The sequence below is a fragment of the Chenopodium quinoa genome, unplaced genomic scaffold (genome assembly GCF_001683475.1).
Source record: "Chenopodium quinoa cultivar QQ74 unplaced genomic scaffold, ASM168347v1, whole genome shotgun sequence".
Classification (NCBI taxonomy): Eukaryota; Viridiplantae; Streptophyta; class Magnoliopsida; order Caryophyllales; family Amaranthaceae; genus Chenopodium; species Chenopodium quinoa.
Window position 1 is genome coordinate 467,534 of NW_018744693.1, and position 69,088 is coordinate 536,621.

Sequence of the window (69,088 nt, forward strand, 5' to 3'; positions counted from 1 at the left end):
ACCCCTGACCTAGTAACCCCAAGTAACCCCTGACTGACCTAGTAACCCCTGACCTAGTAACCCCTAACTGACTTAGTAACCCCCGACCTAGTAACCCCAAAGTAACCCCCGACCTAGTAACCCTTAACTGACCTAGTAACCCCAAGTAACCCCTAACGGACCTAGTAACCCCTGACTGGACCTAGTACTCCTGACTGGATCTAGTAACCCCTTACCCACCACCAACAAAAAACTACCACCAACAACCACCACCAACGAACCACTACCAACCTAAACCACCAACGAAACCAGATTTAGAACCCAAAACCACGAAACCACCACTACCCACCCACGAAACCATCACTATACACGAAAACAATTTGCTTTTCGTTCTTCAATTAAACAAAAAATTAAGTTATAAAATTTAACAACTTACAAGTTATATAATCAACATCTTCAGCAAATAAGCTTGAATTCAACATAAATTTCCAAAAGTAAACCATTAGAAGTTTGAAGAAATTTGGGCTAAAAAAATGACACCATTAATGAAGTTTAAAGAAAAAAGAGGAGATAGGAATAAAATTGGGGGAAAAAGGAAAATGTTGTAGAAGATGGAAGAAGAACAGAGGAGAGAGAAATAAAATTGGGGGGAAAAATGTTGTAGAAGATGGAAGAAGAAAAGAGGAGAGAGAAGAAAAATATATATATATATATATATATATATATATATATATATATACATATATATATATGGCTGGCCGCACCATATGAAACTTTGTGTATTTTTATACTCCACAATACTATCTACATATTTCCAATATTATTTTTATACTCCGCAATCTTTTCAAATTTTTATACTCCACAATATTATCTACATATTTTTCAATATTATTGTTATACTCCACAATCTTTTCAAATTTTCAATATTATTTTTATACTCCACAATACTATCTACATATAGTTTCAATTTACCATTAAATATCAAATTTATGCATGATTGACAATGGCTACGAGTAAAAAAAAATCTATCTATCTATAACTTTATACTAAAGGCGAAATCAGAAATGACACATGTCATCTGGTTAAAAATTTTCCCTCCAAAAGTTTTTATTTTTATTTTTTAACTTTAATTTTTTTTGGCCAAAGCTTCTTAGAGAAGTTTTTTGATACAAACTACTTGATACAGTATTAAGTATAATTCAATAATATTTCACTTCTTATTTGATAAGTATATTCCATTTGTACACATTCAAACAAAGATATTACGAGTGTTTCTTTTTTTTTTTTTTTTTTTTTTATGTACAATATTATGCAATAATAGTTTTCTATCTATAACTTTGTAATGTAATTCATATTTATTTTTATTAGTCATGCATATAGTGATCTTTAGTGTGATTTTTTTTTTTTTTTTTTTTGTAATTATAGAACTTTCATCGTATTTTGCAATTAGGTATTATTTTTTATAATTAAATAATAGTGTTAAATTAATGATAAGTATTAAGTATTGAAAATTACCGTGCATGACATGAGACTTTTATTTTTCAATATTATTTTTATATACGCCACAATACTATCTACATATTTCCAATCTACATATGTTACGGTAACCCCATTTAATCTTCACCGTAACCCCCTATTACTTAATTAATTGCCTTATATGTGATTATGTGAAATGGTCACACCATGTGGCTAGCCACATATAAGACTTTGTGTAAAATTTGATTTTACGGCAATTATATCTTTTTGAAAAAGATAAGCTAGTATATTTGGAAAATATAAGTTTGAAATAAAATCTGTTTTTATAATAAATATATCTTATTATTGACAGAATATATTCTTAACAAAAAGAAATATTTTTTGAAAACTTATTTTTGGAAAATATCTTTTGAACATATCTTTTGATAAAACTTATCTTTTACGAAAAGAATGATTTGGGTATACTATAAATATGCTCATATGTATTCATTCAAAGTTGATGTTGATGAAGTGCAGTGGTCGTGCTTAATGGTTTAATTCTTGAGTGTCCAGCATATTAGTTTTATCTCATGTGTTATTATTCTTCTAATAATTGTTTAGGAATAGGGGAGTAGTTTTTTTTTTTTTTTTTTTTTTTTTTTTTTTTTTTTTTTTTTTGACAGGGGAGTAGTTATTTAATTATTATTATTTTTGTAAAATTCAAATAGTTTGGGAAGGAATTGGAGTTGAAAGACATACTCTACTGTTTCACAAACTGCTCTGTAGAAGTCACAAAAAAGTTCATCAGGTTCCTTAAACTCCTTCTTATTTAACAACTCCTTATCATCATAACATCTTCTTGCTATTTCTTCCAACTTGGACTTTTTCACCTCGTTTCCTACAAATTAAAACATTAATTAGTTTACGTGTTATTTAGCATTATAATTAATAAACATTGTGTTATTGTTATAGGAAAATTTGTCAATTACTACCGCAAGTTAATACTACTTTTGTAAATTACTACCGCAAATTAAAAAAGTTGTGAATTACTACCGCAAAAAATTTTAAGATGTCGCGATTACTACCAAACCCCCAATAAACCCAACTATGACATCATTATATCACTTTAACCCTTGGTTAATATTATTTTTATACTCCACAATACTATTTTTTATAATTAAATCAAACCATCCAACTAAGGGCTTGTTCTCATACGTTTATTTTCAGTTCAATTCATTTCAGCTCCTAATTTCCTTCTATTATAAAATATTCAGTTCAGTTCAGTCAATGAGAACAGACCCTAAGACATGAATGTCAAAATCATCCAATAAAACCGATGGTATCATCCAAACAATTAATCATATAATTAAAAAAAATGTGCATTTCGCCAATGGTTGAATAAGACTCGTCTCACCCAATACTTTGTGTTGTTGCACATGTTTTAGAACTAATTATTTTTTCCACAAATTAAAAAATTTTCGGCATTACTTTACATGGTTACATATTTTGACATAAATAAAATTAACATGACGCAACATTACTTTACATAGTTACATATTTTGACATAAATAAAATTAACATGACACACAATCATGCTCATATTTTGATATAAATAAAATTAACACTACACACTAACGAAGTAACGATACTCACAAGTCACAAACTACACAAGTACACACAAGTGACACAACCTAAGACACTCATTACAGTAAGGAGCCGTTTGGTTGGGGTTAATAATCAAAGGGAAAGGGAATGAATATGTCTCATTCCCTTTGTTGATGTTTGTTTGTCAATTTTTTAATTCCTATTACCCTTTTTTATTTTTGAGTTTACCCAAAATCAGTCCACATTGATTCCCCACCCCCCAGGACTTTTCCACTCCCTTTCCTAAGCCACCACTACACCACCATACATACACCAGCATCTAGTTACCCCCACCGCCCAGCACCTCCTCAGAACTCGCAGCAGCTCCCCACCCTTCGCCGGAATTTGCAGGTCCCCCTACCGTCGTCGGAATTCGCAGCAGGTCCTACCGTCGCCGAAATTCGCCACAGCTTCACCACTTCTCACGAGATTCGCCGCAGCTTTCCCCACTCCTCGCCGGAACTCTCCTAGACCCAGAAATCAAACAGACACAAGCATCTTCGACTTTCCCGGAATTCGCCTAGACCCAGAAATCAAACCGCAAGACACAAGCATCTTTGACTAGACCTAGAAATCGAACCTCAAGACAAAGGGTCCTTGAGATTTCTCGACACTTGGTGGCTAGGGGAAGGGACGACCGGCGATTTTAGAGGGAGGAGATCGTTTTCTAGGGTTTTGCGTGGCGGCGAGGGGTGGGGGAGGTTCGACTACAGGCGGAGAAAAGTGGGGGATGATCGACGACGGGCGACAAGGGGTGGGGGAGGTCGTGGCTGGGCGGTGGAGTGGCTAAAGAAGTGGGAAGATGAGTTGTTGGGTGGGTGGTGGTGATTTTTGTAAACCAAACAACATACCATATGGAAAGAGTTTCATTCCATTCTCTTTCATTCCCTTTGTTCATTCCATTCCGATTACCTCGTGTGAACCAAACGACCCCTAAATCAATTAATGTACTTGTGTTCACATTCTAACCATAATACGAACCTAGTACTCCCATAAAATAAACCAATGGGCTACTAAAAACAGTGGGCGGTTCAATTCACTGAGTCAACTTACCTAACCACCTCACACACTTCGAACCGCCTTTTTAATAGTAAAAACTTCCTCCACAATATCACGTGATAATCACGCAAAAATCTAGCCCCTTAAATACTCAACTAATACTTAGCGCGTAAGATTCACTTTCTTCAAAGTCGCGTCATTTTCTATCATCACGGAAAAAAGGGGAAAAAAATCAATTTGGGGGAAAATTAGAATATCAAAAACCCTAGTGTCAACTTTTCGTAATATTTTCCAATTTCAAGACCCTAAAATTTTTCACAAAACAAAAACCTCTCTTTTTTGGGTTTTCTCTCTCCTCTCTAACCAACTTAACCAAATCTCCCACGAAAAACACTCTCTCACTTTCAATATCTCTAAAGCTTCGGATCATATTTTATTTTTTTTTATAATTTTAACAAAATTTTATTGAATTTATTTGTAATTTATTTGCAAGAAAAAGAAGGTACGCTTCAAACCCTAGAAATTTAATTCAATTTATTTCATTGAATTTGGTTTTATTTGTTATTGTAAGATTATAGGTTGGATTGGTGAATTTTTTATATATTATTATGATGGAATGTGAATTAGGGTTTGATTTGAATTGAATTGGGAAATTTATGATTTTGTGATATTTTATTGTTGATGCATTGGATGAAGAAATAATGGGGAAAGGTAGACCTAGGGCAGTTGAAAGAGGAGGAGGATTGTTAGGGCAAATTTCTGCGGCAAATGGGTCAATGAATATAACCCCTGCACCTGTATATTACCCAACTGAGGAAGATTTTAGGGACCCTTTGGAATTTATATATAAGATTAGGCCTGAGGCTGAGCCTTTTGGGATTTGTAAGATTGTTCCACCTGAGGGGTGGAAACCCCCTTTTGCTTTAGATGTGGAATCGTTTTCGTTCCCGACCAAGACTCAGGCTATTCATCAATTGCAGGCGAGGCCTGCTTCGTGCGATTCCAAGACTTTTGAGTTGGAATATAATAGGTTTCTTGAGACCCATTGTGGGGGTCGTAAGCCTAGGAGGAAGGTTGTTTTTGAAGGGGAGGAGTTAGATTTGTGTAAGGTTTTTAATGCTGTGAAGCGGTTTGGTGGGTATGATAAGGTTGCCAAGGAGAAGAAGTGGGGAGAGGTATTTAGGTTTGTGAGGCCTAAGAGCAAGATCTCTGAGTGTGCCAAGCATGTTTTAGGTCAGTTGTACCTAGAACATTTGTATGATTATGAGGAGTATTACAGTGACTTGAATAAGGGGAAATTAAAAGGTTGTAAGCGAGGGATAGATAATAATGATAGGAAAAGGGATCAGAAGTCAGATCTGGATAGCTTAAAGAAGAAACGGAAAAATGATGCTGGGGATGCTGTTAAAGTCTCCAAACCACAGAAGGAAGAGGAGCGTGACCAGATATGTGAACAATGTAAAAGTGGGTTGCATGGAGAGGTTATGCTTCTATGTGATAGATGTAATAAGGGATGGCATATTTATTGCCTATCACCTCCTTTGGAAGCAATTCCACCAGGCAATTGGTATTGTCTTGAATGCCTGAATTCTGATGAAGATAGTTTTGGTTTCGTTCCTGGAAAATGTTTATCTTTGGAAGCTTTTAGAAAGGTAGCTGATCGTACCAAGAAAAAATGGTTTGGATCTGCATCATGTTCACGCATGCAGTTAGAAAAAAAGTTTTGGGAAATTGTAGGGGGGTCATTAGGTGAGGTTGAAGTCATGTACGGTAGCGATTTGGATACATCGATATACGGAAGTGGATTTCCTCGCTCAAATGACAAAAAACCAGAGTCAGTTGATGCTGAAGTGTGGAATAAATACTGTAATAGTCCTTGGAATCTGAACAACTTGCCAAAGTTGAAGGGATCAATGCTTCGGGCAGTTCATCACAGTATTGCTGGTGTTATGGTACCCTGGCTATATATTGGCATGCTCTTTTCTGCATTCTGTTGGCACTTTGAAGACCACTGTTTCTATTCAATGAATTATCATCACTGGTACGCGGCTTAATACCATTTATTATTTATTGTTTCTTGATGATTTTCCCCCTTAAATTTTGATTATAAGTGCTCGCCTTTTGTATTTGTTAAAGATATTAATACCTAAATAGCTAGCTAAAGTTTTCTTGCTTGGAAGGTATGGCTTTTTATTATGAGTGGCAAAAACTTTGAGCATTGATAAGGAGTTGTACTAAGCTTTAAATGTAGGGAATGAACTGGCTCTGCTCTGTCTTGCAGCTTGATATCAGGGCATGTAATTTCTTAGCATTTTTGTTATGATTATAGTGAAGATTACTTTTGACCTTTATAACCGTGACTAAGATACATAGACTAGAATATGAAAATAGGAATATTTTTCCTAACGGTGTGTTTGGATTGAAGGAAATGGAGGGAAAGGAAGTGAAGAGAAATGGAGAGATGGAGTATCTTTCATTTGGATAGCAAATGAGGAAGGGAGGAATTGTAGGGGAGAGAAATGGAATGATTAAATTGTAGGAAATTGATCCCTCCAACAATGGAGAGATTTGGAAGGAAAACTCACCATTCTTCCCTCCCCTTCCTTTCCCTCCCCTCCTCTTCTCCTCCCTCCCCTTCTTTTCCATCCCCTTTCTTTATCCAAACAAACTGTTAGTGTTTGTGTGTGTATTTGTAAGAATGTTGTTTTCTTCTTATGATGCTCAGACTCCCTAGTTTTTCATATTGCTTATGGAAAATTATTGGGTTTAACTTTGAACCATGATAAGAAAGAGGAAAGAGTTGTTTTCAGGAAACTAGAAATTTAGTTGAATTAAAATGTTTACCTCCTTAAATAATGTCCTTGAATGATTTGGAGAAGAAGATTTTCTTGTTCTTTTGGAAATTTCGAGTTTTGAAAGATTGCATCATTTCATGTCAGATCTGGGGATCACATTAATATGCGTTGGTTTATGAGGAAAGAAAATAGAATGTTAGGGTCTTTGGTCCATGACTCCATGAGCGAGGCAATCTTACTGTGGTGCTATTGTCGCTGCCTGGGTGTGGAGGCAGGTCATCTACTTGCAGGAAGAAAATGGACATCTGTGATATACTTCTTTTTTTATTTTTTAGTTTCTGAAATGTATAATACTAAAGTTGAAGATCTACTAGCAAAATTTGATGGAGAGGGGAAGACTTATCGAAGAGATATGTTGCCAATGGGATCTTATCCTTTAGCTTGTTTCGAATTGTTTGTCAGATGAAAGCTAAGTAGGTTGTATTTTTTAGAAGAAACTGAATAATGATATAAAAACTGGAAAAAAGAATCTTACTGAGGAAGTTCCTTGTCCATATCCTAAATTGTGTCTAATTAAAAAGTACTCTATATCATCATTATGAAGATTTCTCATGTCGGACACTCATGTATCAATACCCTGAACCCAACTCCCATATGCGAGTCTGAGCATCACAGTGTGGGAGGTGAGGTGGTTCGTCCATTGGGTTAATGAAGAAGCATACACATTTATCATCCACCGTTTCTTGGTTTATAAAGAGTTTTTTTTATTGTTTTGGTTTGACTCCCTTACTATGAGGGTTTGCGATTTGGTAGACTACAAGCGTGAATAATTTGGTATTGTTTTTATGGTTCATTTTCTTTTCTTTTAAAATTTATCATTTTGTCATAAATTGATATTGAGCTTGTTGCTTTTTATGCAAAATCTGCATACTTGATATCAAAGCTTGCATGAAAATTGAGCACTTGTTTACTGTATGACCATGATTGTAGACTGTGTTTTTTTTTCTTCATGGAACTTGGTTTGCATAAAATTTGTTAAATCATCTTATATTCCACCTGCTTTCAGGGGAGAGCCTAAATGCTGGTACAGCGTTCCTGGTAGTGAAGCCTCTGCATTTGAGAAGGTTTGTGAATAATCTTTATGTCAAATTGAATATCTTGTTCATCCTGTAATGATCACTGGAAGATATTAGTGATATACTCTGTGGGGCATGACGAGCATGTGGTATTAAAATGAAATATTTGTCTTGAAATTTACTGTTTAGGCTAGAATCTGCATAATATGTTCAATAGCTCTTAACTATTGATAGATTGTCTTGTCCTCATCTTTGTTGCTTTTTGATAGCTGGTTTGATTATGGCCGCCTACATTTCTGTGTCCTCAGTTATCATGACAATTAAAAATTTATGTTGTTGGAGTAAAGGGATCATTGAATTTCCCTTCAGAGTGTTTATTGACTATCAAAAACCTAAAACTATTGCAAAATTATGTTGTATCATCAGTGCGTTTACTGTCTTCCTTGAGTTGTATATGCTGAGGCCTTCTGGTAAAATTATTTGTTTCCAATTAAAAAATATTTGTATCATGTTGAAATATGTCTAAACTAGCAATATTTACCACCTTCAGGTTATGCGCAGCTGCCTTCCTGATCTCTTTGATGCCCAACCAGATTTGCTTTTCCAGCTTGTTACGATGTTGAACCCCTCCGTTTTAGAAGAAAATGGTGTTCCTGTTTATACTGTTCTGCAGGTATAATTTTATGAGAGATGAGCTGTCCTATTAGTTATCCATACTATTTACATCTACTGTTTGCTATGTGCTGATGAGATAAAGAACTACTGATAATTTCAAACCTTGTGTAAAAAAAAAAAGATAATTTCAAACCTACTAAAAAATAATTATCAAGCTTTCCTATTGATGCATTCTTGTATTCTGTTGGATGCTGTTATTTCTGCTCTGAAATGCTGTATTATTTTGTTAGATATTTTAAATGTAGATATATTTTTAATTTTCTTTTTGTCTTTTATCTGTATTGTTCATGAGAATGATGGTAACACAAATATAATTTTCAGAATGGAATTATGGGTCTGAAGGAATTATGATAGTTAGTCTGAAGGAATTATGATAGTTAGGGTTTTAAATATTGGCTGGCACTCAATGTCTTGGCTATTATGTATAGTTTAGCTTGCTGGATCCATATTTACTCATTTGGAAAGAATGGTCGTGTGCGAGTTGTCACCTATATACACAATTGCTCAATATTCAATGACTTGGCTTATTTAAACTTTTGTGATGATTATTGTAAACCTTTATTGGTGTCATATTGTTTATGGTTCTGATTATATTTGTTTGAGCTTGCTTAATCTTCATCACTTGAATTACTTAGATTATTTCTTGTATATTGTCTTTTTTTTCAATGGCTTGCTTATGCTGTAAACTGCCTTTTTCTTTTTCCTTGGGTGTTTCCTCTCTGCAAGGAGCCAGGCAACTTTGTGATTACATTTCCTAGATCTTATCATGGAGGTTTCAATCTTGGTAAGCAATTACGGTAGAATATACATGATTAAACTGTAGTCTTTTTTCTTTTATATTGGGTTGATTTAAGCTTCCAAAATGTTGAGTCATTTGATATTTCAGGCTTGAACTGTGCTGAGGCTGTTAATTTTGCTCCTGCTGATTGGTTACCTCATGGAGGGTTTGGATCAGAACTCTATCAACTGTATCATAAGCCTGCTGTACTTTCTCATGAGGAGCTGCTTTGCGTGGCTGTTAAGGTTGGCTGACTTAAATGAACTCTATAAATTATTTTGCCCAATTTATATATATATATATATATATATATATATATATATATAGATATATATATGTATATATATGTATATATATGTATATATATATACATATATATATATATATATATATATATATATATATATATATATATATATATATATATATATATATATATATATATATATATATATATATATATATATATATATATATATGGTCTGTATGGTGGACCACTCACTAGGTTTATTTTTTATTTATTTTTATTTTTAATTTTATGGTTTGGAACATCTTGTTACTTCAAGAGGGTCCTTTTGTTGACTATCTTGTTTTCAACAATATAGGAGTATATGAAGGTTGAGTTTTGTGTAATTAAGTCAGTATTTGTCATTTTTCTCTCTCTTGATAAGTTCTTTTCTTGTCAAGAGCAGTTTACCTTTGCCACCTGCAATCCATGTTTCGCTGTGTTTGTTTTTTGGTTAATAATTGGAATTTCTTTACAAACATATTTCTCATAGCTATACCGGGCCTGTCATTTCTGAGAACATGATTGCTAATAATTCTGTGTATATACTAAGGAAATGTGACTCTGGTGCTTGTGTTTGGCACAGAAGTGTTTAATTTTCTGACATGATGAGTGAAAATATGTTCTTGGTATTAAATAATATATGTCAGATTGTTGAGGATCTGATACACATCCTTGAGTTGAAATGAAAAGTCGGGGGTGATCTTAAGATGCCAATTTTTTCTTTCCACTTTTATTGACTTCTACTTGTTAGCTCTGTTGTGTGTGTGTGGATGTGTTTTCCTGGTTCTTTTAATTATTTTGGTGCTATGAACAGCTTGGTTGTGATGCCAAAGTAGCACCTTACATGAATAAGGAGTTACTGAGGGTCTTTACAAAAGAGAAGAATGGGAGGGAGCAGCTTTGGAAAAAGGGCCTTGTCAAAACATCTGTTATGTCACCCAGAAAACATCCTGAGTATGTTGGCACTGAGGAGGTATAGTGTCCTCATTTGGAAATCATTTTTATTTTTCTCTTTATCTGATTTTATTATAAAAATCAATTATGGTAATTGATAATGTGATCTATGTTGTTGCAGGATCCCACTTGCATAATCTGCCAGCAGTATTTGTATCTTTCAGCTGTTGTCTGTCGCTGTAGACCATCCACTTTTGTGTGTTTAGAGGTACTTTAAATCTTGATACTCTTGGTAGTACCTTTTATTTAATATTGGCTGTTATACTTGTAAAAAATATACAGTACTACCTCTGTTGCTAAAGAGCATGGGAAGATTAACTTTGTCTTCTCTTGCACATGTTCTTTGAACTTTCGTTGCTTATATATGACTTGGAATTTCTTGGTTTCTTTTTTATATTGATAATTGCGGTCGTGGACTGGTCTGATTACCTTATTATCACTAATGGCATATTCTTTTGGCTTTTTTTTTTTTTTTTTTTTTTTTTTTTTGGTTGGGTTTTAGCATGGAATACATTAATACGGATGCATATATTTGGCTCTTGTATTTATGATGCGGTTTATAGTAACTGGAGACTTGTTGTAAACTTATCTTGAATGTACTATTTGAAGAACCTGGATTGTTTGTTTGTCTTGCAGCACTGGGAACGCCTTTGTGAATGTAATCCAAGGAGATGCCGCCTCCGATATCGCCACTCTCTTGCAGAATTAAACGAGTTGTTAGTCATAACAAAGAATGTAATTTCTGGCTCAGAAGACAATGGACAAGGAAAGGATTTTGCAGAACTGAATACATGCTCCACTGACTCTGGCACTTTGACGAAGAAGGTTATCATCTGCAAATTGCTTGGTTATTTTTTTGAATTGGATTGGTCGTTGGGAAACACAACTTTACTGCTGTTTGGGGATGAAGGAAATCGAACGAACTGTATCCTTTTAGTTTTGGGATTGCATGAGATGCCTGATTTTAGTTGTATTATGAACCTAAAATTAGTCATTTATAAAAGTCATTTGTAAACTGAAAACAAAATGAGCTACTTTTCTGTTTTTCAATTATTTGTTTTTAATTTATGTTATTAATTTAAGATTCACAGCAATTACAATTAATAAAAATTCATTTTAGTAGGATGCATTATTGTTGTGGTGTTGTGCAAATAGAAATGAGAACCACCAACTACTTTATGTTTAATTTATTGGTGGATTTTAGGATATTATTCTTAATAGAGTTGGGTGTTTGTTTAATTTGTGTGAACGCAAAGTGTACAAGATCATAGGAAACCTTGGCCATCATGTTTTTACCTCCTATATCTGCCTATTTTCCCTGGTTTTGTCAAATATTGGTTTAAAATAAGAGAATATGTGATAGCTTATTTTTCATATTTATGTTTTCAGGTTCTTTGTTATAAATTTAGTATGATTTACTAAGATGATATTTTGTTGAAATCCCTTTCATAAATTTGGAGATTCTATTGCTGGGTTTTTATTTTTTACCTTCATAATCAACTCAATTCAAGTTTCTTTACGGCTATTAGTTAGTTTATTAATTTTTCAAGATGATAGGCTCTTACTTCTGAGCTTCTTTTTCTGATAGTATGATGACATCTTTGTACATCTGTAGAATGGGCCATTGAATATGAGGTTCCATTTCGATTCTATTGTGTATCCCAATGAAGTTAGTTTCCCATATTGATCATTTTCTACTTCTATAGGTGAAGGGTAAACAAATATCTCTTGCTCAACTTGCTGAAGATTGGTTGTTGAATTCTTGTAAGATATCTAAGCTCCCCTTCTCCTCAAGTGCTTATAGGAGTGCATTGAAGGAAGCACAACAGTTTCTTTGGGCTGGTCCTGAAATGGATCCGGTAAGATTTATCTATATATTTGGTTTACCTTGTACAAAATTGAGACACATTATATTGGTGAAATCTTGCATATGGAAAGACAATTTGGTAATCAACATATAGATAAATTGATAAATGACAAGTCAAATTTTGTGTGTTTTCCCCCCTGCTATTACTCTGTTACCAGAAGGTTCTTAACTGAATTAGATGAGCGATTTTATGATGTGAGCCTGTGAGTCTTTTTGAAGGTCGATGTGCTTAGTTGATTATGTGTCAAAAGGCATGTTAACATTGAGTTTCTATTTTGATTGTATTGTTATTGTCTTACACTCTTACTTACATGTGTGCTTTTATTAGATTAAGCAATGGTGCATCTTTGTCTCCAATCATCGTAAAGTTGGAATTTGGAATTCTATTTTCATTCACAATGTTGCGTTGTGTTTTTTTTGTAGGGGACTTTTATTTTATTAACTACAGAATATAGTATTTGATGTACAATTTAATTATTAGGTACGAGATGTGGAAAAGAATTTGGTTCAAGCCAAGGACTGGGCAGAGGGCATAAGAAAGTCTCTTTCTGCTGTTGAGAGCTGGTCTAAAAATGGTGATAGTGATATGGATAAAGTTCATCTTGAGTATGTCAACAACTTGTTGGGACATGATCCTGTGCCTTGTAATGAGCCTGGGCTTTTCAAACTGAAGGTTGACATAATGTTGCTGCTTACATTTGCTATTAGCCCTTATGGTCCCTATTTGGAATTTTTAATTGTTGAGATCCTTTGTTTCAGGAGTATGCTGATGCAGCTAGGCTGTTGGTTCAAGATATTAACAATGCTCTTTCAGAGCTAACATTTTCTGTATGAGCTAGCGTCTTATTTATTTTTGTGCAAGATATAAAACGACTTCTGTCCTTTTTTTCCCCTCTTAAGGATAGTTTTCTTTCATCTTGTTTACTAGATGGATGATCTGGAGAACCTGCTGAACCAAACTTTAAGCTTCCCAATCTACATTAAAGAAAGTGAAAAGTTGGCAAAGAAGATTTCATCTCTGAAGGTGTGTGCATTTTGCATATTGGTTTGTCTTTTGCTTCAGGTGTTGTCTGACCTTGTGTAGTTTTGGCATTTATTTTTTTGGTATACGAGTAATTTTTCCGTGTTGATGAAAGCTGTGTCTTTTCACCCTTGTGCCTTGTCCCGATAACTTGTTAATATGCGTACAAATGCTCTAGTGTCTTTTTTTGTATTTTGATTTGGCTTTTGTTCTGTTTACACGCTATGATTTCTTAGTTGTCAAAAAGATTAATCAAAGAGAATTTGAAGCATGTATTATGAAACGTTTTTTTTTTTGTTTTTTTTTTCCTATGCAGAGTCACAGCTCCTTTGGACTCGATTGTTTCTTTTAATAACTGCTCTGAAATTGCTATCAATTTTTTAATGTTTGTCTTTGTTATCTAGGGAATCAGATGCGTAGGGTTTTTTGAACAGATGTAAATAAAACAAAAGCACTTCTCTTTTCAATGTGTTGGGTTTTGTTTGGAGTGTATATTGCAGAAGATTTGCAAATTATTTGTTTTAGCTTGATGTTTATTGTACTGGAGTCTGATCTTTTGCTTCACATAATTGAAGTCTTCTAATTGTTATTCGCGAAGTTATATTGACTTTTTTTCCTGTGTAAATGTTAAGGTGTGGCTTGATAATGTAAAAAAATGTGTTTTTGAGACCAGTCCTGCTGCAATTGATTTTGATTTCCTTCGACATTTGAAAACAGAGGTATAGCAGACTTTCTATGTCTATGTAATGCTTCATTTTCGAATTTTGTTTGATTGCTTCTCATGTTTGTTAGCTTTTTATGAAATAGATGTCAGAGCTGCGGTTAAATGTTCCAGAAAATGAAATGCTTTTGGAGTTAATTGGGCAAGCTGAACTTTGCCAGGATCACTGCAATGAAATGCTGAAAGGTTCCATAGCTTTGGAGGTCTGTATTGAAACTTTCATTATAGAGAGCAATATTTGAAAAGTGTTGATATTTTTTTGCAAAATTTTAATGCTGTTGCCTAGACACCCACCCACATCACTGAGCTGAATTCAATTCTTATTGCTTGGCTCTATCAAAAATTTCTTCCTCTGAAATGGTTGCTGTGTTTTCTATGCAGAAACTTGAGATTCTTGTTCAGGAGTTTGGGGATTTTGTGGTCAACATTCCAGAGTTAAAGATACTACAACAATATCACAGTGATACTGTTTCTTGGATTTCTCGTTTCAATAATATACTACTAAACATTAATAAACGTGAAGATCAAGAAAATGTCGTGGAAGAATTAAGATGCATTCAGAGAGATGGATCAGAATTGAGAGTTCAAGGTTGGCTTTCTGACCTTGAACTTTGAGCTCCTATTACCTTTTTTCCCTCTCTCTTTCTCCTGCTATATTGAATTTCAGATTGCAGTTGGTAAATATCCAAATATGCTACTTGCCCCCTGACATTTGTTTGTTTGTTTGTTTTTTTTTTTCTTAAGTTGATGAATTGGCTCTTGTTGATGCTGAGCTAAGTAAGGCATGTTGCCGAGAAAAAGCACTAAAGGTATTGGAGAGGGGACGTTCATATTTCAAGCTTGCTATTAAACTTACTACCTTTGTTTTCATTGAAATATTGAATGCCAGCTTGGGTGAAAGTGAAACTTTTGTTGCATAATGTTAACTAAAGTTTAACCTTTTGCCTTTCCCTCAAGTTGTTCCATTACTTGCATTCTAGATAATATTCTTGTTGCTGATCATGTGAATTGATATTGATGTAATGTAATTATATTATTACAGGTCCATAAATCTAAAATGAGGATAGATTTCGTTCAACAAGTGCTATCTGAGGCTGCAGTGTATGATTTCCTGGCCCTTATGCTTCTTTATATAGGGCTGCTTTCCTGTTATCTCTTTACACTGCTGTCTAATTTTTAATTTTTTTTTTCTTCTCTTTTTGTATGTTTCAACTTATGAGCTTTGTTTTTTCTTCTTCCAGATTACAGATTGACAGGGAAGAATTGTTTGTTTCTCTTTATAATATGCGTTCAGCTGCTATTTCGTGGGAAGATAGAGCAACTGAGATCCTAGCAGATGAGTCAACGTTGGAGGACTTTGAGGATGCTATAAGGTTCCTGTTATCCCATTTTCTATCTAATTGTGGAGCTAGTAGTATGCATTGATTATTTTTTTTTTTTTTTTTTTGGATATTACAGGACCTCTGAGGATATATATGTAATCCTACCTTCCCTTCCTGCTATCAAGGAAGCTGTATCTGCTGCTAATTCCTGGATAAAAAGTTCGAGGCCTTTTTTGCAGTCTGCTGCTCTAATGACATCTGCTTCAACTGGCTTGTTAGCGTTTGAAAATTTGAAGGTTAGTTTTATGTCTTCCTTGCTTTTGTTTTTTCATGACCTCTTATGTAATGCAATTTTATTCTTGGTCACCATTGCAGGAGCTAGTTTGTCAGTCAAAGTGTCTGAATGTAAAATTAGAAGAAAAAATGTTGATTGAAACTGTTTTGAAGAATTGTGAGGAGTGGAGATGCTGTGCTTGCTCTTCTTTAAAGGATGTAGAGGAAATATTTGATAGGAAGGATATTTTTAACGGACTCCATGGTGATGTTATTGTTGATATTGAGCAACTAAGATCAAAGGTTGAAAATGTTGCAGACGCTGGTCAGTCTCTGGGGTTTGACTTTCCTGAAATTTCTATATTGTGGAGTGCTGCTTCAACCTTGAAATGGTGCTCTAAGGTCCTAATGTTTCGCTTTGAACTTCCTTCAATTGAGGTAATCTTGTAGGGCTTGCATTTTTCTATAAGAACAATGAAATAGGCTTTAGTTGGCTTGAACTCTGTGTTCTTGTTTGTATGGTATTCTTTTAAAATGACTTACTGTATTGGTTATTCATATAAAAGTTATCCTTCAACATATTATGCAGGATGTTGACAACTTGATTAAAGAGATGAAAGACCTTCCAACTGAATATGATGGTGCTTTTGTTTTAACCTCATTGGTTGATGCAGCTTCTTGGCTCAGTAGAGCCTCTGAAGTTCTATCAGCTTCAAGCAGTGCAAGTATAAGAAGATTCCACTTGACTGATGCTGATGATATCCTAATGAAATCTCAGGTGTTTTATAATTGCTATGTTGATAAAAGTTGAAACCATTTAGTTGTTGACTTGTTGGTTATTTATTGTACTAGGGTTTTTGTGAATTGAGCTTGCTCTGTTTCAAATATACAGGATATGCTGGTCTCTTTTCCGACAATGATTGTTCAACTTGAGCAGGCAATTGAAAAGCACAAGTGAGTTTTGAAATTAAAACTTTTAATTAGTCCAGTATCTGCATCTCCTTTTTTTTTTTCTTACTTATATATATATATAAAAAAATTTATTCACTGTATCTTTGTCTCTTACCTCCACTAACCTGTATTTGATACTTTGTTTCACGTTGAAAAGGGTTATTTAATCTTTGCTTCATTGCAGAAAGCCTTATTGTATTTTTCATTTGCCATATGCTTGCTTTCTTATTTACCTTTTCGGCTTCATAGCACATACTATTGGCCTTATGCTTCTTATTCCGTTTCTTGTTGAAAAAGAATTTTCTTTCGTTTTTTATGGTTCCTTTTTAAAGTTAATTTAAGGGTTGGTCTATTGCAAATATGTATTTACAAAATACTAAGAATTTGGGGTACACGAGAGGCTGAAGTGTTTTTTTTTTTTTTTTTTTTTTTGGGGGGGGGGGGGGTGTTTGGTGGTTGCCTATAACCTGGAAGTGAGATTAACAAGCACTAGTTCTCCTAAATATAGTTATCTGGTACATGTTCTTTCAATTATTATCTTCTTGTAGGAGTAAATTTATATAACAAGGTTGACTATATCTCCTTAACAAGGTCGACTATATCTCCTTAACAAGGTCGACTATATCTCCTTAAAAAGGTCAACTGCTCCTGGGAAGATAATCAATCAGTTTTTCTTCTTCATGGCTTACCTATTTTTTTTATTTATTATCTTATAATTTTTTTAAAATGTGATTTCAATTGTATAAGAAATGTACCTTCTATCAGCACTATATCCTTTGATCAGTATTAATTTGCAAATTGCAATTACTTCATAAATTTAGATTGTCACTTTTTCTTAGGGCTTGCTGCTCCAGTGCTCCACAATTCTAGTATTTGATTAATTAATGTAACATTTCCAAGTGCTTATAGTGGCCTATAAAAATTGGTACTTATCATATGATTAATAATTGTTGATACTTTCACACCAGCATATGGGCTTCTGTATTTTGATAGAACCAACTGTTGAAGACTCAGATATATCATTGTTAAGCACAAATTGATCTTTTAGTTTTCAACTTGCTGTTATGCTGTAAGATACAGATATGGCTTTTGGTCACATTTTTTGAAAGTTTTCGTAGTAGTCTGATTTTGGGTAATAAATGTTTTTGACTAGTTTGCTTTCTTAGTTTCCTTCCATTTAATTTTCTTTCCTCTTTTACTTGACTGGCTCGTGTTATGAACTTATGACGTTCTTGCTTTCCACTTATCTTCATCCATCTGATAAATGTTATGCTGGTACCTTTTGAGTGTAGGTCATGGCAAGAAGATGTTCGAGCGTTCTTCAGTGATGATTCTAGTGAGCGGTGTTGGTCCTCACTGTTAGAATTAAAGGTGAACACTGGATGCATTTCCGTAAAGCTGCATCTTGTTTGGAGGGAGAGAGTATATCCTGGAATATTTTATATGAATTCCTAAATATAATTTACCTATATATTTTAAATAGTATTATAATGGACAATGTTAATCTTGAAAATAAAGGTGATCACTAATTTCTGCTGCAAATTTCTCTTCTGTGTTTGGAATTGGAAGTACAGCTTCTTGGTGGATTAATTATCTGGATAGTTTTAGCTTTACCGTAGTCAACTTAAATCTCTCATATGAAAGTTTCCTCTTGTCAAAGAGAAATCATACTGTATTATACATGTCCTTTCTTTGCTGCTGGTTTCTTATTTCAATTTGGTCAATTCCGATTAAGAGGAAAAAGAGAGAAACAACTACCCTTATTATATAATTCTCTGTTTCATAGATCTTAGTTTTTAAGTAAGGTTGAGATTGATTCTTGTCTTATGTTTTTACTCCAAACAATATCTTCTATTAGTGTGAAAATGGATAAAGAAAAGTCAATTGTGTATTTTTCTACATGGTATATCTAAGGGTTGCTGATTCATCTATGTGGAGGATTGCTTATCTAATTCAACAAGTGATTTTAGAAATCTGTTTCTGTTTTATTTACTTGCATGGATTGGTAAAGCTATCATTTTTTACGCCTTTTGCTTTTTTTATTTGATCTAATTTTTTCCTGTTGTCTCAGGAACTAGGAAAGGATGCTTTTAACTGTCCAGAGCTAGATATGGTCATGTCTGAGTTTGACAGTATAGGGAATTGGAAGCAACAAGGAGGGGAGGTGGTTGGGTGTTCAGCTGGAGATGTGACAACATTATTAAGTTCCCTTTTGAAGGTAATTACAATATTTCAGAATTCCACCTTTTTCTTTGTTTGAGAGAGAACTTTAGTCTTCGTGACTATGGCTGTTTATTGTAAATTCTAAGTTTAGTTTATTATATGTTCAGATCAAACAGTCATTACATAGATCTCTGTATATCTATGAGAAGTCAACTTGCTGGAAAGTGAGATACTTTTGCATTGGATGCTCCAGTAACTCTGATGATGAAGAGTTTATCACCTGTTCAACATGTAAGGACTGGTAAGATACTACTTTTGGTGTATATGCTAGAAGCTAATTCAAGTTTGGCAATGAGAGGGTTTGACCAGTTTACGCCTAGATTCACAGAGTTTACATTTCCTTGGATATTTTGTAGTTTTCCTGTTTCTTTTATGGGTATTCTGGGAAATAGGTGAAGATATGCTTTTGTTTATTTTTATGATGGACTAACTAATTAAAGGTTTTTAAAGTACATCCGGTTGCCTGCTTGCATTTGTTGTGATTAATGTGTAAATCCTAAAAGAGCAACGGTAGTCATGTATGTGAATGAAGTTTTAAGTGTATGTATCTATGTGTTTCTGAGAAAGAATTGTTCTTTTAATGAGCAGCTATCATCTTAGATGCTTGATTCCAAAGTCAGTGGCTTGTGACAATTCGAAAGTATATACCTGCCCTTATTGTGCATTGGTTGATAGTGGCTCAATATGCCGGAGTAAAGATAGTCCTTTGGTAAGCGCTTGCTTTAAAACATTCCATGGAATAATTTGTACATTTGTGAATATATTTGTTATGTATTGATTATTGTGCAGAGATATAAAGGGAAGCGTCCAGAATTGGAGAAGCTTGTTGAGCTGTCTTCTGATGCCAAGAAGTTTACTACAAGGTAATGAGTCGGCAGCATCATACAGCTGTGTCAGATTATTTAGTTTATGTTTTTTGAAAATTTGAATGCAAGGAAACTCTTGTTACAAGCCTGGCTATTGTCAAGACCTGGATTGGTGCCTGCTTTGTTAGTATAAATTTTGTCCAGTTTGAGGGAAAGCGGAAAAATATTGGAAATATACATGTGAATGGTTCAGTTTATGGCTGGTCTTCTCATAGTGATCCCAACTATTGGTTATTCCATACTAATGTTTCAACTATGGGGGGTGTATTTTCAATATAACCCTGTGACCTTAGAAAATTTAGTTCTGCCAAATGATGTGTCAAGCTTTAGTTGATGACAAGACAGGGGAGGGAGGTAGACAGCAAGGAGAAGTAATTGAATAGTTGGATGCATAAGCATATGTGCTGATACCTGTAGATGATGTTGAGGCAAATGGAAGCACAGAAATACTCAGAGATGCATTTAATAGTGGAAGTTTTCATTGGTCGTTGCCCTTTCTCTCGTCTCCTGACTACATACAAACATAATTTGCTCATTTGTCAATGTTGGTTGACTTTATTTTTTTGCTCCATTACGGTTTGTGATATGTCTGATCTGTTTTGAATTTATTGGACCATTGCATCTGTAATTTCACAGGCTTGAAGAATATGATGTATTGCAAGAGATTCTCGATCAAGCTCTTGCATGCAGAGGCTGCTTGTCAGAAATAGTGGATTCTTCATTGTCTTTCTTCGACAAAGATGTATCATCCATCTCTGGGAAACTGACAATTGCTTTGAAGGTTAACTCCGTTTAACTGTTCTTTAGTTATCTTGTAGCTGTTGGTTCTCACTCTACTTGCCGGTTGTTTGCAGGCTCTAGATGTGGCTGGGGTATGTGATTCGCTTGCTATCCAGAAGTTTGATCAGGCACTTGCACGAAATTCATGGAGAATCAGAGCTTCTAGGTTGATCGAGGGTTCACAGAAACCTGTTATGCAACAGCTTCAGCGCCATTTGAAAGAGGTGTGTTCAAGTTATATCTGTTGCTAGCCTTTTCCCTTAATTGTTCCCTTTCATTGAATATAATAGATGACATTCATTTTGTTGTCTAGTGGTACCTTTATTTAAATGTTACGAAGTACAATTTTACTTTATTCGTGTTTCCATTTCCCTGATTAAGTTTTTGATCTTAATGAATGTTTATTATCTCAGGGCTTTGCTATAAAAGTACCTTTAGAAGATTACTTCAAGCAGAAGCTTGTCGAGGTGAAGCAAATTGGATTGCAGTGGGCAGAAATGGCAAAGAAGGTCTGCCTTTAGACATTATTGTATTCATTCTTTCACGGACTACAGCTTCTTTGTTGACTTCGGTATTCTGCAGGTTGCCAGTGATAATGGGGATTTAGAGCTAGATAAAGTGTTTGAGCTCATTGCCGAAGGAGAGAGTTTGCCCATCCACTTTGAGAAGGAGCTTAAGGTACCTTTTAGGTCAATGTGGACCTTAATTGCTGGATTCTCCAAAATGAAAACCCTAATGTTTATTTGTTTCCAGCTGTTGCGAGGGAGAAGTGTGCTGTACTGTATCTGTCGGAAACCTTATGATATGAGGCCAATGATCGCGTGTGATGAATGTGATGAGTGGTATCATTTTGATTGTGTCAATTTGATCTCTCCGCCTGATACTTACATCTGTCCAGCTTGTGAACCTCATATGGAAGGGAAAGTACCTGTTTCTCCATCTGTCAAACGAGAGAGGTAAATCCTTATTCCTTAATGTTCTTATCAATTGACCTTAAGGTCCAACACCAGAGTAGCCTTGTATGCAAGCTCTTCTTATTCATCTCCTACAGCATCTGCATTATTCTACATAGCCGTTAACTTTAATTTCACCGTCCTCTGTGTTGGCTGTTTGTTTGTTTAGTATTACCTTGTTTGTGAACTAAGAGTTTTCCAGTATTTATTACCTTATTAAAAAAAAATAAAAAAAAATAAAAAAATAAAAAAAATAAAAAAAATAAAAAAAAAACAACGGGACCTGCATTTTCTTTGTTGCAATTGGTTTGATTTTCAAAAATCTGATTCATGTAAATATTCCAAAATATTTTATAAGTTTGGAAATTGCTAGTAAAGCATTGTTGGGCTGTTTGCCATCTCAACAGATCTCAGAGTGCCAAAGACAGTGAGCCACAGACACCTTCACCTCGGCATGTAGAGTCAAGATGGAGGCTTAAGAAGGGGAAATCTTCAAAGAAGCGGAAGGCATGTTTAGGTGATGCCATTAATAGTAGTAGTTTAGTGTTGTCTAATGGATTTGATGAGTTATTGTGGAGAAATAAGAAACCATATAGAAGAACAGTCAAGAAAAGGACCGATTTAGGAAGCCTATCCCCATTCTTTCTTTTACAGCAATAGTAGTTTTAGAGCATCAGATGTATTCAATTCATTCATTTTTTTCTTTCCACCAGTGCAGTAATGCTTTGTTGGTCTAGTAAGGTAATAATAGTGGGAGAAAAAAAATATGGTCTCCCTTTTCCTGCTCTCTTTTGCTCGCTCCTCTTTAACCTGATTGATGATCGTTGTGGTTTGTTGTGACGGTAAAGTGTTTAAGAAAAAACTTGGCTGGCATGGCTGCCATCAAAGTTATAACCTACACGGCTATCACCTACCTTAATCTTTACGAGTAATCTAAATACTCTTAACAATAAGAGTTGTTAAAAAAAACACCCAAAAGAAACAAGTATTAATAGTGTTTTGTGGACGTAGAAAATTTTTATCCCGATAGTTGTAAATTCTTTTTCCTTGTCATCTGATTATTATTTTTTAATAACAATATTGATACATAAATAAAAAGTTATACGGTATTTATGCGCGCATAAAAAAATAAATAAATAAATAAATAAATTCATGACAATTGAATTGAATAAAACTTCTTTTCCGCAAATTGTATATTTTTGTTATTCTCTTTCATTTATTAGTTGGGTCTATTGATTTGTTGTAACAAGAAAATTCTCATCTGATTATTTGTTTGTAATCGAAATATTAATCTTTTTTTTTTATCTCACACAAAACTATACTCGCGAAACAACTTGTACTATGATAAACTCAACAATTGAACTTGAACAAAACCTACCATAGGGGCATTTACTAGACAACTGAACTTAAACAAAACCCACCATTGAGCGGTTACTACACAAGTGAACTTGAACTAAAGTCCACCATAAGGGTACTTTTTTTTTTTTTTTTTGAAATCCACCATAAGGGTACTTACTACACTCTCCGTCCATCAACTAAATCAATTTAATTAAGCTTGGATTTAATTAAGCTAAAAGAATATCTTGCCATCACCATTTACCTTGATTTGCAAAGCCTTAGTTCATCAACTAAATCAATTTGCAGAACTGAATGAAAATAAATTCCTCTATCTAGCCATGTAAAATATACTCTCTCCGTCCCTTATTGATAGTCTCTTATGGATAATTTTCACGGAAATTAATAAATATAAATAAAGTAGTAAAAGTACATTGAAAAGGTAAATTTACATAGGGAATGTAAAAAGGTAGAGAGATAAAGTAATAAAAGTACATGGAAAAGCAAAATTTACATGGAAAAGTTAAATTTGCACAAATATTATTATAATTTGAGGAAATTTTAGAAAAAGAATTGATCTTAAAGGTACTTAAAAAGGCAAATAGAACTGTTATTTTAGGACTTAAAATTGGCCAAAAGGGACTATCGGTAAAATAAGAAGATGACCATTGCCTGCCTCCAATTTGGAGTGCTTTGGAAATATTTTCAACTTCAATTTTCGTTAATACTAGTAGTTAACTAAGAAGCAACTATTTATATTTTTATAAATTTTCAGTGCCAAAATTTTTCACTATAAGTGAGCGCTAAATTTCCCTCTACAAAAGCAGGGTCCACTATCAAAATTTCAATGAATGGTTGTCTATGTGGAAAACACAGAGTGAATGTGTATCAAATTTCCTAATATTTTAACATAACAAATTCAAAATAATCGCTTAAAATTTGGTACCCTTCAAAATGTTACAATTCCGTATTCCGTAATAATCAAAGTTTTGCATGTATAATGAATTGCACAAAAAAGTAAGGAAAATTTACTCTTTGGTGTCCCAACGTTTAAGTAAATTCCACTTTGGTGACCCATGGTTTCAATATTCCCACTTTAGTGTCCTGTCATTAGATAATTGTTCAATATTAATGCCTAATAGTTAACGGTGTTAAATTCTCCATTAATTTTTTTTTTTTTTGAAAAATATCATTATTTTTTTTTTATTAAACTAAAGCAATAAAGCCACATATTATCATAAAATCGTAATCAGACCATTATATATATATATATAAAAGATGTCCATATATATGTACATGAACCAATAGTAGTGGAACTTTTTTCTCCTCATGAAACTAAGAGGCCATGAAACTAAGATTACAGCTAATAAAACAAAAATATATCCTTAGTCATGCATAAATTAATTAAAAAGTCAATGTACTGCACTTTCAACATCATTGTTTGTAACCCAAAAAATTTCATGACTACATGCCCAAAAAGTAATATTAATAATTTTTTTAAAAAAACTAGAATACTACTGTTCAGTGAGGAACTTTGTGTATTGCGACGATACAACTGTTGTAAGATCTTGATTTGTTCAGGTTCTCGTCTGATTCCCACTGTTGTTTAGCTTGCTCGACTTTTTTTTTTTTTAGTTTCTCCTCCTTGACAACCTCTTTTATTGTGTCCAAGACACTTGCAAATGCTACATCGAACAACTGTGGACCTTTTCATATTAGGAGTCTCACCTTTTTCTTTGTGCCTCTGAGTTTTAGGTCTCCCAGCTCTCCTAGTCAACTCGGGATGAGTAAGTCGTGGTTGATCATCTTCTGGCCACATATTTATGTCTGGAATTGGGTGTATGAAACCTTTGTAAGTCCTTAAATAGGCTTCCTTAGAGTAACAAGGATGCACAAAATCAGTAATCTCCTTCCTTAGATACCTGATAGCAGATGCAGCATGTTTGCAAGGGATTCCCACATTTTGCCATGCCTGACACATACAAGTCCACTTATTCAAATCCACACAAAAGTAAACATGCATATCTTTGACTTCAAATACTCCATAGCCGGAAGCAGTTGGTTTACAAAAATATCCATCACCCCAAGCCGAATCTACCATCTTCTTTACTCTAGGGCACAATTTGCCATCCTATTTCAGTGCAAACCTTTTTTTTTTCCAATTTCTTCATACATCGTCTTCTAAGTCCCTCAAGCATTGTCAAAATAGGTTGGCTTCTCAATTCTCTAATTTTTCCGTTAAGAGACTCGACAAAATTGTTAGTCAATTCTGGAACCTATATTTATAAGAATGGGTTATGTTCATGGAATTTGGATGAAAATGATAAAAATATAGAAATTAAAACAATTAAAAAAAATACTTGAGTTTAATAAATTTGATACCTTGAGGCTTGAGTTATGTCTAGTCCATAATTCCAAAGGTAAGTCATTCAAATAATTATAAGCATTTGTATTATTCTTTTTTATTTGTGCCATTGCCTTAAGGAATACATATGGAGAGTGTGCTTTTGTGGCTACCCAAAAGTAGTTCTTCATTAAATCTCTTGGCCATTGCTGCTTAAAATTGGCGTACAAATTCCTTGCACAAACCCTCCTTGATACTTCAGGCAATTGTTCATCCAACGCAATGTCTAACCCCTAACATCATATGTAAGTGATGCAAAAACGTTAAGAAAAAAAAATAATAAAAAGTATTGATAAAAATATTATAGGTTGTTACCTTTTGTCTGTCACTCATGATCACCCATGTCTTTCTAGTTTCCTCATCCGCCATTCTCTTTAAATGATAAAAAAGAAGGACCAATTCTCTTTAGTTTCTTTATCCACCACCGCATATGCAATGGGAAGAATCCCATTGTCACCATCTAAAGATGCAACAACCAGTAGAGAGCCCCCATATCTACCCCGCAAGTGTGTACCATCTACACCTATGAAAGGTCTACAACCACTAAGAAACCCATTATAAAGAGCGTCAAAACTAATGAAAATTTTCTTGAACATAGGATTTGCAGAAGGCACTTCTGGCGTTCTCCATGTAATCCCACAAATTGCACGACACTCTCTATGATCATTTGTATGTAAGTGGTTAACCTAGCATAAGACTCCTGATGAGACCCATCCATCATATCCTTTAATATGCTCCTTGCTCTATATAATTGACTATTCTTACACCTAATCCCATGTCTTTGTATAATCAATTCTTTCATTCCCTTGACCGTGATTTCAGGGTTGGCCCTAAAATCATCCTTTAGAGATTCAACAATCCAAGGAGATTTTATTGTAGGGTTCTTATCAAGCCTCACACAAGTGTGCTCAGATCGAAAGGTCTTGATTTGGAATGTAATACCATCAGCCAATAAACTTGCATATACTCTCCATGGACATGAACCCTTAATCTTGTTTCCTATTTTATTATCCTCAAGATCATATCAGAAACAATTTTCTTACAAGTGGCCCAAAATTTGACCTTAGTGCTTCTTTTTTTTTTTCAAGACAAAATCCCTCTTGTATTGCATAAGACTGAAGTACACTTAGAAACTTAGCCTTATTCTCAAACATTTGGCCCACTTCAAGTTTTATGGTACTGTCATCTTTCAAAGAAAACCACTTTCCATTCTTTGTAAACTTAGGAATATTATCTGTTTCTCCTTCACTATTACTTACATAAGACTTCTCCTCATCCCAACCATCATCACTCGTATCATCTAAATGTATATCTTCCTCATTTCCCTCATACTCGCTAGATTGGGGTTCATCCTCACACTCTGAATCCCACTCATCCCCGGTACTAACTAATGAATATCCGCCCAAATCAACCACATCGCTATGAGATCGTACAATTATACTTCCATCATCCTTAAAAAACCTTTTGCCTCTCTTTTGTTTACTTAAAATATGGTGTTTATTAGGTGTGTGAGTTGGTACAGGTTTTTTGATATCGATACAATGTCTTTTTTTAGGGGCTATCAGAGTTGGAGCTTCTAAGATGGGAACATGATCTTCAACTACTAATGACATAGGCTCACTTTGAACCCCACTACTATCAACCTCAGTATCTTTAGCAAACCATGTAAGCTCTTGTTCAGTAGGCCATAGTAGCTCTATAGGAATCTCAGAAACTTCCGCCTCATGCATATAACCATTTTTAGGCCACAACACCTCCTCAACAATCTTCTCATTATCATGTATTTTCTTCCATTCCTCATAAGCCCTTCTTGCTCCTTCAAAGTATATAATGAAGATGACTCACTCTCCTCTATAATCAGATTAATTTCTTCTTTATTTTCACACAAGCTAAACACCATCATCAAATTTTTATCACAATCTATTGTCGAATAATTGTCAATCCCTTGTTTAAAAATAACTTTTGGAGACTTAGGATCATGCCCAATTTGGCTAGCTGCTTGTATCCAAACATCAATAAGCAAATCCACAACTGAATATTTATCGGGATCCACTCCTTGTATGATAAAACATTTCTCGTAATAACGACACAAAAGTTTATGCTGTTGCAATGTACAAAGCAGAGTATTAAATAAACAAATTATGATCCTAGACAATATACAATCATATTCAATAATCAAGCATGTTATCATGCATAAAAAAACTAAACATCAACGGATGACATTGATATTAATGCCATAGATTACATTTTACTTTGATTTTTCCACTAATATCGATCACTTCAAAACCATTAAATTTTGTTTACTGTACACATATAAATATAATTTTAAACTCACAAATTGAAGTTCCCATACAAATTCATGATGATATGAACAGTTGTGTATGTAATTGATAAATTATGACAAATTCCACTAAGAGATACCAACCTTAAATCTACTTTATTTTATAATTTAACAAATATTACCTTCATTTGCACCGCAATTGCTTGTTTGTTACTTTGCTTGGATTGAGTTTTACGATTTCGGCATTATCTTTACCAATGAATGAGACAGATTTTATTTGATTAGAGGAGATACTTAGTTTGTGATGAATTATGGAGTTGAGTAGAAGTGTAGAACCCTAGAGGCGTAGAAGTTAGAGGGAAATTTTGAGAGAGATGAGGTAAAATGGTTTTGGGGGAAAACTAGACCCTAATATAACTAATTAATTATACAGCTTGAAGTTTTTTTTTTCTTTTTTAGTTAACGGAGAATTTAACACCATTAACTATTAGGCACTAATATTGAACCATTATCTAATGACTGGACACTAAAGTGGGAATATTGAAACCATGGGTCACCAAAGTGGAATTTACCTAAACGTTGGGACACCAAAGTGTAAATTTTCCAAAAAGTAAAGGACTAGAGGCCTAGTGGTAATAAATTACAATGGTAATTATTGGTCTGTCCTAGTGCACTGTACGCTTTCTATGTTAAGCTTAAAACTCTAAAAACCTTCACCATTTTCTGGAATTCTTTGTGTTGTTCTCAATTTCTCATTTTCCCTTCAATTTTAGTTTTTCTTTATAATTTCTATAAAAAAAAAGGGAAATTCTCTTTGGTGAACTCCAACTTTTTAATTTTCCAAGTGGTAAACATTCTTAAATTTTATTATCAATGATAAACCTAAAATTTTATACTAAGTCAAATATAACACTAATGATAAATTTTAACTAAATATTTAACCATAGTTAGCTTTTTTTTTTAAACATTTATTTTAGAAATATTTTTTATAATAAAAAAAAACCCTCCCCTCACCGACAGCAACCACACCACCACCCATTACCCCCGTCGGCGGCCAGAGGATTTACTCGGTGCCGGCGGTACACTCCTGACCCAAAGCCCGACCGCCCAGCCCCTCCCCTTCCCCTAAACCACCTATTGAAATCCCAAATACACCACCAATGCACCACTCCTCCAACCACCAGCGCTCCACTCTGCATCTCCAACAACAAAACCACCAACTGCTGCTGCTACCCACCAAACCCCTAATCATTTTCACAGCCGCAACAAAATCGCAGCCCAATACCACCAATCGCAACCACAATTCCCACCAATCTCAACCGCAATTCGCAAAGCACCCCTATTCACAGCCACAATCACAACCAATGAGGAATTTGCGGGCATCGTTTGTGGGTGGTGTGTTTGCGAATAGAAGAGGAATAGCAGTAGAAGCGCTAATTTCGATGGTGTTGCGGGCTGGTGCTGGGGTTGGTGGTAGTTGAAATCGGGGAGGAAAAGGGAGGGGGTGGCAAGAAATGGGAGGAGAAGGGAAAGGGTGGCCAGAATTAGGAAGGGGAAGGGAGTTAGTGGTCGGAATCGGGGAGGGGAAGGAAGAGAGAAGGTAGGGCGGAGGAGATATCAAGATGGGAGAAAGAGAGAAGGTGGGGCGGGGGAGGTTAGGCGTCGCTGGACAAGGATGGGGAGGTCGGGAGTCGTCGGCGGTGGGGGAGGTCGGGTGTCTCCGGCAGAGGAATGGCCGCCGGCAGGGGATTAGAGGGGTTGCCGCCTACTGGTGGCTAGCTAGGTTGGGTAGGGGAGGGGTTTGGTTTTTTTTTTTTTTTTTTTTTTAAAAAAAATTACTTTTATAATTATTTAATCATTAAAAAAAACTAACTAACCATAGTTTAGGATTTTTATTAAAATAACACTTATCAATGGTAATCAAAATTCTAGGTTTACCATTAATAATAAAATTTAAGAACGTTTACCACCTGGAAAACAAAAAAATTGGAGTTCACCAAAGAGAATTTCTCGAAAAAAAATAATAAATATCGAGTAAACATTGTTGAACACTAAATGTCTGTCCACACTGATCGATCCCATAGTCGGGCCTTTCCCGGGGGCCCGAATCTTTCACCACCGGAGGATCATGCCGGAGGTATGCTACTGGAATTATGTGTTATTTTGTTTTACAGTCTTCAACATTTTTTTTGAAAGGGTTCATCTTTAATATTTTGATATACAATTTTTTTTTTTTTTTTTTTTTTTTTTTTTTTTGTATGGAATACGAAGTATGAATATATGATACTTGTATTAAGTTGTGTATATAACTCTAAATGTAAGAAATAAATGTTAGATTTTGTGGGTTAGTAAGAGATTAACAGGAAGCCCCAGTTGATCTTTGTGTTTAACAAAAGTTTATCTACTGATATTTTAAATAAATTAACAAAACATTCCAGTTAATACGACATTTTCGTAAATAAGTCAACATTGAAAATGTCATGCTGACTGAAATGTTTTGTTGATTTATTCACAAAAATGTCATTAGATAAACAATTTTCGCTTATCACGAAGATAAACTATTAGAATACCAGCAGAACATTGATTGGCTGAAGATGCTACCGATTAGTCGTTGCGACAGCACTCCAATTAGCACTAAGAAAAGGCAGAAATTAAAGGGTAACAGTTTTTATCAACTTGTTCTTTTGTATTGTAATGAGTTTAAGCTTTGAAAATTAGTTTTAATATTGTATTTCTTGTATGTTGTAGAGTTGTTTTGTGTTTAATATTGTGTTTAGTGTCTTGAAGATTTGTTTATTTTCCTTGTGATTTGTGTTTAATGGTGAAACTTTGTTACTTTTTGTGAATGTTGCTGCTTGGAATTTGGCAAAGATGAGGGTGAATCCATGCATCAAGATGATGCAGCCACCAAGTCATCGAAGATGCTATCGATCAAACGTGGTGGTAGCTGCTCACGTGGTACCGGTAAATGGCAGAAGATGAGAGGTATCATCCCATACCTTACTAACCTTGTGTTCTAATTTTAATGATGCAGCGCTTGTTTCACCACAGCACACAGGGTCTACATTATGTTATCTTGTATGGCACTAGGAACATTGAGTTATCTTTCTCCCAACATAAATTAAAGTTTTGATATTATAATCATATGGAAATATGTTTGTAAAGCTGAGGTGAAGAAGGTGATTTGAGATTGGAATTGAACACAAGGAGGCCGGTATCTCTTAAACTGAGATATCCTCGTCTTAATCTAATCTTCTTTTGCGTTTTGATACTCACTTACAAAACATTATGCACATTATATATACTACGGATATTTTTTTGGTTAAAAGTCTTGAAACTCGTATATTCTCTCTATTGTGAAGGATGAGTAGAAAGTCTCATTTCCACACAGAAAAATTTGTGCTTTTGAACTGTTTGTATCAGATAAACATTTTTTTCCCCTGTATGTTGGGTTAAGGACTTAAGGCTGCCAAGTTTTTCCTATATTAGCGGACTTGTTTAATATGCCATTTACGTAGTAATTAATTTAGCAGTATTCACTATATTAAAAGCTAGCAACTTGTTTCTATACATTGAGGACTTTGAGGTGATGCAGTAATTTATTGTGTAATTTTGCAGCTCAATTGGATATGTCTCTCCACACAGGGGAAACGTCTACTAGACCAATCACACGGGGTGAGGGACTTCAAAATGAGCTGCTTAATGTTTTTGTCTGACACTATAATTATCAAGTTCAATAGTAAAAAAATTTACTTTATTATGCATGAAGTTATTATCAATACCTGATTACCTGTCTCTTTTTCCACAGCATTGTCACAGAAGCAGGAGCTGAAGTCTCAGGATAGTGCCAAAATCTTCAACTTAGATGATAGCAGTTTCATGGGAGGTTCTTGCATAAAGATAATATCCGAAGATGAAACATTGAAGAGGTGTCCTTCTGTTGATATCATTGAAATTGAATCCTCAGCCGAAAATTCTGGCCTTCAATCAAATCTCAATGAGCTATTGAATGATAATAGTGCGTTCATCAGTAGAGCCATAGTAAAAGGTATGCCAATGTTCTTTGGTAACATCAAAAACTTTATGTTGTCATGTTAAATTAAAACTCCTGTTTTTATGCTACTGATAAACTGGACAAAAGATATAGAGTTAAAACCTTTTAGTGGACGAGAGGAATACAGAAAAGATGGCCTGTTGATACAGAATTTCTGATTCCTTTGAGCAGGCTGTTGCATACAGCGTGTTAAACCTTAAAGGAGGTTTGGATATACGAAATCTTACCTTGCTAAATAGGGAGGCCAAGGCCATCAGGGACTCAGGGTTGGCTCATGAGTATGGCCAATCAACATTACTAAAGCCTTTTTTCTAGGCCCCTATAGAATTTTTTAGTTTTATTTTGGAGAATATTTTTAACAGATTTCCAAGATAGGTCAATTTTCTTTGATCTTGAATACAAATTAATAATTTTGAATAGCCCTTAGAAGTTTGCATTAGACTTTTGAATTGAAATGCAACTACCACCTCTTACTTCAAGATTAAAGATGAGCACATGTAGTTCATCACCCATTTGATTTAATCCACTGTGATGCCAAGTCAATGATTATTACTTAACTTTCATGCAAATCTCAAGTAATAAGATATTTTTGTTGAAGACACTGATAAACATATTAATCACATATTCTCTTAATATCAACCCTTGTTTCCCCTCTCAATCAAGTGCAGCAGATATTGTCTTATCACTGATTGATTTAAGTTTCAGCATCACAACCGATCTTAGCTTCAAAATTTTGCAGATGAGATATCTGATACAAATGAAAATGACAACAGGCTTGGATCTCCTGAAATTGGCATAAATGGAGAGCAACCCATGGAAGCGCAGCCTGAAAAAGGTCCAAGTCAGCTGATTGTTTCTGAACATGAAAATATATGTCCACAACTACTAGGAGACAGCCTGACTGCCATGTTAAGGGACTCGTCTCGTATACTCTCGGTTACAACCAATAAGCAAGGGATTATCACCAAAGATTCTGTTGTAATTGACCATGGACTTAGATCTTCCAACAGAATTGGCTTCACCTCAGGAGGACAATCAATGGACCCACAGCCTGAAGAAGGTCAAAGTGAGTCCATTTCTCACAACACGAAAATGAATGTCCAGGACAAGGACAAGGACAAGGTCAAGGTCAAAGTAACCAAGGATTTCAATCTTCAAACAAAATTTGCTCAACCTTTGGGGGCGAACAAACTAACAGGCAACTTGAAGGCGGTGACAGTCAGTCCATTGCTTCACGACATGAAAATGACTGTCTAAAAGCAACCGGAACAACTGCCATTTCAATGGACTCATCTCATATCATGCAAGCTATATTCAACAAGTATGGGGATATCACTAAAGCGTGTACATTGCAATCAGAACTTTTCAAGACTCTCTGTTTAGAGGGTATCTGTAAGGTTGTGCAGAAGCTCTACGACACCCATCTTGCTGATATGAAATTTGATGATGTTAAGGGATTCTACTCCATCCTAAGGGATGCCGAGAGTCTGAATTTTGATGTCAAATGGCTGCATCAGAGACTCGATGAAATTGTGAAAGTGATGACAAGTAAGGATGAGCTCAAGAAACTCGAGGATGAACTTAGAGAAAGTAAAGTGAAAGCAGAAGAGATTTCTAATGCTTTGGAGCTGAAAACAATCGAGCAGGCTAAACTTGAACATGATATTGAAAAGTTGGAAGAGCAGAATGTTATAGAAAACCTAAAGATCGAAGAGTTGAATGCACAAATCGACAACATCAAATCTACATGTCTAAGTTTCAAACAAGTGACGCCTGGATTGCTGTAGACTTTTTCTTGATGTATAGACATAGTAGTGGTTTGTTACTTGTACATGGTTGTCCACTTGTCCCCCGAAAGCGGAAAGCTGGAAAGTACACTCTGGATATAGCTAAATTATGCCTGACTGCTTCTAATGTTTATATCAGTTGCAAAGATTTGCTGCCTGTATTTCTTTTTTTTTTTTTTTTTTTTTTTTGGGACAAGGATTTGCTGCCTGTATAAGATGAGCACTGCACTTGTATTCTCATTAACAGTTGCGGATTTGTGGTTAAGGCCTATTTAACTATGAATGAAATGTAACACTTAGGTTAGTTGCATACATTATGATCCAATTGTTTTAATTTCATAAAGCAATTCTTTCATGAGCATATATGAAAGTTAGCGTCCATCAAAAACTTTTGTATACATCCAATGTACAGTATCATCGAAGTAATTTTTTTGAATTTAGGGTAACTTTTGTTAATCTAGGGTAATTTTTATCCATAAAGCTTAAAAAAATTTGTTTATATGAGGATAATTTCTACTATGTATATACTAGGCAATTTTCATTCATTCTAGGATAACTTTTGTTCATTTTAAAGTAACTTTGAAGCGGATTTTATTGTACATTTGATATTTTTTAAATGTTTGTCTTGACAATAAAGTCAATAGAGATCACTTGCATCAAAATCGGACTCAAGCCAATATTATGAATAGAAATATTCTGGTGATATGAATATGAACATAAAAATAAAATACATACATACCTAACTGCAACAAATGTAGGATTTCAGCACTTTGCTTGCCTAAACTGAGAAGTACTCCACTTGGATTTGTCTTAGGCAATACAAGACAAGGTTTAATAGATTCTGGCCCAATAAGGAATGTCCACTTCATTGCTCTCTCCAAATTTAAATATTAAAAATAAAATTTCCTAAATTTTATACCCCATATGTTATTTTAACTTTCTATAAAGTGATGCATTTTGACTAGTATATTAACCAACGTGTAATTTGATCAGTAATATTTATAATTAGTAATAAGTATAAATTATATAAAGTTGATAACTGAAAACTAAAAAATATTCAAATATATGTTAAGACGATTTGAATAATTTACTCTTATAATTGTGTTTGATACGATAGAGCACTAACATAGATGGAAGACATATTTTGTTAATTGAACTTGAAAAAACCCTTTTAATTTATTACAACTTATCCGAACTTATTTTTCCTTAACTTATTAATGTTTATGTTAAGTTTATTTTTCATATGAATGGAAATAAGGAGAATAAAAAAGGCCTAAGAAATAACCATGCGAAGCAATGAAGGTACTCGGCTCCGTTTTTTTAAAATGTCATGGTTTGACTTTTGCATTATTCACACACGCCATTTTGCTCCATTTGAGGTTTTAACCCATTAAAATAATTCATGTCATCTTAAAAAAAAAAAAAAAAAAATTTGCATACTTTGGCTATGCTTAGTTCAACTTATGTAAACAAACATTTTCTTATTTTATATACAATCAAATATGATTGACCTAGATCAAAATCTAACTTTTTTTATTTTATTTTATTCTTTTATTTTCGCTACACATCGTAAACTTGTGATTAAAATAATTATGAAAAAAATCATATTTAAAAAGTTCACCTAATTAAATACAAATCTAAGGATATCACATTTAATGAATTTTTTATCTTTGAAATTAGTGTATATACTCGATATTAACTAATTTTGATCCTACTTAAAAAGAATCTAACTTGAATACTTGTATAAGACTCATATTGATTATGTTCTCATTATAGGATAATTGACATATAACAAAAAAGATACATGAACTAATAGGCAAATCTTGAATAATATAAATACTAATATTCTAATAATCATACCAATTGTTACCTCACATATAACCTCTCATATATACATTTAACTAGATGAAGCCCGTGCGATGCACGGTTTTTTTTTTTTTTTTTTGTATTTATGAGCTAAAATTGGTTATATATTTAGATAAAATTTCTAATATTAAAAGATAATATTTAATTATTTTAAACTTAAAAATCTTATTCGCCAATTTTGCTTACGTGACATTTGAATTATTTAATTCTAAAAGCAATTAATAATCTCTTATTTAATGTGGATTGCTAAATACCGCCAGCTTTTTTTTATCAAATTGCCAACAAAAGTGAAGAATGGACAAAATTACCCTTACTCATCCTCACTTTGCTTTCTTTCTCCTAAGGCATCAATCAAGCCTCAAACTCAAACTCAACCACCACAAAAGCAACCACCATTGCCACCCACCACTCACGCCACCACGACCACCGCCCATACCACTACAACCACTGCACCAAGGCACCAAATTGTTTTTGAGGCCGAAATCCTGAAAGAACCAACAACAATCATCAACCATCGGACCAACAACAATCATCAGCCATCGGATAAACAACCCACCACCTTCCCACGTCGGCGGGAGGGTGGTGATTTTCTTTTAAATTTGGCGACCAGCACAACCGACGCCCAAAACCGGTCACCCAGAACGGTAACCGGTTTCCAGCGTCGGTTGACCATGGTAACCGACGCTGGAAACTGGTTACCGTCCCGGGTGACCGGTTTTGGGTGCCGATTGACCACGGTAGACCGACAGCCAAAACCAGTTACCGTCTCGGGTGACCGATTTTGCACGCCGATTGACCATGGTGAGCGCCGGAGATTATTAAAAAACAAGAACTGAGCAAAGTGACGAACTGGTTTTTCAATTTTGACCACCGTGATGCCGGTTCATCACCTCCAATCCTCACCGTTGTTGTCCTTCCACGTCCGGCCACCACTTCTCTTCACCTCTGATGTACAACCTCTATTTGAGGTTGATGGTGGTTTGGATGTGGTATTGTGATGAGAGAGAAAAAAAATAAAAGAGAAAGAGGAAGATGGGGTGGGGGTATAGTAAGGGTATTGGTGTCCATTCACCTTAAATGTTGGCGATTTTGATAAAAGTTGTTGGCGGTATTTAATACCCCCTATTTAATTGGCTATTGCTAAGATTTATAATCCTACATGGCGCGCTAAGAAAATTAGATCTTATGTAGCTCTCTAAAAACTCGGGAAAAAACTCCCCTTTATATATATATATATATATTAGATTCTTAAAAACAAATAAACATTCAATAATACTTAAAAAATTGTAAAAGTCTTGGAAGAAAAATTAAAATCCAACCTATGAAAACATAAAAAAAAAAAAAATTTAAAAATATAAAATAAAAAAAATAAAAATTTATACATTATGAGTATATAATTACAAAAGAATAGCTGAAAAGTAAGAATTTTTTCTTTTCAAAAGTTAATTTAAGAACTCCTAATTCTCCTTGAAAAAAATTAAAAACCAAACCATAGAACTTACATAGTAAAGCGACAAAGTTTGAACTGGACTCTTAAGGTGACAATGTGACATCACATCCTTTAATTCGTTTTTTAAACTTTTCTATCTTTTTAATACAATTAATTTAATTTAATTTAATAAATAAAAAAAATGCAAACCCAATGTTTGAATGACATTGTTGTTGTAGTTGTTGTTTGCACTCTCTATCAAGGACCACCACTACTACCAATCTTCCACCAATACTATTAGTTTCTCTCTCTTACCAAACTCAGAGAAGTAAGAAGAGATGTGTACTTTTGCATTCAATTGCAAAAAGTCAGTTAAATGTATCACTATTTTGGTAACTTTGAGTTATTTTAAGTAGCTCACTCTGTCCTTCCTCAACTCTCATTTTACATCTACTTTTTTTTTTTTTTTTTTTTTTTTTTTTTTTTTTTATTTATTTGAAATTTTGGGGATTTTTTTCTTCTTCTTTAGGGTAGTTATTAATGTACTTGCTTTTAATAGTCATATAAACTTGTTTTTAATTTTTATTTACAAAATTAAATTAAATTACATTAATACCCTATCATACACATCCAAGTTTCTTAATAGTCGTAGGGCATATTCTCATACGATTATTTTCAGTTCAGTTCAGTTCCTAATTTCCTTCTCTTATAAAATATTTATTTCAGTTCAGTTCAGTTCAACTCTAATAAGTTCAATTCAGCTCTAATAAGTCAGTTCAGCTCAACTGATTTAAGTCAATGAGAACATGTCCGTACTTTGTTTATTTAAAAAAAAATAAAATTTGATTTGATTTTTTTTTTTGGCAATTATTACTCACATAGCCATCTAATATATCTATTGATTATTTTTTCATGAAAATAAGCAAAATAAAATGAACTTATTTTGATGTTGTGATGAACTAGACATATATATGCCAATAGTGTCCTAATATTCTAATGACCCATTATTCTAAGATATAATTTTCAACAATTCAGTTTTGATATTTCTTTGCACTCAATAACTTGAAATGAAACTCAAAATATTTGCCTAAACACAGATAATTTTCGTAAGGAAGAAAAAAGTATGTTCAATATGTTATGTTTGATCAAATTCTAGGGAAAATAGGTTTATATAATCAAAGAAAGGAAATGGACAATCCACATAAGAAGGAGCATATATTAAATTGAAATTTAGAATCCATAGCCTGTTCACATCTAAGTACCACGTTCTCCTAGACTTGGTCGGACTCGATCATTGTGTGTGTGTTCCATCACCCCTTAAAGTGTTTTTTTTTTTTTTTTTAATTTTTTTATATTTTTAACCAGGTAATAGGTTGATAACTTTAAGGGGGCGTTTGGTTCAAACAATGGTATGAGTTTGGAATGAGGAATGAAACCAAGGTGGTATGAGGTTGAAACTTGATACTTGATTTCATATGTTTGGTTTTTATCTAGGAATGATAGTTTTTCTTTAATGTTAAACCTAAAGGTATGGGTATGAGCCATACCCACCTCCCCCTTGGGTTTTAAAAACCCATACCTTAGGGGTTTAAGGTATGGGTTTGGAAAATGAAATTTATGGAAACAAACATAAGATATGGATTTTGGTCATTCTAAACCCATACCTTATACCTAATATGCTTGAACCAAAAATCATAAATCTATAATCTTAAGAATCTAATATTAAGACTTATCAGTTGATTAAAATCAACTATATATAAATAAAGGTAACATAACAAGAAAGTAAATAAATCTTATGAGTTAAGATTTGATCAACTAATACGTAGTATATAAATCTATCATATAGATATAAACCCTCTCTAGTCCAATATCACAAATATTTACCATTTTGTTACCATTTTACCGATAATGATAAAGTTATAAACTTGCCTCAAACCCATATAATATTAACCCAAAAAACAAAAAATCACCTTTAATTCAAAAAGCTCAAATCTCTATATATTTTAATTTTTATATTTTATTTTCTTTTTTCTTTGAAACAAACACTCACACTCTCTCTCCTCTTTCTCTGAACTCACTTTCACTCTCCTCCCTCTCAAACTACTACTACTGCCATTTTTTTTTCTTTCCTAATTCAAATCTAGGGTTTTCTTTTTTTTTTTTTCTTATCTTATTTTTTTCATATGATTTTTCTATCTTTTCTTTTTTCTTTTTTGCTGCTTCTTAAGTAGTTTTTTTTTTATTGAAGAGGGGTAGGCGAGATTTCAAATTTTCTGGGGTTTGGAAGAAATCTGCTGCTGTTCAGTGACTAAAAAACACTCGGGAAGTTTCAAAATTCAATCTTTAAGATCTGGGGCTTCTTAATTTGCCATCAAAACCCTAATTTTACCCAGTTTGCCAGATTTTTGAGTGTTTCAACTTATGGGTAAGCTCTAATTATTGCCTTTTGGGAGTAATTGAGGTTTTTTCTTCATCAGGAAGGGTTTAAAACCCTAATTCTGGATCTTAAACCCTTAAAGGTTTCAGTCTTTCTTGCTGTTTGAGCATCTGTGTAAGTTTAAATCTTGGTTTAATTGAGAAATTTGAATTTTTTGGGTTAATTTAGAAGTGATTTTTGTGAATAATTGGGTGAGGTAAATGTATGGATGGGAGAGAAGGTATGGCGTTGCAAGGTTCAGCACCATATTATATGCATAGAGCAATTCCTGGTTCAGTTGGGTCAGGTGCAGGGCAACCTGGATTGAACACACCATCTTCAGGGTTTAGACCCTCTTCAAACCCTAATATTTCATCTCAGCAAATTGTTAGGGCTAATAATTCTGTGGGTCCTGGATTCAATGTAGAAGGATCCCAACCCAATGTGCCTCAAGGGTTCACTATTACTGTGGCTTCAATTGGGGGTTCATTGAGTGAGCCTACAAAGAAGAAGAGAGGAAGGCCTAGGAAATATGGGCCAGATGGTTCTGGTCCCGGGGCGGCATCGGTGTCTGGTACCATGGCGTTGGGGCTCTCCCCGTCTACCCCGAATTCGAGTGCCCTTGCGGAAAGGAAGAAGAGAGGAAGACCTCCTGGGTCTGGGAGGAAGCAGAGATTGGCTTCTGTTGGTAAGCTTAATTGTTTTACCTCGGTTTGCTTGTTTTTGATCTGCTTTCTTTTTGTTGTTTTTGAAGAATGATCATAGTGGGTTAAGAGTTTATTTTGTTAATTATGGCCTTTGATTGTTTATTGCATGTCAAATATCCCTTGCATTGTTATATTATCATTTGGACCATCATGAGACTCTATGAGCTTGTTGTTTAAGAGAATGCTATGAAATTGATGGTGAAAGGTTTCTCATCAATATGAATTTGGTGATCTTGTATTTGTGCTCAGGATCAAAGTGCTATAGCTTAGAATGAAGCCAAGCATATATAGTTTTGTTTTGCGCTGTGGAATAATTGTTGCGAGATTTCTTACTCTTACAAGTTTAGTTGTTTCTATCATTAACATGTTGTGGAGAGCTTAATTGGAGTCTTTCTTGATAAGAATTATCCACCTGTCTTTTCTTACCTTTTCATCATTCTCAATCTCATTCACAAACATATCCGACATTTTCTGTTGAATGATTAATGATATCCTGTTCATAGCTACTTTGTAACTCGAATTCTTCGAAAGTTTTGAACTTGCTTGAAATATCCTGATTCAGGGTTGGAAGTTTTTAATCAGACGCCAATATCTCGATAATGTTTTCAGTTGGTATGCTGTTCATCTCACAGATTGAACTTGCTGTTCTTTGTTTGCTTCTATGCCACTCTAACTCTATGTTCTACTTCAAATTCTGGATTTCTGACAGTACTTCATAGTATTGTTTACTATCTTCCTGTAGCCTAGCGTTCTATTATTTTCTTATCTATGGAAATTTAAGAAATATAGCGTAGAGTAGACAAGAAATTTGAAGTGGTAAAGACAGCCTTTGGGGCTGCTGCCATACGAAACATCAAATTATGTGTTAAGTTCACCCTTTTTTTCTGCTAACTATTGTTATCTAAATTTGCATGATAGATAGTGTAAACTATCCAGCATGTATATTCTTCCCTAAGTTCTTACCTACTTTAAAAATGAACTGCGTAACTAGTCATTAATTTTCATCCGTCTTTTTATTTATTTATTTATAATGGAGGAGTATTAATGTTATTGATTTCGTGATGGTACTCTCCATTGTGAACTTACATTGACATTGCATGATAACTTATTTCAGGTGATTGGATGAATAATTCAGCAGGCATTGCATTTATGCCGCATGTCATTCATGTTGCACCCGGAGAGGTATGCTAAAAAGCTTAAAAGTTACTATGTGACCTTGCTTATATTGTTCTTAGTTGATGTATAATGAGCTATTGTGTTCTGTTAACTTGGCTGGTTTATATCTAAGCTGTACTTGGAAAGTTGGAAGTCTTCAAGTGCAGAAAAATATATTCTGCTACCTTGAGATTTTTCATTGGTTTTGTGTGAGAATCTTTCCCAAAGACAGATTAGGCTTAAAGTGCTAATACAAAGACAAAACTTCTTCATAGATACATTATTGAATACTTCTTCTCTATAACAGCTTCATTTTTGACTTAAACATGGGTTTTATTTATAGTTGTTGAATGTAAAAGAAGATATTGGGAAGTGTATATATATATAAAGAAAAATAGTAAGAAAAAGGAAGTGTATTCATTCCATTTTCAATCAGGACACCAAATTTTGTGTTGTGGAAGTTTGTTTTGGGATGGAGGGAGCACTAGGTGTAGGAAGTGTTTGAATGCTTGATTGCTTATTCATTTGTTCTTAACAGTCTCGGTATTTAGATCCTTGGATAGAGTTTGTCATGCCTCTTCCTTGAATAGCTATATGATTCTTAGTTTGTTAATAAGGAGAATCTAGTACACGAATGCTTGGGCCATGGAGGAGTTAGAGATTACAGATCTTAAATGAACTAGTGTATGTGCAATACAGTGTCCTCATAAATTCAGTAGCTGCCTTGAAGTGAATAGAAAGTTACACACTTAACACTTTTTCTTTGGGCTAGAATTCTGTCTGCTCTGTAAATATTGAATTCTGCTACTAAGTAGTCATTGCTTATGTATTAATCTACTGATGGTTGTGGTCTGCAGGATGTTGCCTCTAAAATACTCTCATTTTCACAGCAGCGGCCAAGAGCTCTATGTATTATGTCAGGCAGTGGTGGTGTTTCTGCTGTCACATTACGTCAGCCTGGATCGGCAACTGGGACTGTCTCATTTGAGGTATTTATTTTGTAGGTGAATAGATTGTTTAGAATTTTGAACCTGTATTTGATTTGTAAGTAGTTCATCTCACTTTTGATTAGCCACAAACTAGATTATCTGAACATGTTGTACTCGTTGCTTGTTCTTTGTACATTATTCACTCTCTTTGTCATTATCTCTTTCTTAGTGTTCTGTTGTCCAATTCTTTATCATACTGCTCTAATGTATTCTTCTCCTTGTCAGAAGCAATTGTAGTGGAGGTTTTTTATATCTTTTTTGATATGTTTTCCTTTAAATGATACTTAGTCTCTATTGCCTGAAGTTTACTTGTTAGTACTTATCTAAACTTTTTTAGTCTTACTATAGTTTTTGTAGGCGTTTTTATAGCTTATTGGAACTAAATTTTCAGGACTTTTCTTTCCTCAATATCAATAGAGTAAGGCCTTTGTGTATGCTTCGTAACTAGTTACACCTTATCTGAGTCATATCTGTCTGATGGTTTCTTTACCTGATTTGGCTCTTATCCCTTCCGTACTGAAAAGAGGATACAAACTAAAGATATTATCAAAATCCCAAACCTGAAAAAGAAGTTGGTTCTGTATCTGGCTTATCCTGCTTTACATTTTCTGTGCTCACAGTGAAAGTTTTGCATCATTTATGTTGGGAGTGTTGGAGACTTGAAACATTGTAGTTAGTGATTGTATTGTGAATCTTAGCAATCTTAAGAAAATCAATTGTAGTTTGTATACTTCTGCAGACCTGCAGTCATGCATTAACATAAATCGTTGATTACTGTGCGAGTACCACTTTCTGACCTTCAAGGTGGAAGTTTTATTCATCTGTTGTTTTTCTAAGTGTATTGAGATAGTTAGATGCTTAATTTCATATCTGATGTAATTTCTGTGCCGATTAGAAAAAAATTATTTTAATTTTAATTCAGATAATCTGTCAAATATCGGCCAAAACTTCCCTGTTCCCTCTATGATTTTTTCATGTTATGGTATCTAGTGATAGGCTGAATGATATTTCTTTTTCTTTTTTTTTTTTGAAGGAAAATAGACTGGGTGTATTGATTTTGCTTTTCGGTGTTTTAATTAATGAAATCCTGAGATTTCAATTCCATGTGTTGAACCTTAGACAATTGATCTCTTGGTTATTTGAACCTTAGTCAATCGATCACGTTTTCATTTATTTAGCATCAGTCTGGTCTACTAGCTATTAAATGACAGTAATTGCTGTGATTGCTCTGTTGTAAGAGTTTCTGAGCTGAGTCATTTTCTTTGATATATGTAGGGCCGTTTTGAGATACTATGCTTATCTGGTTCATACTTGGTTGCTGAAACTGGTGGGTCGCGTAATCGTACTGGAGGTGTTAATGTTTCTCTTTCAAGTCCTGATGGGCATGTGATTGGTGGTGCAGTTGGAGGAAGGCTTGTTGCTTCAAAGGCAGTTCAGGTATTATTAATATTAGAATGCAGATACACATTTACTGTTTGATGCACTTTGATCATATCTGGTACTCCCAATTCCAAATTTAGAAATGAGGCTGATTGGGTAGCATGCTAGCATCCCTTTTGATGAATTATTATGAAGCTAGAAGCAGGACCATCATTAGCTTCACTTGTGAAGTTGTGATAGTATATAGATTTGACTTTGATAGAGGTACTTGACTTTAGCCGTTCACCCATTCTAAAACCAGTCATTTTTGTAATTGGTATGTAAATTCTCGTTTTTTACATTTCCTTTTCCTTCCAATTTCCCTTTGAAGTTCCAACCCAGTGTTGAACACTCCTGGCTTATTTTCACCTTTTTATTTAGCTACGCCTAGTTTTGTAGCTATGGTACACCTTCATTTTGAGTTATCTCTGATATATTTTGTAAAGACACTGTAAATCCATTGTTGTTGTCATCACAGAAATGCGAGTAATTTATGCAGTGAAAGCTCTAACAAAGTTCTAACTTTGGGTATTAAGAGTCTAAACTCTTGTTCATTAGGGAAACAAAAGGTTTTCTTTACTGTTTTTTTTTCTTTTTCTTTTTCTTTTTTGGTGGAATGCAAGGTGCGGTTAGTTGTGGGAGCAAGTAGATTGTTTTTACCATGATGTAAGCTTATCATTGTTTTTATCAGGTTGTAGTGTGCAGTTTTGTTTATGGGAATCCGAAGGGCAAGGAGTCGGATTCAATGGATGATAAGAGCTCTGAACAACTTTTAAGTGATAAATCATCAGCACAGATTAATAATGCTTCTTCTAGCCAAAATGTTCCTGGCTCATGGCCTGGTTCTAAAGGGATAGATCTAAAGAATCCCAACACTGACATTGACTTGGCGAGTGGATGACACTGATAAAATACATATCATGTTACTAGTTTGGGCGATTTGTAAATACATTGTGTTGTGTATTTAAAGCCTTTTAGATGCATGAGCTTCCGGATCATCAGTTCCTTACGGAGTAGGGTGAAAAAGATAACAGACGTTTCCTGACCTTTGTGACGAAGCTTACGGTCTTGAAGCCCTGAGTTCAGAATCATATATTGGCTGATTTTGGGGTAGCCAAATTTGAGATAACCCAGTTTAGGTAGCAGCATTGGTAGGTGTATTTTACAGCTAAGAAGAGTTTATGATGAGTGTTTGAGTGCTTCAGATTCTGTTGTAACTCTCTAGTTGACCATTCTTAGTTTCTGATAAAATTATTTTTAATGTTATCTTCCTCATTTGTGATTGTTTGTGTCTCTTGAATTCTTGATTATCGTTTCTTTTTTTTTTTTTTTTTTTGAGTTTCTAATGTTTATGATACTACACTTTAGAAGGTAATGAGGATGGTATTCTATATAGACTACAATTTCTATTATATACTCGGGCCTTCTGCATTCTGAAAGAAGATCATTGTTTTAAACGTAAGCTCCTCATCTTTAACCCTACCAAGTATTATCCTGGTATGGTCATAAGATAAATTTATCAAAATATTTTTCATCAAAACTCAATACAAGTATTATCCTGGTAAACATTTTAAGAGTGAATCAACATGATGCTAACAATATTTTGGATCATTTAACCAAGAATCAAAAGATATTCCAGAAGCATATGCAATAATAAATTGAACATAGTCAGGAGCCACACCTTTTCCTTTAAAAGGAAACAATACACATACTAATATACTCCAAAATTACCTAAATTGGCCTCTATTATAAGTGTTACAATGTACGACTAACTTATTTCTTTAAACATATGATGGTCAAAGTTATATCTTGACATACGTGTTTGATCACACCGTAACACTTAAAAAACAAGATTAGTACTTGAATTATAAAAAGTTAAAAATATGAAATAGATTGGGTTAGTTGTACACTTGTACGACACACGACTTTGCAAGTCCAATTGACCAGTTGATTTTGTTTTTTTCAAATTTATTTTACAGAGTAAAATATAACGATTAGCACTACTACTACTACTACTACTATTATTATTATTATTATTATTATTATTATTATTATTATTATTATTATTATTATTATTATTATTATTATTATTATTATTATTATTATTATTATTATTATTATTATTATTATTATTCCAATCATAGGTTCGGCAGAGTAATACAAAACCAGCAGTTCGGCATTTGATCTGCTTTGAGGAGGTCCGAGCAGTGTTTTTTGCAGCTCTATGCTTCTTGATACGCACATTACTACATTAGCTTATGGAAAGGGAGTTCAACTTAACAATATTTGTTGTACATTACTACATTAGAATGCACACAAACAAGTTCTAACACCGATAAATCAAAAAAATATAATCAAATTAGACGTTCAATCTTATTAAAAAAAAACACTTGTATTATAGATAGAACAAAATTTACTTAACAATAGACGTTCCAATTGGGAAAATCACTATAATAATACGAGTAAAGTGATAAAAACATCATAACCATGAACCTAAAATTGGTGCAAAGTAACAACAATAGTTGCATAAAACTATACGAAATCATCACAGGGTTGGTACCTCAAGCCACATTAATGGAGCAAATACTCTACAATCTGATGAACCATGATAATAAGACTCAACGCGCTTATCATCTAAAGAGTAAAAACCCATATCCTTGTCCTTAAAGTTTTCATAGCCTAAAGGACAATCATCAGCAAAATAGATTGAGTTAGGTTTTCCTACCCACGAAAATCGATTCATCCTCCAAGTTGTGTACTTTCTGGAGCTCCCCAGCACCAACATCTATCTCAAATACGTCGAATGATGTGGTGTGATAGATTCTTTCTCCCAATCTTTTATGCCAACAAATAAGCAACAAGCGATCATTTGATTCAACCAAGTAGTAAACTGTACATTTTCTAAGAGTGCAGTATAGAAATGATGAACCGGGTAATTTGTAATACCCTTGGCTCAAGTCTCTAGTATCACTTTGGGATAAGATCAATCGCTCATTCCGATGACCTAATTCGTCGAATTCATAATTACATATACTTCCATTAGCATTATCAAAGCCATAGAATTTGGCAATTCTTAAATAAACACCCAGGAAAGTAATGACATCCTACAGGCGGAGTCCATTCAAGCGGAGTCCATTCATCATCGCCGTACCTCCAGAAAGAGATGATTTCTATACCCCTAAAGTACACATAAGGCTTGGTTAAAATCAGCGCGATTGTGAAGTCCGAAGTGGTAGATGGATTGCTTGACAAGCTGAATTTCTTAATGCAGTATTTATCATGAAGGGGATAATTATAGCCGCATTGCTCTTTGTCCCAGACCTTAACTACAGGAAGGTCTATTATGATACCGGACAAGGGGTTCAGGAGGCTAAGATTATTCTTACCCTTTTCACAGTGAAAAGGATAAGAATAACAACCTTCTCTCGTTGACGTTCGACAGCGGAAGACTAAGACGGTAGACTTTGCTGTTATAAAGGCTGTAAAAGCTACGTTGGTTCGAGGTTTCATCAGTCTCGGGAAGCATAAGCCATGGTACCCTAGATAGTGTTGTTGATGGTGTAGTGTTGGCTCAAAACTTCATTTGTTTGGCGGCTACGCTCCATTGAGAGCAAACGAGTCCAAGTATGTCAATCTCTTCAAAGAATGTAAAGTGTTCAGCAATTTTAGTGGCGAGATCAATAGGTAAATTACCCCAATCAGCCATTTTTTATGATGCTCAACAAAAACCCTATAGTGAAATGTACGTGCATATATAAATAAGCAGGGGCAGAGCCACTGGTTGCTGGTGGGAGGCCCATGGCCCAAATCCTGGTGCTTTAATTTTTTTTAAAAAAATTGGCCCTCTAATAGTTTTCAGCACAACCCGAAATCTAACCAACACCCGAATCACTGATTTAAATTACCACCCCTATATTGAAGTATGTAATTATGATTTACAAGTGCACAACTAGAAGGATATCTAAAAGCTAAGAATTATTCACCATTTCTAAAACCCTATTGACAAAGCTTAATGTTGAGATTTTTATTGGTTCTTGTTATATATTAAAAGTTTATTTTTCTATTCAGGCTCCTTCAATCAAACCATTTCCAGAAACTTGTTTTTGCAGAGACATCTAAAACAGAGGTACAAGTGTACAACTACCTTACCAGTAAAATTTTGAGATGGAATATCCCGGGTGTATAACAGACATATTGCCCCCGAACACATATACTTCAATAAGGGAAGATAGGGCAGAAGACTGGTTACTTCAGGATAAAAAAAAGTCCAGAATGTACCTCTACTGCGGCTCTACATCTTTCAGATGTCATACTTAAGATTTTAACTATCGAGGTCTGAGGCAGATGTATCATTGACAAGAAAAAAGAAAGCAATTAACATTATAGATTGAATTGCTGCACAGAAAATGGCCATTTGTAGCATAGCAATGTTAGGCTTAAGATCATTGGAGTAAAGATGTTCACAGAATTTAAACACAATGCAGTGAGAAGTCCAAGAGCTAAACATGAAACACATCACACATCTCAATGCAAATGTAGAGCAGTTTGAGAGCATATCAGCATACAATAGCAGAGTGATCTTCTACATCAGGTCTCAGTCCACACCGGTTGACATAGTCCAGGTACCCCTGTCACAAGAATATAAATTATCTGAAATCGTTTGCGAGAATTAAAGGGTATACTGATGATTTGATGAATATTTCAATACATAGGTTACACAACTAAAAAAAAATGAATAGCAGTGATGGGATAACTAAGCAATACAGTTTTTTGATTAATTATAAAACAGTATAAAATTTTCTAATGGCAATTGACTCGACATCAGAGATTAATATCAGCAGCAGCCTCGAGTATTTGGATATGTGATTTGCTCATGAGAATAAGATTGATGTTATAAGCAACATTACAACTCTTACCTGCAAAATTCCTACAGCGGCAAATTTGTCGAGCATAGTTTTCAGTTCCACTGGATGTAATGTTAATGGCTGCATTAATAAGTCGACATTCTGAAAACCAAAAGAAAATCATCAATCTGATCAAGAAAGTTATCCACCCATATACTTCGCATTAGCATTTTGGCTTCGATCATCCTTCAATATGTATAAAAGAGTAATTTACACATGTTCGAGTTAGGACTTCTACTGAGAAAGCTTCTAAATTGGCTATTAGTTACCTTTGATGTATAAGACTCAATCCAATATGTATATTTCACACCTTCTAGTTTACCAGTTTTGCACAGATCATCTACGAATATTTTCACTTGTGCACCCTGATCAACAAAGTGGAAAAGCATCAAACAACAAGAGTTAACTAGTCACACACACCACAATCATCTGGGGAAGAACATACATCTGGACTCGGCCGCTGTCTATCAAAAGGGAAACCAACAACAAAGCCTGATAGAGAAAACTCCGAAATCTACAAGCAAGAAGAAAAGACCTGTTAGAATAACTAATAACTTGAACCCATTGTACGTACAAAATCCTGACTTTTGTCGTAACATAATCAAACACATTATCAAGGCATGGCATTCATTACCAAACTTGTGAAATCGGCAGCCATCATTTCAATATTGAACTTCTTTCTGAGTAAAACACTGCATGAACATATTCAAGTGAAATTTCATAACAAAAGTACAGCAAAAACAAGTATCTGACTAAATTACTGTCAAAGTGCTGCAGAACAGAAATAATTTCAAATTAGCATTTTCCTTTGGCAATGCAAAGAGTGCAAAAATCAACCTTAAAGGTTTAGCAATTTTGTTATCTGGGTCTGAAACAGCAAGTCCAACATACTTATCACCAACATCCAATCCCAATAATCGACCTCTTTCGAGTGCATTCGTCGTCTTTGCTAAATCTTGAAACAAGGTCAGTGGCTTTATATACCTCATAATCACTGCAACCCCAATTAACAAGTAATATGAATCAGTACCAATGGCAAAAAAAAGTTCACTGGGGCATTTTGTCGAACACTTGGTATGCACAGCTTTATTTGAGCCCCCCAATGCAAAAACTAAAACAAATTCGAAAGGAGTTGATTAATCAATGAAAGAATATAAGACAATGATTCGATTCATTTACCTAGTTGGTCGGGTTGATTGAGTACAATTTCTGGAAAAGTTTGAATTACTGAGTATAGAGTACTTGTATACTAGTAGTATTTCAAAGGGTTGCCAAATCAAAATAGTTAACCTCCAAAATCAAATTTTTATACTACGTATTTGTTAGTCATTTTATTTTTTTCGTGATAGTATTGCATAGCTGATAGCTCAAATAACATACGTCATTATTTTGGTTTAAAAAACAAAAAAACACATATTATCTACCAAGAAAATACACTTTTATCACCAAATGACTCCAAAGATATTGATAATCTTGTCTATATAAATAAACTAAATAAACAACCACTGACATCATTATTTTTTCAAATTATACACGTGTTAAGTTGTGGTTAAAATTTTCCCCGCACAATAGTTTTTTTTTAAATATATATATATATATATATATATATATATATATATATATATATATATTTATATTATGATGAATTTATGAGTTACTATTTGGCTTCAAAATATAATTACTTCCAGTTAAAGAGTACTTCGTATTGGATAATTTACTTAAATATATAAACTCTTCTTCAAAATTAGTTAAATCTAAATAGCATTGCAATTAATGATTATGTTTTTATAATTTATCTCATACGAGAGACATATGTAAAATAAATATTTATTTCAAAGAAATTTTTTTGTCGTGCATCGCACGGGGCTCTAGTTATAATTACGAGAATGACATTGTTTATTAAGTAAATTTGTTGATTTAATTACGTTTTACCATTTGATAAACAAATTTGATAGGGGTTATAAAAATTAGGAATATATATATATATATAGGGGAGCCCAATTTCTCTTCTTAAGAAACACAAATGGCAAGAATTGTAAATGAAAGCAACTTCATTAATATTTTATTTATTTTTTGGTTGTTGACTCACTCCTCTCCCTCATTCCCTTCTCTCTCCAGCTTGCTTCGTTTGTCGCTTATCAACGTGACAACAGCGGAATCGTTACTTAGATTAGACAACAACCCACCACCACATGCAGCATAGACAAACCCCAACCCACCATCTCGACAGCCATTTTCGGTAGCTTCTTTCGGCGGTTTCCGATGGCTTTGCCGCCAAAGTCTACGAAAACCCTAAGAAAAAGTGAAGAAAGAAAGAGCATTGTTATGTTAACCCTAGAGGGTAGATGTTTTTTTAACCTCAAAAGCTGCTTCAATGGTGGAGAGAAAAGGTGCTTCAATGGAGGAGAGAAGCTGCTTCAATGGTACAACCAAAAATGTCAATAACTGTGCAAAAAGAGATTTTTTTAGAAAATTACATTTTTATCCCTGTTTTACTAGCTAAAAAGACAAGTTTATCCCCATGAAAAGCATTCCTTGTTTCTCGAGAAGAGAAACTTGGAATTACCCTATATATACATTTCGCCTTAGAAAAGTTTTTAGTTTGTCTATTATTGGCCATGTCTATAAAATTCAAGTCTATTGCCAATTTTTACAATCTTGGTTTAATTGGAGCTTTGAAGGCCTTAAAATTGAACTTGATTACTAAAAACTATGCATCATTGATTCGATTCAGGCCTTGTTTGGCAAATGGCTGTTGGCGGTTGCCTGTTGGCTGGTTCACTTGGCTTGTTTGACCAGCTGGAATGTTTGACTGTTTATAATGACCTTTGAAATTGGATGTTTAAGCTAGCTGTTTATAAAAGTGTTTGGTAAATTAATTGTTGGTTGTTGGCTGTTTATTAGATAATTTGTGGGCCAACAAGTCAAAAGCCAACGAAAAAGCTACTCAAAGCAACTTTTTCATTTTGGCTTAAAAGCTAGCTTTTTTGCTAACTAAAAAGCCAATTACCAAACACATTTTTTGGTTGTTTGACCACCTAAAAAAACCAAAAGCCAAAAGCCAAAAGCTAACCAAAAAGCCATTAAAAAGCCAATTACCAAACATGGCCTTAATGTGTATTTCTAATTATCTAATCTTAATACACGGTAATAGTCTGTATAAGTTATCGAAATTTGGCAGTAGAAACAAAAATAACAAGAAAACACGATATAGTTTGATCTATGTAGTAGAACAGTAGTATTATACAATAATAATATTAATTTGCTAAGATAAGACGAAGAGAATACAACTTTAATACTCACGTAAGTTTTATTTTACTTTTACTTTTGTTTAAGAGCGATTTTTTTTTTCTTCTTTTTAATTACACTATGTTTGGATAGACGAAAATGGAAGGAAAAGAAGGGAAGGGAAAGGAAAGGGTACAAACTCTCTTGTTTGGGTAAAGAATTGAGTGAAGGAAGGGAAAGGAGAGGGAGGAATCCATTTTTCCTCTCTCTTTAATAAGCATAATCCCTCCAAAATTGGAGAGATTTGGAGGGAAAATGAAGTTCACCTCCCCCTCCCTTTCTTTCCCCTTTTTCCTCTTCCCCTTCCTTTCCATCCTTATTTGCTATCCAAACAAAGCGTTAGTGTTAAATGCTTAAGAGTAATAGCCATTCAAACCTTTTTAACACTATGAATTTCATGTCATAGTTGAACCTCATAAGGGATTAGGGATCAGCAATTCTGCATATTCTGAATTTCATGTCATTTGCAGGGTAATAATAGATATATATCCAAATTTTTGCAACAATTTCTTTAGCAATAAATTACAAGAGAAAATAACTGAAAACAGTTACATTCATTGTTTAATAAAGTCTGCAGTTTTCAACAGAAAATTACAGGTGCAAATACAGATTTAGAGATGAGAGTAAAAGACTGGTACACACGATATAACATCTTCTCATAAAAGACTGAATTTCAGCTTCCTCAACCACATTGCCATGCCTTGTGGTTTGTACAAACATATAATGTCTCAACTACATGAAATAATGTCCTGTTTCATGGAATGCAAATAGTTAGACTCTTTGTTGCACTAAAAAAAATTTCCCGTGCTTCAATTCCAGAGAGTCAAAATGGACATGATATTTGCAAACTCCACACAAACAGATAAAAAGGAACCCAAATACAGTAAAAACCAAAGATTTATATGTATGTTGAATGACTATATTTCTATCAAGTCTGAGTAGAAAATTTTTCATGCAAGCCCAAGTTATAGGCTTATAGCTGTACCTTAGTTGGAAGAATGTGCAATGCACATACGTAGTATTTGATAAGCAAGGCAGCAATTTAGGAAATTTCCAACAGCCTTTTTATATCGTACTGCAACAAAAAAGGGCCATCAGAATAGTATAAAGTTCACTAGTTCAAGATGACATGAATCCAGAGGAAGTTTTGTTCATTGTTTGGATAGAAAAGAAGGAAGGAAAAGAAGGGGAGGGAAAATGGAGGAAGGGAAGGGAAAAGAAAGGGAGGGGGAGGTGAGCTCCATTTTCCCTCCAAATCTCTCCAATTTTGGAGAGATTATGGTTATTATAGAGAGAGGGAAAATGAACAAGAGATTATCAGTCAGTGATCCCTCTCTCTCCTTCCCCTTCCTTCCCCCAATCTTTTACCCAAACAAGAGATTTTGTCTCCCTCCATTTCTCTTCTCTTCTTTTCCTTCCATTTCTTCCTATCCAAACAAAGTGTAAATTATCAGTCAGTGAACCTCTCTTACCTCTAGGCTGAAAGGTGAAGTTGTGGGATAATATCTGCCAACGACCTGGCCATCCTTGTCAACAAGGAACTTGGCAAAATTCCATTGGATATCATCTCCGAAGATTCCCCATTTGCCCAACTTCAAGAATTGGTACAAGGGGGAAGCATTATCTCCATTGACTTCAATCTACAAGTGTAACATGCAAGACTGATAAATATTCAAGATGCTAACACCAAAACTTGTAAGAGTTTGAAGATCTTTACTGGCCTCTACCACATAATTCTCAATGAAATCATAGAAAATATTTGAAGAGGTCAAACAATGTGAACAGCCTCTCCAATTTGGACGTGGAGAAGAACATTGTAAAGTTTTTTGTAGCACACATTACTTTTATATGGAGGAGTGACTAATGAGAACTTTAAAAACATTTCTCTCGTTCCCTCCTTATTCTCACATGCTCTTCTCTTTTCTCATCTACCACTTGCAACCAGATAATTCCTAACAGAGCTACAGAAGTATCGAACTTGAAAAACTAGCGGACAGCAATTGGAGTTCATCCCAATACCACAAACTTTCTTGAACCTCCTACTACAGGATACTGATGATATCAGAACATGCAGGGTGCAGATGGATTTGTACTCAATCTATATTGGTATCTCAATGAAAGAGCCAAGAATCCTAGTCTGATGAGGATATGTTTCCATGAAATTGGGGCGATAAAATCATCATAGCAGGAGCAATTCCACATAATGGAGATGCAACACTCATGAAGTAGTTGCAAAATATCATCACTTTATTCTGAACTCAATCCTACTATAAACTAGTGAGCTATGACCAAAGCATACATTGTAAACATTTAGTTACTAATAACAATAGCTAAAATCTGAGCTCAAACCTCCTACAAGCTTGAAATGGTACGATTAAAACACTAACGGTCCAACATATATATAGGCTAGCCGCTAGCATTACAGATTCAAGTTCAAATTACTGTGTCTAGGCACTCTTAGATTTATGAACACACACAAAAAAAGGAAAACGGCATTACTTGACACAACAACAACAAAACCAAAACCTTAAATTTGCTGCCAATATAGGTTACCAGGACAATGAATTCAAACATTGTCTCTTTCACCCCGCGAAAACTACTTCAAGAGCAAGTAATATGGAACACTATCTCCACAACTTGGATGTTATAAAGAAGGCCAGTCCAAAGTCCAGACAAACAATTCAGACTAAAAGCATAAACAAAGAGACAAATATACTAATGTAATTATCAAGGGAAGAAACTATCTTGTCCTATGTCTACCTTGTCAAAGATAGGAAAATCCGACTTAAATCGAGTGCAAACGAATTCGATAATCTCATCATTGCTTCCCGGCTCCTCATCTCCGAATTGATTACATGGGAAGGCCAATATCTCAAGGCCTAAAAATACAAGATTTCCAATATTCATACATTACCATTAAACGAATTTACCCACAAAATTAACAAAAGCAATACCATAATTATAGCTATAAATTGAATTTAAATAAATAGATAATGACCTTGATCTTTGTACTTGTCATATAATTGATTTAGCTCAGTGTAATTTGAATTGGTCATTCCACTTGACAAAATTTTAACCAAAATACAGTTATTAGTAATTAATCAAACATTTACCAATCCACTAATTAGCAAAAAAACTGAATAGCATATATTGAAGTACCATTTAGAAGCAACATTAACAATCAGCAAAACTTTGCCCTTATAATCGCTTAATTTGACATCATTTCCTTTTGCATCCTACAAATAATAAGAGATTAAGCAAATTAACTTAAAATTAAAACAATTAATGAAAAAGGGTACATAAGAAAATGAAGGAAGATGAAGAAAGCGAAGACCTTGATAGTGAAATTGTAGATTGATTGTGGGGTTTCAGTGGGTTGACTTGCCATTTGACTTCAGCCTGTAAGATCAACCAAATTTATCGTCTTCGTCTTCTTCTTATTCTGTTTTTCTTTCTTAAAACATTTAAAACAAAATATAATAAATTGTGTTGGATATTTGAAAAAAATGGATCGTGGTGCTGGGTATCATGTTTTCTTGGCCCAAAGTTAGTCAAAGGCTTCTTGCCTCAAATTAGGCAAATTATAAGATGCACCATGGTGTATATAGTTCTATGTGAACCACCAATTAAAATATTATCTTTATTCTCTTTCCTCCTCTACTTTCTTAATTTCTGATTTTTCTCTCTTTTATTTTCTCTCTCCTCTATTTTCTCTCCCCTCTATTTTTCTCTCTTTTTATTTTTATTTCTATTGAATTCGTTCATCATCCTTTTAATTGAATTCTTTCATATTGTTAATCACCATAGAGTGAATTTCTTCATTACAATAGATTAAATTCAAATTTTGTTTTCTTCAACCTTCTATTTGAAGCTTTGTTAATGGAGTTTTACAATGAAGTGAAGCTAAAAATGGCGTCGTCGTCAAATAGAAGCTTTGTTAAATTCAATTTTTTTTTTTTTTGGTGTTCTGATGTTGAACATTTGACTAATTGTACAATTTAAAAACAAATTGCGAACTTAAATAATAAATTACTTACACATCTTTATCCTCTTCGGTAGGAGCAGATAATTTTGATTTTCAACCAAAAAAAATATTAATTTAAAAAAAGTCAAAAAGATTATTATATAATAGAATATAGTTTCAATTTTACAATTTGTTGAATTATATTAGCAAATTAATTAACATAAATATAGGAAAATAAAAAAAAGTTAAGTATTGTTTATTTTTTTTGAAGGTGTTTTCGTATTTTTTGTCTTTTGTCATGGTAGATTGCAGTTTTTAGAGAGGGGAAAATGGTGAGAGGAGAGAGAAAATACAAAAGAATTCATTGAGGAAGGTTTTTAATTTATGAGAGGAGAGAGATAATTTATAAAATGAAATAAAAATAGATATGACAAGTTTTTTTTTTTGAACTTAAATAGATTTGACAGTTGGAGAGAGGAGATTCTATTATTAAAAAAATAAAAATAAATAAATAAAAAATACTTTGTGGGCTTCTTTCGTTTGGGCTTCTTGTGTTGGGTGTGGATTGGGCAAGGTGCACCTATTTCTAGGTGCACCATGGTGCACATAATACTAATTGCTCAAGTTAAGACTTTGTTCTTTTAAGCTTCTAGAGTTCTAGAGCAGGACATGATTTCCACACACTGTAGGACAGAGCAGAGCAATAGAGAAGGGAATCCTTCTACTCCAAGCATTTTGTAGTTGGTGGGGCTCGAACTCGTGACCTCAAAGTCACAAGGTGAGTCCTCCACTAAGCTTTGCTTGGTACTTTATTTAAAATGATATGATTTGTTAAAAACCCTTATGTATACGACATTTGTAGGAATTTATTTTTTTCCGTGGAATCGTGGGGGTAACAACTAATAAGTCTAACGAACAATTTGAAAACATGAGAATACACAAGACTTTATTATAATTTGTTAACACATTACAAAGCTGAACTCAAACCAAATCTTGTAGACTTTGAACAAACTTATCTATATAGGAGTCCTCAAGCCCTTCCTTTGATAACAGATTCCTCAATTTAGTATGATTGTCCCTCACCTCTTTCCCTACTACACTTTCTGGCTTCATTACCATCTCAATTGCTTCAAAAACAGCTTGTTTGGTGAAAAAACCATCATCTTCTCCCTTATCTACTTCAACCCCTACTTTCAAGTCGAGGCTCATCATTCTTGCATTCACAAACTGATCTATAGCTTGAGGTATCAGCACTAATTGACACTCACTTAACATGGCTTCGGTTAATGATCCCGCCCCACAATGTGTCACGAAACACCCTACCGATGGATGCTGCAAGATCAATTGTTGTTGCACCCAACCACTATGAATTATTCCTCGCCCTTTGATTTTTTCCATGTATCCTTCCGGCAAGGCTTGCTCAATTGTTTCACATCCGCTAGGTGGTCGTAATGCTGCTAAAAATGGCCTACCTACATATATATATAAAAAAATTTGTTAAAATAAAAGTTTGTTTTAGTGGTTGGGCATAAAGTATATATGAAGTGTAACTTTGTTTCTCAATAGATGTATCATATTAATTATACAAGTTCGCTAACATGCATACTATTTGGAGATTTTGATCAATAATGTTTTTATTTATAATTTGGTATAAATATGTTACCTAGTATATAAGAAAAATATAGTTTAAAGCATACAATGAGACTAATTGAACAATTACTAAAATATACGAAGTATAATATTTTCATGTGCTCGATTATTACATGTGGTCAAAGTTGGTACAAATATAGTGTAAAATCTTAATGATGCATCAATTTTATCACTTTGCTTTATATTTGGAAGCTATGTAGAGGAGGACTAATGGTATTACCTAGTATTATATACTACGTAGATGATAAGATGATATACTAGTAAAACATAAATAAATCATGTGATAATTGTAAGTATGTATAGTACTAGTAAAACATGTCCCTAGCCATCATCCCCCCACAGGCCAGAGGTTGGGGGTTCGATCCTCACCTCCCATTCCTGTGATAAGGTGGAAGGACCGCCCGGATGTTACTGTACTAAAAAAAAAAAGACAAAGTGACAAGCTACATAATTTAACATACATACCAGTGAGTTCAAGTCCATAAACAAGCTCTTGAAACTGATCTTTTCCAAGAACACATTCACTCCCAAGTGCACAATAAACCACGGTACCATGACCAAAACCGTTGAGCCAACCATCGAAGTAGTCATCGAGCCTAGACGTGGGTGGTTCGGGCATCATTGGTCCCACTAAAAGAAATGGTTTAATCAACTTGTTCTCATAAAAATCATAATAAGCCCCTTCAATCTCCCTACAAGTCTTACTCGCTATTAAATCACATTCTTCAAAACATTTTGTTTTTCTTTCCACCAATGTCATCCCTCCCCCAAATACCATTTGACACATGTACGCAAAGGTGCGGGCCTCTTGGGCCCGCATCCTTATGACAGGACATGGAAAACCAGGAGGCGGACTCATCAAGTCCGCCTCCGTATACTTATGCTTATCAGGAAGGTTTCGGGCTTGGAGGTTACAATAAGCCATATTTGCCATGTATGAAGTATAATAATATATGGATTTGATTGAGTATTTCCGGGCCACACTAGGGACCCATTCAGTGAAGTCGAAAAAGATGTAATCGGGCTTGAGATGTGAAAGATGGGAATCAATATCAGGTCGAGTCAAGTCCATGGCATCCATGAGGCTAGGCCGAGCTTGGGCGGAGACATCATTGGTTGTCTCCGCCCCAGCAGGGAGTCCATGGACCGAGGGGACACTGATGGGGATGAATGTTATGAGGTTGGGATGACGGTTATGAGAGGCTAATTTGGTTTGAGTTTTTGTAGGGAGAAAAAATGACACTTTGTGACCTCTTTCAGCTAATTTGTTGGCTAAGTGAAGGAAAGAAGTAAGGTGTCCAAAGGCAAACCAAGGGTACATTGCCATATGCAAAGTCTTGCCATTGTTATTGTTTGATGATGACATTTTTGTTTGTTGAATTATTTTATGATGTTAATATTGTGATAGTCCGTATATATAGTCCGTATATTTGTTAATTGATCCCATTAATTATTTACGTCGATAATTAATGGGATCAATAACCTATAATCTTTAGTCTTTACTAGCCAAAAAGATGAACACATATACCTTGACGACAACAGGAAGAACTCATGCGTTGCACGAGGTTTTGTATCCATGGTGCATGCGCAGCACGAGGGTGAAGTTGATACGCATAATTCATATAAAAGCATCTAAAGGTGTAATTGAATTGGATTCATATGCATTGGAACGATTTTCGATAAGTGGCAATTGCAGAAAGTGAAGAATTTGTCCTGTCGATCAGAGTTTGTATTATGAAGTTTTATAAAGTTAGTTTTATATATGGAGGCAAAGAGAAAGTTGTTATTGGATATGGGCCCAACTTTCATGGCCTAATGAATTAGTGGTGTATTTATGTTCTAAAAGTTTCACAACATGATTAGTACTACTAGTGTTTGATTTTTCTATATTAATTTACAAAGTACAAGCTTGTATGATAAAAGCTCCTTGACTTGTGAATGATATTATAGCTACAAGGATGATAATTTAACTCTACAATATTCTAGCTATTTCTTTTAGTTAACCACTGTCTACAACTATATACATAGAGGAATTAAACATTTCTTAGGGTATTTACCAAAAGTAAGTCACCAATCTCTACAAAATACAAATCCGCTTTCTATTGCATCTTCCTATTGAAAGTTGAGATTTATATTTTCACCCTCTTATACTCTCATAATTCATAAGAGTGGATTTTACATTAAAGAGAAAAACATTGAAAAATATATGGCAACAATTATAAATAAACGATCATAAATAGTATATTGGTTAAATAAAATTCTAAATGATTAGTGTTAGGAAATATGACTAATAGCAATTAAAATAATGCTCAATAGAAAGAAGGTTATCAAAATTAACTTTGAGAGAGGATATATTACCATTTTTTTTTTGGCGTGTGTTTTAAAATGAAAAAAAAAAAATGTTTATATAGTATTTGTGTGTAAATCGGATACAACAAATCTGGTAACGAATGAGAGTGAACCTGATACAATGAATTTAGTCACTAATTAGATCAAAAATGGCTAACATTTAATTAAATAATTCAATTAATCTAAAAGTCAGACTAAATGAGCATAAAATAAGAAATTGTATTGCCTTAATTTAGGGAGTTATAAGAAATAATTTGACAAAGGAGAAATTAACTCTTTTGAATCACAATTTATTTGGAGTTTTTTTTACCTAAACTCCAACAATTATTAGATATGTTTAAGATAAAAATGGGTTGGAATGGTATCAATTTCAAAATTGGTTGCGATGAATTGATAACAAAATTGATGCATTGATACGTATTGCGGTTGTCATGCAGTAGTATTTTTTTTTAATAAAATTTATATTTTTTTAATTTATTTTTATGAAAATCTAATATCATATTATATCTATTTACAAATAAAAGTAAAAAATAGGTTAGAATTCATGTAGGTTAGATGCAATCAGGCCACGAGACATCAACACTTGGATTCCAGTTTTTCGCCAAATGTCAAGCCACGTAGGCGACAAATAGGTATTATTGTGACACATAGGTTACCAAGTAAGTAAATCTTGGATTGATTTTAAGATAAAAATGTTGTATGATATTTTTATTATTTATATACTTCTAATATTTCATACTCTCTCCGTCCCTTAGTTATATGCCTATTTCTCTTTATTATGTGAGTAATTAATGAAAGAAATAGACCTATAATTATGGGGACGAAGGGAGTATATACAAAATTAATTATAACTTTTAATATATATCTTATAACTCAGTACTATTTCCTTCATAAAATTCATTTTAAAAAGTTCTTTAAAATGAGAACCACATATACTATATTTTAATAAGATAGAAAATCAATAAAATATAGTTTTAATAAGAAATAAAAAATAATTTTAGTTTGGTAAAAAGGCTTTTAGTTCATTAGAAATAATTTAAGTGCAATAAAAAAAAAAAACAAGTTAATGATAACATTATATCTATGTACAAATAAAACTAAAAAACTACACTATTATATAAATGTAAGTATTGTATGTCTAAATATTTTACAATATCAAAAGAGTATGATCTTATTTAACATTCAAGCTAAAAAGTTTAGGACAATTCTGGCATCGCCCGAGCACAAAACTAGTCACTAATAAATAAAGTAGCTAGGTCTCGCAACCAGACCACGAGACAACTACACATGACCGTACATTTTAGTTTTTTTCGCTAAGTATAAGGCCTAAATGCGAAAAATAAATATTATTGTGATTAGATTAGATGCCACATTAGATTAGATTGGATAGATTTGTTTAGGATAAACAAGTATATGTAATTAAAATTATTTACTTTTGAAAAAAAATTATTTTTTTTTGTTGAGAATAGAATTTTACTTATAGCAACACACAACATATTATTAATGATTTATAACTCCATTTGTTAGTGGTATTCGGTAATCATCACCGAGCATGTATCGATGACTATGATGAAACATTCATCCCAATGGCCAAGATGACTACAATTTGTGCTTTTCTTGCAATAGCAGCTTCTAAGAATTGGGAATTGCATCAAAAGGATGTTCATAATGCTTTCTTGCATGGTGACCTAGATGAGGAGGTCTACATGAAATTACCTTCTGTTTTGAGAGTTCGGATCCATCTTTGGTGTGTCGTCGCTTGCGTAAATCGTTGTATACTTGTATGGATTGAAACAAGCCCCTAGATGTTGGTTTGCAAAGTTGGTGTTGGCTTTGAAAGGATATGGTTTTCTTCAATCTTATTTAGATTATTCTCTTTTCATATTAAATAAAGGCAATGTCCAAATTAATGTCTTAGTCTATGTTGATGATCTTATTATCTCTGGAAATGATTCTGCTGCACTTACAATTTTTAAAGCCTATCTTTGTGACTGTTTTAAAATGGAAGATCTAGGAGGTCTCAAGTATTTTTGGGAACTGAGATTGCTCGTAGCTCATTTGGTTTATTTTATATTAACACAAGTGTACATTGGATATTATTTCGAAAATAGGATTGTTGGTTTTCCAATCGAGCAAATTAAATTAACAAGCTCGCCCGTGCCACATTGCCACTAGTGAAGTGGTGATTTCCTAAAATATCCCAAAGCTTATCGTCGACATGTGGGGCGTTTGATATATCTTGAGGTCACTCGGCCGGATTTAGCCTACTCGGTGTATATCTTATCTCAATTCATGCAAGAGACACGAATTGAACATTGGGAAGCAACTCTTCGAGTGGTGCATTATTTGAAAGACACTCTAGGTCAGGGCATTTTGTTGCGTGCAGATAGTGAGTTGACTTTAGAAGGATGGTGTAATTCATATTTGCCAGCTTGCCCTTTTACTCGTCGCTCCTTGATAGAGTGGCTTGTTTTTATAGGGTTAGCCCCTATTTCTTAGAAGACAAAGAAGCAACATACAATATTTAAATCTTCCGCGGAGGCAGAATATCATGGTAGCTATCACTTGAATTAAAATGGTTAGGTTTTTAATGAAGTTTGGGTGTGCAACATCCAAAGGCTATAAAATTGAATTTTCCCTGCACGGGTACATACAGACTTATAGCAATCGACCTCTAGAGTTACACGACTCAAAATCTTTGATATACTAGGAGAGTTAGATTGAAAACACATTCGAATAATGCTCATTAGAAAGAAGGTCAAAAAAATTAACTTTGAGATAGTATATATTACCACTTTTTTTTTTTTTTTAAAGGAACAAAAACATATGTTTATATAATATTTGAGTGTAAATCATATACAACGAATCTGGTAACGAATGAGAGTGAACCAGATACAATGAATTTAGTCACTAATTAGACCAAAAATGACTAGCATATCATTGAATCCTTCTATAATCCTTAAATATAAATTTTGATTTCTTTCCAATTTCTTCAAATCTGCCTATGTAACATGGTATCAGAGCTTGCATCGATATGACACTATAAGAATCAGGTCAAATAACGACGGACCAGTTCTGATGGACCTGAAAATCCGTCGGAAATATCGATTTTTCCGACGGATTTAATTTCCGTCGGACAATTCCGACGAATTAAAAAATTCCGTCGGAAATTTCCGACGGAACATAAATCCGTCGGAATAATTGGACATTCCGACGGAATATTCCGTCGGAGAAGGTAATTTTTGACGGAAAAATCCGTCGGAACATATACTATAAAAAAAAGGAAAAAAAAATCGGAGTATTTAACCTCTAACCCTAAACCTTCTATCCGCCACTTTTTTTTCCCCTCACTTCTCTTTCCTCTTTTTTCTTTCTCCTTAACCCTCCTCCTTTCCTTTCTTCTCTTTCTCTCTCCTCATCCCCTCCGTCCGCCCTTTTCTTGTCTTCTCTTTCCTCTCTTTCTCTCTCATCCCTCCTCCTTTCCTCTCCTCTTTCACCCCCTACCACCACCAACAACAACAACACCATAAAGACCAAGCAACAACAACGAAGACGACTACAACAACACCGGCGACCACAACAAGAACGACGACCAAAACAAGAACGGCGACCACGTACATGCGCATAGATCTAGTTAATTTTTTATGAAATTGTAATGTTAATTTATAAATTTTATTAGATGATTGTATAATTATATATTTCCTTTAATTTTTGTGGTTTAATTATCGTTTTTTTTAAAATTTTCTTTATGAAATTCTTGCTAAATATGTAGATCTATTGGTTTTGATTTATTTGTGTGGTGTTTTTCGATTTTTTTGTCTCAATTTTCGTATTTTTGGGTTGATTTTCGATTATTGGGGTTATTTTCAGTTTTTTTTTTTGCTAAGTTTTGTGTTTTTTGGGGTTTATTTTTGGTGTGGTGGTGTTTAAAGGTGGGAAGGGGCTAGGGTGGGTGTCGGTGGCGGTGTTTGAAGGTGGATTAGTGGCTGCTGTACTGTGGGTGTCGGTGGTGTCGATGGTGGTGTTTAATGGTGGGATAGGGGCTGCGGTGGGTGTCGGTGCTGATGTTTGAAGGTGGGATCGGGGCTATAGTGTGGTGGTGGTTGGTGTCGGTGCGCAGTGGGGTCTAGTGGTGCGGGGTGGTTGCTGGTGATGTGGGCTGGTGGTGGGGTGGTGGGAGGCGTTTTTTTTTTATAAATAAGTTTCCGACGGAATTTCCGTCGCAACATACCGACAGAACTCAGTCCGTCGGAAACTTGCGACGGTCTTTCTCGGGCCTGAAAATATTTTCCGGCGGACTGAATTCCGTTGGAAATTCCGTCGGAATAGTGTTTTCGACGGAAATTCCGTCGTAAAACGCCCATTTTCCTACAAAATGTTTTTCGACAACTAGTTCTGACGGAATTCCGTCGAAAACGAGTTTTTCGACGGAAATTTTCCGTCGTTATTTGGCTGTTTTCTAGTAGTGTGCGTTGTAATATGCAGCCAGATCACTAGACATCGACACTTGGCATTCCAATTTTTCGTCAAATGTCGAGTCACGTAGGCGACAAATATTTGAACAAGTCTAACAAACGATTTGAAAACACGAGACTTTATTATGATACATTACAAAGCCGAACTCAAACCAAATCTTGTAGACTTTGAACAAACTTATCGATATAGGAGTCCTCAAGCCCTTCCTTTGATAACAGATTTCTCAATTTAGTATGATTGTCCCTCACCTCTTTCCCTACTACACTTTCTGGCTTCATTACCATCTCAATTGCTTCGAAAACGGTTTGTTTGGTGAAAAATCCATCATCTTCTCCCTTATCTACTTCAACCCCTACTTTCAAGTCGAGGCTCATCATTCTTGCATTCACAAATTGATCTACTGCTTGAGGTATCAACACTAATTGACACTCACTTAAAATGGCTTCGGATAATGATCCCGCCCCACAATGTGTCACGAAACACCCTACGGAAGGATGGTGCAAGATCAGTTGTTGTTGCACCCAACCACTATGAATTATTCCTCGACCTTTGACTTTTTCCATGTATCCTTCCGGCAAGGCTTGCTCAATTGTTTCGCATCCGCTAGGTGGTCGTAATGCTGCTAAAAATGGCCTACCTACATGTATAATAAAAATTTTTGTTAAAAAAATAGTACGGAGTAAGACAGTAGCTAGTTTATTTAATTACTCCGAGTAATTATTGATAAATTACATTAATCCCGCCTACATCTCCAATATTATTTAATAATTAAACTACTTCTAGTTTGCTACCATATTATTTCAATAAACCAATCAGTTTTAGAAAATATTTTGGGAACAACTATATCAAATTCTTATTTTCGAAGGAAATTTTTCTAATGACATGTATGTAGATCCTAAATAATGTATGTAGTTGTTGACTAATTCCAAGCAAGCAAATTATTTTACTAGTCATGTACGAAATAAGAGTATGAAATTATTATGTACATACGTAGTATATAGTTTTTTCAAAAACACGCAATATACATACCAGTGAGTTCAAGCCCCAAAACAAGCTCTTGAAATTGATCCATCTTAAGAACACATTCACTTCCAAGTGCACAATACAAGACTCTACCATGACCAAAACCCTTTAACCAACAATCCAAGGAATCATCAAGCTTAGACGACGGCGGTTCAGGCACCATAGGTCCCGTTAGAAGTACTGGTTTATTAATTTGTTTCTTAATGAAATCACAATAAGGTCCTTCCATCTCCCAACTAGTCTTGGAACCAACAACATCACATTCTCTAAAACTTGTTGCATTTTTTTGTAACAAGGGAACCCCTCCAAATTCAATTGAACATATATATGCCAACTCACGGGCCTCACGGGGTCTTAATGTTATAGCCGAGCATGGAAAACCTGGTGGTGGTTCGACCAAATCAGCCTCCTTGAAGCAGTACTTAGGTGGTAATTTACGAGCCATTGGGCTAAGATAAGCAAAACTAACCGCGTACATAGTTGAATAATATACAGACTTTACAGAGTGCTTCCGAGCCATATCTGGTAACCACTCAGTAAAGTCAAAAAAGATGAAGTCCGGCTTTAAAAGACCAAGTTTTGAATCAATATCAGGCCGAGTCAAGTTCATGGCGTCCATAATGAGTGGATAGGACGAAGAAGACACATCATTGGTTGTCTCGGCCCCAAAAGGTAACCCGTCAACATGTGGGACATTAATAGGTATAAAGGTAATGAGATTGGGATGATGGTTATGGATGGAAAGTTTAGGTTGGGTTTTGGTAGGAAGAAAAAATGAGATTTTGTGACCTCTTTGTGCAAATTTGTTAGCTAAGTGAAGAAAATATGTAAGATGTCCAAAAGCAAACCAAGGATACATTGCTATGTGCAAACATTCATTGGTTTCGTTAATCTTTGACATTTTTCCTTGAAATTTTTTTATTTTGTTGCTTGGAAAAGGTGGTTAAGGATATATTTCATATATAAAACCCATTTTTTTTGAAGCAAATATAATTTGAATAATAATGGAGTATGAAATTATACGAAAAGATATGCGTATCTCAATGATTAATTCACTTGATTAATTAAAAAGTTTGGACCTCAGCACTGACGTAGACATGTTCTTATTCCTTGAAACAGTCCATAATTTTCTAATTAGGTAAAAGAATAATAAGAATATTCCTCATATTCAAACAACATATTGCAAGTTCCTTAATGAATACATTCACCTTAAACATCAACTATGCAATATTGTGAGTATTAAAGGGCATACCTCAAGTTATGTTTCATCATGTTCCAAAATCAATTTAAGATGGACTGAAATTTGATGGCTAAGTTACGAGTTCCTTAAGGATTAGTTCTATCTTCTTGATGCACTCACATCTGATGCAAACAATCACTTTTGACTTGAAACTCATTAAGTGACTTTGATGTCGCTGGCCATCTTTCTTTGGAAGTTCCTTGTCGTATTTTTGTCGATTAGACCACCATGCCTTTCTCTGGATGCAGATCCAAAGAGAAATTGAGTTCTCCATCATGATTTTACAAGGTTAGAAAGCCCTTGCTGAAACAATATAAGTATGTACAACTAATAAATTAATAAGTTCCTCTTAAAAATAAAACAATTAACTTTCAGATTAGCTTCAAAAAGGGAACTTGAATAATCTCCTATGCCATTGAATATGATCCTGCTTCAACACTTAAGGAGCTTTGTTAGGTTCATAAATATGGAAAAAAGATTTAGGATTTTCAAATCCTAAAGGTTGTTCCTCATAGACATCCTTAATTAGAATATTTAGGAAATTCATATTAGACATCTATTAAAAACAACTTGATTCCCCTGTAAGCACGCATCAAAATAAATGATATGCAATCAACTCATTATCTAGCTATAAAAATACGAACCTGATCTGACTAAGTTCCTTGATGTAGGATCTATGCTCATATATATTCATAAACACTTATCAAATGATTTTTGGTGTTCCTGAATAAGTTCATGGTTCCGTACCTTAGCTAATTCCTTTACACCTTATTCAAAGGCTTCATGTGTTCCTTGGTCAAGATATGCTCTAAGTTCCTTTAAGGAACCAATACTTTATGATACGTTGGAGCTTAAGGAACTACATGACAATGTAGCTGATTGATGCTGCTTTATAGAGTGACATACTTATGTAGAAATTCCACTAGTTTCAAAGGAACTAATGAGTTCTACACTAAATTCTCTTAAACCTGCATGCTGGGAATAAACATGTTAGATTCATAAAATTTATAGTCACTCAATGCACATTAATACCTTGTTGTAACATGTACATGTTTCACACGTGGAGGTGCACCATAAGAACACCACCTTACTACTTCTGTTATCAAACTTCCCTTTTCAAATGAAGGGTGTCTTGTTTCTCCAAGGTCTAACCATTTCCTTGTATATGATGCAACAAGTAGCATTGATAACTTTGTAGTGATTTCAACATTGAGAGCTTGTAATCAACACTTTATTCCTGCACAAATCATTAAACTTCAAAGGAACTTGGTTCCATGGTTAGACCTGTAATATAACATTTGATTACTACTTAATCACTTAATCCCTCATAGAAAAGATAACAAAAATATAATCTTTGTTACATTCTAAGGTAAGTGATTGAATAACATTTATCAAATATAACCAAGACATATCTCTTTCAATCCCAACTTTAAAAGGATTCACACAAATCCAATTGAATGAGGTCCAATAGGTTTGTGTTCCTTATCATTATTTAGCTTGAAAGAAGATAAATTAGACAAAATCACTGACTTTTCATACTTCACAAACTTATGGTAAGGAACTTGATATAAGATAAAGTAACAACCAAGTTCCTTGACGTTTATCAAGTATGGAAAACCAGCAAGTCAAATATATGTTCGAAACACAGAAGAATTCATTTTCAAAAAATTCTTGAAATGTTAGGTTATTGTAAGGAACCAAATTGTGACCCTCATACATAGTATGAGTTCCTTCTTTGATTCCCTTTCAATATGACACTTCTAGTTTTATAGATGAAGAACGATTATTGGTAAAACAAATAAAGTTACAAAACTTTGAAAATATCGTAATGTGCTTCATGATCTCAAAAGAATGTTCACAATGGAGAAGGAACTTAACTTACCAACCTTTTAAGTTAATACCAAAACTTGAATTGAAGTTCCTCCATCGTAGGCCACTAACTTTTTTCGTGCCTTCCATCATATGTTAGGAGCACCCAATGTCGAGATACCATGAGTTGTTCTCCCTCACTAGATATCGTCTTTCTCTTCATGTTCCTCTTGATCTCTTAAACTGTAACATATTCTTTTGGTTTCCATGAACATTTTTAATCATATTGTGCAATGCTATGATCAGTAGGTTAGTCCAAGATATATAATAACTTAAACATGATAATAATACCAAATCACAAGAAATCTTTTGTTTTGGAATTCAAAAATAGAAAACAAGACAGTAACTTTGTTCATTTGACTCTTTAACATCTTAAATTAATATCATACCAGGCAGTTCCCTGTACCATTCATATAGTTCCTGCATCTTGAATTCACTAAACTAATACTAACAGACCTTAGGTATAACTCCTTAGGTCTATGAGACTAGCTATCATGCATTGTTAATTATTAAATCAAGATATAAAGCCTACATATAATTTTAAATTTAACTGCACAAAAATCACGAAGAAATTATTAAGTTTATCATCATATTAACAAAATAGACAACATGAGTTAATCATAAGAAAAAGAATAAGTAGTTGAAAATATAATATCCTTACTCACATCACACAAGAAAAAATTCCTATAAAATGCTTAAGGGAACTTCTATTAATATATAGTTCATAAGGGTTGAATCGTTGATATGTATTACAATCTTCGAAAGGAAATAACCTGTTGGTGGAACTGAAACTTATTCAATATTGTAAGTATCACCGGGCGTTAGTTCCTCTTCCTTATTTCAACGAATCAAATAGGTTTTC

General features: G+C 34.1%; 8 protein-coding genes across 9 annotated transcripts; 4 read left to right on the forward strand and 4 right to left on the reverse strand.

Annotated features, from left to right (window-relative positions):
- The first annotated feature begins 3,787 nt into the window (after positions 1-3,787).
- Positions 3,788-22,409, forward strand: LOC110702435 (lysine-specific demethylase 5D-like). Its single transcript, XM_021880140.1, has 33 exons — positions 3,788-6,118; positions 7,939-7,996; positions 8,499-8,621; positions 9,350-9,407; positions 9,510-9,646; positions 10,505-10,663; positions 10,766-10,852; positions 11,281-11,469; positions 12,351-12,503; positions 12,993-13,184; positions 13,271-13,339; positions 13,440-13,535; positions 14,165-14,251; positions 14,340-14,456; positions 14,635-14,842; positions 14,998-15,062; positions 15,296-15,354; positions 15,495-15,626; positions 15,712-15,871; positions 15,951-16,286; positions 16,438-16,626; positions 16,741-16,802; positions 18,092-18,170; positions 18,871-19,017; positions 19,130-19,263; positions 19,611-19,731; positions 19,812-19,885; positions 20,525-20,669; positions 20,743-20,892; positions 21,082-21,177; positions 21,251-21,346; positions 21,422-21,624; positions 22,029-22,409. The coding sequence occupies exons 1-33, from the start codon at positions 4,779-4,781 to the stop codon at positions 22,279-22,281; spliced, it is 5,574 nt and encodes a 1,857-aa protein (XP_021735832.1). The 5' UTR covers positions 3,788-4,778; the 3' UTR covers positions 22,282-22,409.
- A 6,040-nt stretch (positions 22,410-28,449) lies between these two features.
- Positions 28,450-32,975, forward strand: LOC110702437. Of its 2 annotated transcripts, none has more exons than XM_021880141.1 (5): positions 28,450-29,778; positions 30,513-30,626; positions 31,260-31,316; positions 31,450-31,689; positions 32,435-32,975. In XM_021880141.1, exons 1-5 carry the CDS (start codon positions 29,697-29,699, stop codon positions 32,950-32,952), a joined length of 1,011 nt encoding a protein of 336 aa, XP_021735833.1. In that variant the 5' UTR covers positions 28,450-29,696; the 3' UTR covers positions 32,953-32,975. The 2 variants fall into 2 exon arrangements, with proteins under 2 accessions (XP_021735833.1, XP_021735834.1); XM_021880142.1 differs by having other exon boundaries at positions 29,643-30,299.
- On the forward strand, positions 32,867-33,804 carry LOC110702438 (centromere-associated protein E-like). The gene has a single exon (XM_021880143.1). It carries the CDS (start codon positions 32,979-32,981, stop codon positions 33,480-33,482), a length of 504 nt encoding a protein of 167 aa, XP_021735835.1. The 5' UTR covers positions 32,867-32,978; the 3' UTR covers positions 33,483-33,804.
- Positions 33,805-38,835: 5,031 nt separating this feature from the next.
- On the forward strand, positions 38,836-44,756 carry LOC110702439 (AT-hook motif nuclear-localized protein 5-like). Its single transcript, XM_021880145.1, has 5 exons — positions 38,836-39,881; positions 41,015-41,082; positions 41,913-42,044; positions 43,320-43,481; positions 44,155-44,756. The coding sequence occupies exons 1-5, from the start codon at positions 39,419-39,421 to the stop codon at positions 44,362-44,364; spliced, it is 1,035 nt and encodes a 344-aa protein (XP_021735837.1). The 5' UTR covers positions 38,836-39,418; the 3' UTR covers positions 44,365-44,756.
- A 3,059-nt stretch (positions 44,757-47,815) lies between these two features.
- Positions 47,816-49,850, reverse strand: LOC110702369 (putative pre-16S rRNA nuclease). Its single transcript, XM_021880073.1, has 7 exons — positions 49,547-49,850; positions 49,205-49,361; positions 49,002-49,059; positions 48,813-48,881; positions 48,637-48,732; positions 48,380-48,469; positions 47,816-48,091 (listed from the first exon to the last, which is right to left on the reverse strand). Exons 2-7 carry the CDS (start codon positions 49,354-49,356, stop codon positions 48,020-48,022), a joined length of 537 nt encoding a protein of 178 aa, XP_021735765.1. The 5' UTR covers positions 49,357-49,361; positions 49,547-49,850; the 3' UTR covers positions 47,816-48,019.
- A 2,289-nt stretch (positions 49,851-52,139) lies between these two features.
- On the reverse strand, positions 52,140-55,540 carry LOC110702440 (probable glutathione peroxidase 8). The gene is made up of 7 exons (XM_021880146.1): positions 54,990-55,540; positions 54,815-54,891; positions 54,654-54,715; positions 54,416-54,534; positions 53,128-53,295; positions 52,641-52,730; positions 52,140-52,404 (listed from the first exon to the last, which is right to left on the reverse strand). Exons 1-6 carry the CDS (start codon positions 55,041-55,043, stop codon positions 52,698-52,700), a joined length of 513 nt encoding a protein of 170 aa, XP_021735838.1. The 5' UTR covers positions 55,044-55,540; the 3' UTR covers positions 52,140-52,404; positions 52,641-52,697.
- Positions 55,541-56,538: 998 nt separating this feature from the next.
- Positions 56,539-58,679, reverse strand: LOC110702441 (anthocyanidin 3-O-glucoside 2''-O-glucosyltransferase-like). The gene is made up of 2 exons (XM_021880147.1): positions 57,735-58,679; positions 56,539-57,091 (listed from the first exon to the last, which is right to left on the reverse strand). The coding sequence occupies exons 1-2, from the start codon at positions 58,633-58,635 to the stop codon at positions 56,601-56,603; spliced, it is 1,392 nt and encodes a 463-aa protein (XP_021735839.1). The 5' UTR covers positions 58,636-58,679; the 3' UTR covers positions 56,539-56,600.
- A 5,517-nt stretch (positions 58,680-64,196) lies between these two features.
- Positions 64,197-68,131, reverse strand: LOC110702442 (UDP-glycosyltransferase 79B30-like). Its single transcript, XM_021880148.1, has 2 exons — positions 65,124-68,131; positions 64,197-64,731 (listed from the first exon to the last, which is right to left on the reverse strand). The coding sequence occupies exons 1-2, from the start codon at positions 66,016-66,018 to the stop codon at positions 64,241-64,243; spliced, it is 1,386 nt and encodes a 461-aa protein (XP_021735840.1). The 5' UTR covers positions 66,019-68,131; the 3' UTR covers positions 64,197-64,240.
- Between the last annotated feature and the right edge of the window lie 957 nt (positions 68,132-69,088).

What these genes read in the sequence shown, in the direction of transcription:
- LOC110702435 (XM_021880140.1), top strand. Translation starts at nt 4,779, where the DNA reads ATGGGGAAAGGTAGACCTAGGGCAGTTGAAAGAGGAGGAGGATTGTTA. An exon ending in TATTAAGTTCCCTTTTGAAG is followed by an intron (nt 19,018 to 19,129) that starts GTAATTACAATA and finishes TTATATGTTCAG; the next exon opens with ATCAAACAGTCATTACATAG. An exon ending in ACTTTGAGAAGGAGCTTAAG is followed by an intron (nt 21,347 to 21,421) that starts GTACCTTTTAGG and finishes ATTTGTTTCCAG; the next exon opens with CTGTTGCGAGGGAGAAGTGT.
- LOC110702437 (XM_021880141.1), top strand. Translation starts at nt 29,697, where the DNA reads ATGTCTGTCCACACTGATCGATCCCATAGTCGGGCCTTTCCCGGGGGC. An exon ending in TAAATGGCAGAAGATGAGAG is followed by an intron (nt 30,627 to 31,259) that starts GTATCATCCCAT and finishes GTAATTTTGCAG; the next exon opens with CTCAATTGGATATGTCTCTC. An exon ending in CAGTAGAGCCATAGTAAAAG is followed by an intron (nt 31,690 to 32,434) that starts GTATGCCAATGT and finishes AAAATTTTGCAG; the next exon opens with ATGAGATATCTGATACAAAT.
- LOC110702438 (XM_021880143.1), top strand. Translation starts at nt 32,979, where the DNA reads ATGGACTCATCTCATATCATGCAAGCTATATTCAACAAGTATGGGGAT.
- LOC110702439 (XM_021880145.1), top strand. Translation starts at nt 39,419, where the DNA reads ATGGATGGGAGAGAAGGTATGGCGTTGCAAGGTTCAGCACCATATTAT. An exon ending in CTGGGACTGTCTCATTTGAG is followed by an intron (nt 42,045 to 43,319) that starts GTATTTATTTTG and finishes TGATATATGTAG; the next exon opens with GGCCGTTTTGAGATACTATG. An exon ending in TTGCTTCAAAGGCAGTTCAG is followed by an intron (nt 43,482 to 44,154) that starts GTATTATTAATA and finishes TGTTTTTATCAG; the next exon opens with GTTGTAGTGTGCAGTTTTGT.
- LOC110702369 (XM_021880073.1), bottom strand. Translation starts at nt 49,356, where the DNA reads ATGAGGTATATAAAGCCACTGACCTTGTTTCAAGATTTAGCAAAGACG. An exon ending in AAAATTGCTAAACCTTTAAG is followed by an intron (nt 49,060 to 49,204) that starts GTTGATTTTTGC and finishes ATGTTCATGCAG; the next exon opens with TGTTTTACTCAGAAAGAAGT. An exon ending in GACAGCGGCCGAGTCCAGAT is followed by an intron (nt 48,733 to 48,812) that starts GTATGTTCTTCC and finishes TTTGTTGATCAG; the next exon opens with GGTGCACAAGTGAAAATATT.
- LOC110702440 (XM_021880146.1), bottom strand. Translation starts at nt 55,043, where the DNA reads ATGGCAAGTCAACCCACTGAAACCCCACAATCAATCTACAATTTCACT. An exon ending in TCTACAATTTCACTATCAAG is followed by an intron (nt 54,892 to 54,989) that starts GTCTTCGCTTTC and finishes TATTATTTGTAG; the next exon opens with GATGCAAAAGGAAATGATGT. An exon ending in ATTTTCCTATCTTTGACAAG is followed by an intron (nt 53,296 to 54,415) that starts GTAGACATAGGA and finishes TTACACTTGTAG; the next exon opens with ATTGAAGTCAATGGAGATAA.
- LOC110702441 (XM_021880147.1), bottom strand. Translation starts at nt 58,635, where the DNA reads ATGTCATCATCAAACAATAACAATGGCAAGACTTTGCATATGGCAATG. An exon ending in TTATGGACTTGAACTCACTG is followed by an intron (nt 57,092 to 57,734) that starts GTATGTATGTTA and finishes ATATATATGTAG; the next exon opens with GTAGGCCATTTTTAGCAGCA.
- LOC110702442 (XM_021880148.1), bottom strand. Translation starts at nt 66,018, where the DNA reads ATGTCAAAGATTAACGAAACCAATGAATGTTTGCACATAGCAATGTAT. An exon ending in TTTGGGGCTTGAACTCACTG is followed by an intron (nt 64,732 to 65,123) that starts GTATGTATATTG and finishes TTATACATGTAG; the next exon opens with GTAGGCCATTTTTAGCAGCA.